This window comes from Dipodomys merriami, unplaced genomic scaffold, assembly GCF_024711535.1.
Source record: "Dipodomys merriami isolate MVZ:Mamm:240054 unplaced genomic scaffold, mDipMer1.0.p SCAF_11, whole genome shotgun sequence".
NCBI classification, from domain to species: domain Eukaryota; kingdom Metazoa; phylum Chordata; class Mammalia; order Rodentia; family Heteromyidae; genus Dipodomys; species Dipodomys merriami.
This window is the reverse complement of record NW_027202382.1, coordinates 36936195-36997142: the sequence shown is the minus strand read 5'-3', so window position 1 is coordinate 36997142 and position 60948 is coordinate 36936195. Positions and strand designations below refer to the sequence as shown.

The following is a 60948-nucleotide window of genomic DNA, read 5'->3' as shown; positions in this document are numbered from 1 at the left end:
CTTCCGGTTTTCTGGTGGTTAATTGGAGATAAGAGTCTCATGGACTTTCCTTGCCCAGTCTGGCTTTGAACCATGATCCTCAGATCTCAGCCTCCTGGTAGCTGGGATTACAGGCATGAGCCACTGGTGCCTGGCTCCCTATACCTTTCAAGTGCCAGTTTCCTGTATTCATTTTATTAGGCTGCCAGTTCTTCTAAGGAATTATACTGTTTGAATAATACCCTGCAGATACTATACTTTGATTAATAAATTTATTAGTTAATACATTTATACATTAGTTCTGGCTTCCATATATAAGAGAGAACGTGTGCCCTTTGTCTCTCTAGGCCTGACTTAACTTGGTTTAACATAAATTTTTCCAAGTTCATCCATTTTTTTCCAAATGATGTACTATGCTTCTTTCTAATGGATAAGATTCCATTGTGTACATATACCCTGTTTTCTTGCACTCATCCATTGAGTGTCATCTGGACTGTTTCCATACCTTTTCTATGGTGAATTGTACAGTAATAAATCATGGTTGTGCAAGTGGCTTTACAGTGTATTATTCATAATCTATTGCATAAATGTCCAAGACTGGGATTGCTGATCATAGGGTAGATCAATGTTAAGTTTTTTGAGAAAACTCCAAATTGCTTTCCAGAGTGGCTGAACAAGTTTACATTCCCATCAACAGTGTATTAGTTTCACCTACATCAGAGCTGGTAACTGTTGTTATTCTTATGATGGCCATTCTAACTGGAGAACGATGGAATCTAGTTGGTTTTGGTTTTGGTTTTGGTTTCCTTTTTTTTTTTTTTTTTTTGTGGGTTGTGGGGCCTGAACTCTGGGCCTGGGCGCTGTCCCTCAGCTCTTCAGCTCAAGGCTAGCGCTGTACCACTTCTGGCTTTTTCTGCTTATGTGGTGCTGAGGAATCGAACCCAGGGCCTCAGGCATGCAAGGCAAGCACTCTACCACTGAGCCACCTTCCTAGTGGAATCTAGTTGTTTTGATTTGCATTTCTTTATAGCCAGAGATATTAATCATGTCTTCATGTACTAATGACCATCTTTTTGAAAGAAAATTAAAACATTTTTGGACAATGCAAAAGAAATTACACAATTGGGTAGAATATAGGGGCAAAGACACAAGAAGATGGGCTCATCTTGTGTTCACACTTAAAAGGGAGAAAGCAGTTCTAGGGTTTACCTGCACAGTAGCATGTCTGCAGAAAGTGACAAATACTGTATTTTTCAGAAATGATACAAAGAAAGTGTTCTGAATATTTGATCAGAAATAAGCAATAAATATTTGAAAAAATATATTTTTTTACTTTAACATTGTACACCATACACATATACAGGAACATCAAAAGGTACTTCATAAAATCTATCATTTTATATATCAACATAAATATAAATAATAAACAAAATAATTTTAACACTCAATGTCTAATAAACATTCCATTAAATATTTGAAGTATATTATACAATTAAATATGGAAACACTAGTGAACACACCAAGAAAATTATTACTACATTGAGACAGGAAAAACATTCCAACCAGAGTCCAGAGCTAATTTTTTTAAAAATGAAAATCTGTGTTTATATAAATATTAAAAGCAATGAGGGACAAGGACGGTATGCAAAGAGGAAAATAGCAATGTGTTTGTTTTTAAAATCCATTTCCAAAACTCTCAAGAGTAAGAAGATAACTAAAACATATACTGAATTCATTACAGGAGATATAAAGACCAAAAAGTATTCTGTATCAAGTTGCAAAAGAAACCACAAGTCAGAGGGAAGATGTGGCATACAGAGAATCTCATATCCAGTTAACAGAAAATGCAAAACACAATGCAGATCACACTCAGAAGTTTCCTCTACTGAGCAACTTTTTCAGAGCTCCTTTCATATCTCGATTCCTCAGACTGTAGATAAAGGGATTTAACATGGGTGTGAGCAGCGTATACAAGACAGCCACGATGACATCCTTGTCATTGGTGTCATTGGATGAGCTCACAAAGTAGATTCCAATAATTGGCCCATAGTACAGAGAAACCACAGTGAGGTGAGAGCCACATGTGGACAGGGCTTTGCAGATTCCCTTCAAGGAGGGAGCTCTCAGGATGGTGGCCCCAATGCGGCCATAAGAGACCAGAATGCATAGGAATGGCACGGTAATGACCACTGTTCCTACTGTGAGGATAACCAGCTCATTGACTGTGGTGTCTGAGCTGGACAGCTTAAGTAAGGCAGAGAGGTCACAGAAGAAATGGGGCAGAGTATTGTCTCCATAGAAAGAGAGACGAGCTAGGAGGAGAGTATGCACAAGGGCAACTGCAGAGGACAAGGCCCAGGACACAATAACCAGCAGGAAACATAGCTTCTGACTCATGATGGCGGTGTAGTGCAGGGGGTGACAGATGGCCACATACCTGTCATAGGCCATGGAGGTGAGAAGGAAGCTGTCAAGAACTGCAAAAAATAAGAAAAAATACACCTGGGAAATGCATCCCGCATAGGGGATGGACCGACTCTGTGTCAGCATGTTCGTGAGCATCTTCGGGGCTATGACAGAGGAGAAAGAGACGTCAGTGAAAGCCAAGTGGCTGAGGAAGAAGTACATGGGGGTGTGGAGGCGGGAGTCCAGCCTGATGAGCAGGATGATGAGCAGGTTCCCCAGCACGGTGGTCAGGTAGATGGCCAGGAAAAGAGCATAGTACAGGCCTTGCTCCTCTGGCCTGATGGGGAGCCCCAGGAGGATGAACTCTGATGCACTGCTCTGATTTTCTTTCCTCATGTGTTTCTTCTCTTGTTGCAGATTAAAATGCAAATCAAAGAATAAAAGTAAAAAGTCTTTATGGTTGCTACCTTTTTCTTAAAGTATCATTTTTATCAATCCCCATGTTCAACAAGAGAGATGGGGGAAGAGATAGCGAAGGAAGATATGAGGGGGAGAGAGAGGGATGGAAAGCACAGCAGAAAAAGAAACATTTGTGCAATTTAACCTGAATTAACCTCTTCTGACATTGTAATAGGCTGTGCTGTGGTGGAAAAAGATGAAATTTGCACACCTAGAAAAAACTGGAAAATCTCTGAAACACTAATGTGATTAATCAAATCATGCTAGGTTCCAGCGTATGGTGTCCATGAATTCTTGGTGGAATTTGAAATTAGGGAATTATTATGCAAGGACAGGTGAGTACCTTGCTAACAGAAAAGCAGGTCATCTCTGTGGTTTGTGGACCTCTTAAATTTCCAGTGTGTCTTGAACACACTTTGTTTAGTGCTTTACTTCCATGGATTGAATCAAGATAAGAGAACTGAGTGAGTTGCTTTGGAATTGCTGAAAATTATCAGGAACTGGATACTTGGTGTATATTTCATAGCTATCATATCAGGGCACATTTTTAAGGCATCATGATTAATAGCAACAGAATCTAATGGCCGATATTGTAATATACACATCGGTTTTTCCTTTTTTAAAATCTTTCCTGGTACCAGTGGATCATGCCTTTAAGCCTAGCTATTCAGGGGGCTAAGGATATGAGGATCACAGCTTGAAGCCAGCCTGGTCAGGAAAGTCCATGAGACTCTTATCTTCTATTTACCACAAAAAGCCCAAAGTGGAGCTGTGACTCGGGTGATAGAGCATTAGCCTTGAGCACAAAAGCTCAACAACAGCGCCCAAGCCCAGGGTTCAAGCTCCAGGACTGGAAAAAAATCTATCCAATGAAAGGGGTACCATTGATCAAGATATATTGTATTGTATTCATAATCTTCTTTGTTAAATGGCAACTCCTTTGTGTAACTAAAGGTAATTTTTAAATTAATAAAATAAATTAAAATCTTTTCCATATAATATTTTGGGTTTGTCAAAACTCTTTCTAAAGGAATGATCATGAAATATTTATCAAATATCTTCCTTTTCACACTAACACATTGCTCTCTCAATTCAAACAAAATCCTTTTATTCATTATTAGAACATTAGAGATATGTCTTTTCTAGACACAGCTTATACATGCCATCAAACTTCGTTCTGTCTGGCTAGCCATAACAAATGAAATCTTCTCTTCCGTAATTCCTCAATGAGGTCTTATGCAAAAGCTGTTAACTGACTTTTTTATGTATTTCTATTATTCCTTCTACACTGCTACACCATAATTCCTCTCTATTCCCCTTCAGGTCTGTTAAAATAATTCTATCCATGAAAATGATCATTAACAATGAGAAAATGATGATCTATCTCCCCAAAAGATTAAAAACATTTTCTGTTTAGTAGCTTTTTTCCATGAAATGTGTTAGTACTGAAGATCTTCGCATTAAACTAAATAAGACAGACTGAGAAAGACAAATGTCATATATTCTGTCTCATGTAGTATTGAGTAAAAATTTAATGATATGAGCATAAAATGGGGACTTTTGGTAGGTGATAATCAGTATGGAAAGATGAAGAGAGCTATAATATCTAAGGACTTCAAACACATCTATAAAAAAACAGAATCATGAAACTCATTAAAATTATTTCAAAATTAGGGGGGTGGGGGGGAGGCTGGGAAGGGATGTGAAGGGTAAACAAAGGAGGAGGCTGCAATGCTTGATAAGAAATGTACTCATTATCTTGCCCATGTAATTGTAACCCCTCTGTACAGTATGTTCACAAAAAATAAAAATTTAAATTTAAATTTAAAAAAAGAAAAAAATTGTTTCAAAATGGGAGAGGAATAAGAAATAGTAATATAATACATGCATGTATGGAAATTTTTTAATGACTTTGTACAACTAATGCATGTTAATAACAAAATTTGTTTAAACTATGGGTTGCTGTTGGGGTTTATTTTTCAGCTGAGAGGTATCTTATTATCTAGTTTGCCAGTCATTTGGTAGTTAACTGAAGCTTATTTTAATGTTCAAAATCACCCAAAGTAATAAAAATTATCAAGAAAATGTCTCCATTTTTGAGACACCGCATTAAAAATCTTGTTAGTATAAATTTTTTCCTAAGAATGCAATTGTTACTCAATCATTGACTTGAAAATTGATTTATCACAAAGAAAGTGGTGATAATTACCTCTGGGCACAATAATTGTTCCTAATATTTTTACTATTTCCAGCAGTATTTCAATAATCATTGTTTTAAATTAATTTTATTTTTTTATTTAATTTAATTTTATTTGTGAACATACTGTACAGTTAAATTAATTTTAGTATAGAGTAAATATTTCTGTAGGATAATGTATGTATATATACCTATGAAATAAATTTTCAAAAGTAGAACAATTGGGAATTTTTCTCCATGATTGTGATTTTTTTTAATCACAAGAGCTGAGGTAATGAAAAAGACAATTCTTAGGTGTTCCACAAATCCATAATAAATGAACCTGTAGCAAAGTCCTGCAAAAATAGACATGCTTGGCCTGGGAGGGTGACTCAGTGGTAGAGCGCTTGTCTTGCATGCCTGAGGCCCTGGGTTCGATTCCTCAGCATAAACAGGAAAAAAAAGCCAGAAGTGGTGCTGTGGCTCAACTGGTAGAGTGCTAGCCTTGAGCTGAAGAGCTGAGCCCAGGCCCAGAGTTCAGGCCCACAACTGGATCCCCCCCCCCAAAAAAAATAGACATGCTTGTGATTTTTTTTTTTGGAGAAGATAGAGCAAGGGGGGGTGAGAAAATTTCAAGAGAATCATGTTAGGGAAACAATGGGTTGAAGAATATGCAAGAAGCATACTGTCTGCCAAAATTGGAAGTTTTCATCTATTCTAGAAAAATAGTAAACTCAAGAAAAAGTAGCAATTAAAAAATATCAAGTGAGCTATATGCCAGAAGCTCACACCTATAATCCTAGCTCCTCAAAAGTCTGAGATCTGAAGATTCCAGTTCAAAGTCAACCTGGGGAGACAAATCCAAGAAAGTCTTATCTCCAATTAACTTTCAAAAATCCAGAACTCAAAGTAAGGTTCTCAAGTGGTAGAGTACAAGTGGTGCGGTGGCTCAAGTGGTAGAGCATTTGCCTTAAGCTGAAGAGTTCCAGGACAGCACCCAGGCCCAGAGTTCAAAGCCCCATGACCTATCAAGTGGTAGAGCACCAGGCTTGAGTGAAGAAGCTGAGCATGAGTGTGAGACCCTCAGTTCAAACCCCAGTACTGGTACACACACACACACACACACACACACACACATATAAAATAGCAAATGTCTTGCTGGCAGCTAGATAGATATTAGATATTAGATGAGAATGGGTGGGTTGTTGTATCCTTTTAGGTACACATAGTACCTGAATCTGCTGAGAATGAGGCATAAAATTAATGACACTTGCTATGATGTGAAAAGGGGTGGGACCTAGAAATCAGTAACATGCTGGAAACACACACTCACACATGAGTACTACCATACTACCTAATATTTACTCTATCTATCCTAATAGAACCTCTTAGAGATAAGCACAAGTACCTTTAACTGTAAGATGTGGGAAAGTTCTTCTATTTCACTTAGAAGTCACAAAATACAGCAAAACCAATTAAATCTCTAAGTGGCCCAATCTTCTAATGTCAACAAAAAGAAGAGTCTAGAACCAAAGAAGACAGATTTGGCAACATAGAATTATTCACAATCTCTGAGCAATCTCTGTGAGTCCTTTTACAAACCATGGAGAGTATCTGAAAGGCAGTGCCTCATTCCCAGTTCCAAATTGGAGACAAACAGGATATAATTGCTTCATTGTCTTATGTTCCTCTGGGGGGAAAAAAAGTCTTGTTGAAAAAGGCATTTGAGTTGACCCTTTGAGGAATTATAATAACCACAAGGCGCCATTAGGAACTTGGTAGTTCAAAACATTTCCATTCTTCTCACCTTACACTAGGGAAAGGTGACTCCACCAAAACCAAGCTGGAGACTCAGTGTGATAACCCAAGACTCTTTCTCCTGATCCCATGCTGTTTCATGAGCACCATAAACAAAAGTGTGAGCATGCATAACTCATCAGCCCTGAACTGGAGGACTGGAATATATGTCCCTAAATTCCAGGCTTCTGCCTGTCTGTAAGTTTCTCACAATACCATAATATGATCTTATGTCCTTTCAGTTTGTTACAAAATTGATCCTGAATCCACCTCAATGTCCAGTTATTCGAAGCCTGGTAGAAAATAAATACTGTCTGATCATCTTCCAAAGTGATACTATAATAATTTACTATAATAATTTATAAAGGCTAACTTTAGGTGCTGCTTACATTAAACTCAATTGTACTTAGAACTGCTATTTGAATGAAGAAACCTGACACAAGTTTGTATTTCAGTCATGGTCTCTGAGTCATGTAGGTCATGGCTGATGATCTATTCTGTGAAGTAAGATGTTAATTGACCTTCCTGTTCCATGAGTTTGTCAAAGTTTCTTTCCTCCTAAGATTATAGTAGCATCGTTCACACGTATATTTTTCTCCATTTAAATGGACATTTAAAACTAGTTTTTGGTTCAGCAAGATTTCTTATTTAGTTAGTTTGAGAAAAAGATGCCTCTTTCTATTGACAGTTAACATTATTGCTTTTTAAGACCCAATACCTTTCCTGGGAAATTCCACTGTGTATCATCTCCCACAAAAAGATCTACTCTTTTCATTTTGCCTTAATGATTTAAACTGACCACACATTAAAATGTCACATTTGTATCCCAATGATATATTGTACAATTGGGAAAAGATAATATAGTTAATAACGGCACTGTTCATAATAGCAAAAACAAAGTTCAATGACAAATTTTATTTTTGTGTGAATTTTGAATTATCTTTCAATGTGTGATTTTATAATTAAATAACGAATACTCATTTAATCCATTTTCAATTCTTTTATTAGTATATTTTAATGATATAAAAATAATGTGTTCATAGAAATCTATATACCTATATATAGTATATTTCAATGTTATTTGCCTTTACATTACTTTTTCTTATCACCTAAACCACTTTTTAAAATTTGCTACAATTTTTTCAAAAGATTTAATTTTGGCCATTTCATATATGCATACAATGTATTTCCATCAAAGTATTCCCATCCCCACCCACCATTTCATTTTCTCTTTTCATCTCCAACTGATCTCCCCACAAAATAGTACCCCTTTTGTGTTCATGACCATTTTTTAGATGTAGATTATACATGTAAGAAAGAATATGTGGCAGGCACCGGTGGCTATAATCCTAGCTACTCAGGAGGCTGAGATCTGATGATCATAATTAAAACCCAGCCCAGGCAGGAAATCCTGTGAGACTCTTATCTTCAAGTAATCATCAGAAAACTGAAAGTGGAGCTGTGGCTCAAAGTGGTAGAGCACTAATCTTGAGTGAAAGAGCTTAAGGATAGTGCCCAGGCCCTGAGTTCAAGCTCTACAACCATCAAAAAAAAAAGGAAAAAGAAAGAAAGAAGGAAAGAATGGAAGGAAGAAAGAAAGAAAGAGAGAGAGGGAAAAAGAAAGAAAGAACGAAAGAGAGAGAGAGAGAGAGAAAGGGAGGAGGGAGGGAGGGAGGAAGGAAAGAAGGAAGAGAATGAAAGAAAGAAAATGTGATATTTGACTTTCTCAGTTAGGTTGTTTTACATTATATGAAGATCTCTAACTCCAGGTACCTTTCTATTGTCCCTTGGATTAGCAGCAAGTATATGGCTTAAGACAAAGGATAGCTTAGGTGAAGTCACCAGAAAAAGTATAAGCAGACAGAGCTAGACACTATTGGAAATCAAAAATACAAAATATTAAAATCTCTAAAAGAAAGAAGAGAAGAATTTTCATCCAGAAGAAGATTCCAGCAGGGAAAGTTATGCATAGTAGACATGGAAGTTGTCTTCTTTCCCTTTTCTTTCCTTTTCTTTTTTTTTTTTTTTGATTGTTTGTTTGTTTTTAGAACCAGTGATGCTTTGTCTCACACTCAGCCATAAAATACTGGCAGAACTACAAGGACACAACCAAAATAGGAGCTGTGGCAGAAACCACTATGAATGCTACAACACTCCAGCAAATAAAAAAGAACTAAACTCCCTAAATTCAGGGCTCCTAGGGAAGAGCTAAATCATATGCTTAAAATAAACCAAATCCCTCATTTGCTGAGTAGTGCAGTGGGGGAATGCTTTCTACCTATCAGAAAATGGGTTAGGGCTGCAGCAGATCTTTCCTTATTCCACTTCATGCTCCTGGACTGGTTTCCTCTCTGATTCAAGACAGCCAAGCACCATACTCTTAGTTCTTCTGTGAATGAGTGCTTTAGAATAGTAATGCCAAAATTCTACTTATCCATCAGAGCAGAGGGAAAACACTGCTGCCACTTTCCCATCATCTGCTTCAGGCTCCAAGGCTTCTGCCTTCTCAGACCAATGGACTCTACCTTAAAACTCCAGAAACAAAAATTCAGTGGCTGTGTGAAGAGCCTCTATGCTTACCCCAAAGAGGTGATAGCTAACCAGATGTCCCCACGAGCACATGGACTCAGGAAAGAACTTGAGATAGAAAGACTTTGGCCCAGAGATAGGTTTCTAACTGTCAACCCCTCTAAGACCCTGTAAGCTGAACTGTGGCTGAAGCTTTCCTATAACTTGAAAGTGCCATATTTGACTGGAGTAAGTACTAGTGAGGGGAAGAGATGGGTGAAGAGAGGGAAGGAGGGTGAATGTACTCAATGCACGTACAAAAAGTGAAACAGGAAAAGTTAATGTATTGTCAGAAGGGGAGGATGATGCACTGCATCCATACGTGGACATGTTCAGAATGAATCCTCCTTCTGTAATTCATTGAAGATAACTTTTAATATTACAAAGTACCATTATATTCATCAAATGAGCAAAGAGACCACCAGCAGTTAAGAGACACAAAGACATGACAGAGCTGATGTCTTCTATTATGAACTCATAGAAATCCTCTGGTGGCTAATCTAGCAAAGTGCCCAGGATGGAGGAGAGACAACACCACTAGAAGAACCCAAAGAGCAACAGCTTTAGGGGCCAGGTATTGCTATAAACACATCTACTGAGCCCTGGGCCACTGTGCCTCCCTGAGCTCATCCAGAGACTTGCTTTGCTGTTCTACCACATACGATTGCCCTGATGCTGGTTCTCCTTGCCACTGAGATGGACTGGCAAAGTATCTCTGTTGGCTTTACTTGGGTAATATTGATGTGAGTTCTTGTTTCCTCTTGGTCCCTCTTCTTCCGAACATAAGCTCTGTGTAAACAAAGGAGGATTGGGTCTGCCTGTTCCTTGCAGAATACAATTAAGCAGTAGAGTACTTTATTAAGATTGGAGGGATAAAGCAATAAATGCAGTCTATTCTTTTTATCTTTTGAGAACTGATTGGTAACTCATCCTATAGCTTTGAGATTACTCACTACCTTTGACCCACTGGGCATCTCAGAGAATGTTGTTTAATTTCCATTTGTTTGTGTAATTGTTTCCAGCTCTTCTCATTGTTACTACATTTTCTTTAGATTTGTAAAATTTGTTGTATACACTAGCATGGTCCATTCTGGAGTTTATTTCATGTGCTGGTGAAAGAAAAATGTATTCCTTATTTATTGGGTGGAATGATGTGTTCATGTTTGCTAGGCCCACTTGGTCTGTACAGTTTGATCTGTCTCCGGTCAGTGTGATTCTCAGACTAGCCAAATACCCCTAACAGTGTAGAGGTCAAACTTAATCTCCTCTAGCCTGATATCATTTATTATCCAAACATATTTTAAAATGTATTCTGCTTGCTTCCTGGAAAGCCTCTTAAATATAGGCTTATAACTTGATGGCAGATTTCTTGATTATTTTTATTCAGGGAAAGGTATGAATGCTTTTTTTTTTTTTTTTTTTTTTTTTTTTGTCGGTCGTGGGGCTTGAACTCTGGGCCTGGGCGCTGTCCCTCAGCTCTTCAGCTCAAGGCAAGCGCTCTACCACTTGAGCTACAGCGCCACTTCCGGTATGAATGCTTTTGCACATAAGTTTAAATCTATCTTTTTGAAATTCTTCATTGGTGTACACAAAATAATGACTGACATTGAAATATATATCATTTTAGTACCCTTTGTACACTTAATATATAAACAAAACATGAATGATAGGAATATAAAACAGGTTCTGGAGAGTAGGTTCCAGTACAACGGGAGAGGGAAAACAAGAGAGAGTATGGGGGTAGTATGAATTGGGTCAAGTAATTTGTGTACATCTATAAAACAGAGTAATAAAACCTGTCAAAATCATTTTAAGAAGGAGAAATTGGGATTTAAAAAAAAAGATCGATAGAGGGGGTAAATTAGAAAGATTGTATTGTATCCATGTATGAATATATCACAATGAAACTCTTCTATATAACTAATATATCCTAATTTTTTTGGTTGATAGTGGGGCTTTAACTCAGGGCCTGAAGGCTGTACCTAAGCTTTTTTGCTCAAGGCCAGCACTCTACTACTTTGAACCACAGTGCTTACTTCTAGTTTCCAGGAGATAAATCTCCTGGACTTTCCTTCCTAGGCTGGCTTTGAACCATGATCCTTAGCTCTCAGCCTCCTGAATAACTAGGATTATAGGCGTGAGCCACCAGTACCCAGCTATATACTAATTTTGTAAATGAAAATAAAACAAAACACTGGATATAGTGGTCTGTGCCTGTCCTTCCAGTTATATGTAAAGCATAAATTGGATGATAGGGATCCAGTCTGGCCTAGGCAAAAAGCAAAACCCTATTCAAAAACTAAGGATATTTAAAAAGGGGTTGGGCTCAGTAATGGAGAACACAGGATAATGAAAATGTTACCACTTCTTGAGATAACAATATGTTTTTGATTGGCCTGAATTTTTGTTTGGGGAACATAAAAATGCCTATAATCCTGTTCTTTCACAAAAGGAACAAAGAAAAAAGAGCACACAAAAGGAAAATGAACCCTTATACACTATAGGTGAGAATGTAAATCCATACAAATGCTGTGGAAATCAGCACAGAGGTTCTCAAAATACTAACAGTAGAGCTACCATATGGTCTTTCTACACCATTCCTAGGACATGTATCTGAGGAACATCGTCAACCTGTAGTAAAATACCTGCATACATATGCTTGTTAAAGCACTATTAACAATAGACAATGGAATGAGTTTTGGTACCAGTCAACCAATGAATAGATAAAGAAAATGTAAGATATAAGTGTGTGGATATATAGATATCTCATATTTTCTTTATACATGTGGATACAGATATCTATATATCTACATACAGAGTAGACTATTACTTAGTTGTAAAGAAGAATAGAATTATAAATTAGCAGGAATGTGGATGCAACTAGAGATATTCATGTTGAGCAAAGTAACCCAGATACATATAAACAAACATTACATACTTCTTCTCTGAGGCAGACTTCAGGACTATATCTAAAAGGATGGAACAGGCAGGAGGAGAAGGGGGAAAGGAGAAAGTAATGAGGGTGCATGTAATGGAATCTCATCATATACATATGTGAAAATAGCAGAATGAAGTCCATTAAAATTATATTTTAAAGAAGGGAAGATGATAGTGAATTAAAGGAGAGGTGAATGTGATTAAAGTACATTTCATCTTCTTGGTGCAACTAAAATATGCTCATTCAGATTAGAAAAGCCCAAGTGACTTATAGGTCACAGGACTTGACCTCACAAAAACAATCGCCTGAAAAACTATTTTTACTAAATATTGCTAGGTCAGCAACACAGGAGTAATTACCACATCCTCTTAATTTGAATTTCTTTCTTCATACCAATTACTAGCATACCATGAGACAGCGGGAATGCCTACCACCCCAATGAGCATGTAGAAGGAAACTCACCATTTTTGCCTTGCGCTGAAGCCATTTTTTTCAAGGACTGAAAATAAGAACTTTGCCATTTCAGAGGGAAACAGGCACAGTTGATTTGTGCATTTGGGAGAGAGGTCCACTTTTTTATTTTAAAAAAATTTAGTTGGATGAAACCATGGTGAAGTCCTGCTTGAACTCTGTCCGGGTTAATCTCTTGACTCCCTGCCTAGTTATTCTCCAATCCAGTCCATTGGAGGCTGAATCTCGTATTCAGAATGGACTGCAAGTATGTGATCGCACACCACCTGGAAGATCATTTTAGAATGTCTACCCTGATGGTATATCTTACAGACACTTGATCTTTCTAGGACACAAAGGGCATCCACCAATTTTTCTGTCCTCAATGTGGGATCTGCATGCATTGTCCTCTTTATTTATAGAAAAACCAAGACATTTTAATTTGCAACCCAGATTACTCCATTTATGAGAGAATAAATAAGGTGTATGTCTAGTTATTATCAATCTAACACTAATTTTTTTAATTCAGAGTTAATTATGAAATTAAATGTAAAGGGCTGGGAAGGTGGCTCAGGGGTAGAATGCTTGCCTCGTATGCATGAGACCCTGGGTTCAATTCCTCAGCACCACAAAAGCAGAAAAAGCCATAAGTGGCACTGTAGCTCAAGTGGTAGGGTGCTAGCCTTGAGCTGAAGAGCTGAGGGACAGCGTCCAGGCCCAGAGTTCAAGCCCCATGACCGACAAAAAAAATTAAATGTAAAAATGAAATGAAGAACCTGCCTAAAGAAAAACTTTTATCTTAAGGAAAGGTAACAACCTTAGTTTTTGCTACAAAAACAAAAGCAAGAAGTTTGAATTCTTTCTAGGAGAACAGTACCATATAGAAAGAGAATATGTAGGAGAAGACAATTGTGCAGTGAAAATCTCACCCAAGGAGTCAATAAAACAATCAAGAGAATGTCTACACTGAAGATGAGACATGAGTTACAAAGGAAGTGGCATGCCAGTATGCACCAAGAAGCAGCAATTCAAACAATGAATATGTGTGGAGAGTGCAGAGGTCTTGTACTCCTTTTATAGGAAACACAACACACATCATAATGAAAAGATTCTTCCACCTAGGATGTTTCCCAGAGCCCCTTTCCTCAGCCCGATTCCTCAGGTTGTACATAAAGGGATTTAGCATGGGTATCACCAGACTGTACAGCACTGCCACAATGACATCCTTGCCATTAGTGTTACTGGGTGAGGGGGGAAAGTAGAGCCCAATAATCACACCATAGTACAGAGAAACCACAGAGAGGTTAGAGCCGCATGTGGACAGGGCTTTGCAGATTCCCTTCAAGGAGGGAGCTCTCAGGATGGTGGCCCCAATACGGCCATAAGAGACCAGAATGCACAGGAATGGCAAGGTAATGACCACTGTTCCTACCGTGAGGATAACCAGCTCATTGACTGTGGTGTCTGAGCTGGACAGCTTAAGTAAGGCAGAGAGGTCACAGAAGAAAAGGGGCATAGTGTTGTCTCTAAGGAATGAGAGACAGACTAAGACAAAGGTGTGCACAAGAGCAATCACAATGGATAAAGTCCAGGACACAATCACTAGCAGAAAACAGAGGCTCTGTCTCATGATGATTGTATAGTGCAGGGGGTGACAGATGGCCACATACCTGTTACAGGCCATGGAAGTCAGAAGGAAGCTGTCGAGCCCCCCAAATATCAAGAAAAAAATTCCTGAATAATACGCCCAATATATGAGATGGATTGGCTCTGTGTCTGCATACTTGTGAGCATTTTTGGTACAGTGACAGATGACAATGAGACATTGGAAGAAGTACATGGGGGTGTGGAGGCGGGCATCCAGCCTGAGGAGCAGGATGATGAGCAGGCTCCCCAGCACAGTGGTCAGGTACATGGCCAGGAAAAGGGCATAGTACAGGCCTTGTTCTTCTGGCTGGATAGGGAGCCCCAGGAGGATGAATTCTGACTCACTGCTGTGATTGTCCTACCCCATGCTCCTCTTCTTTTGCCACTGCTGAGGATGGTAAAAGAGATAGATGTGTGGGGCGGGGGATGAAGTACTGCTGTGATTAGTATCTTGTAAAAACATGGCATTGAATTAGTCACTTTGTGCATTTGCCCTGAACAGCTCAAGCTTTTTGCCTACACTAATGGTTTAGCAGTGGCCTGACAGTGCCATTCATCCATGTGAGAAACACATGCAAACATCTTTTGGAGAAACCATGGACCCTCTAGGTGACAATCAGAGCAGGAAGAGTTCAATCTTTCAGAGACTATGAATTGACCATGAACATCGGATATTTGGGAGTTAGGAAATGTATGCTCATCATTTTAATACACTGATATTTTATAAGAGTGTAAAGTGACCAGGAAGCAGTTTTCTAAGTGGGTTTAAAAAAAAAACCTGAGTATAAGAGCTTGTCATATGATCTTGTATTTAAAGACTCCCATAGACTCCACTCCCAAATTACTCAAGCTGATTCAAAACTTTGACAAAGTAGCAGGGTATAAAATGAACCTTCAAAAATCAATGGCTTTTCTGTATGCCAACAATGAGAAAACTGTGGCTGAAATTAGGAAAGCAACTCCATTCATAATAGCCCCACAAAAAATAAAGCACCTAGGAATTAACCAAAGAAGTGAAGAACCTCTATGATGAAAACTTTAAAAACTTGAAAAAGGAAATTAAAACAGAACTTAGAAAGTGACAAAACCTCCCATGCTCCTGGATTGGAAAGGTCAACATCATGAAAATGGCAATACTTCCCAAGGCTATCTACAAATTCAATGCAATACCTATCAATATTCCAACCTCATTCTTCAAGGAAATAGAAGAGGCAATCCAAAATTCTATATGGAACAATAAAAGACCCCGAATACCAGAAAAGATGTATTCAAATGTTTTTTTCTTTCATGCGATTGTTTCTAACACATTTATAAGATTATTTCTTTGTTGCTTTGTATGTCCCTCCCCCACAGTATAACTCCTGCTTTCACTGTATTTGATGTTGTTAGAATTTGTGGAGGGGAAGGGCAAAAACAAATTGTTTAAATAGGGATACAGGTGGACCCATTGCAACAATGAGATGTACAAGTCGTATGTCGAAAATGAACTTTACAACTTTGGAGGGGGGGTTGGGTGGGAGGACGTGGGGGAGGATGGGATGGGAAGGGAAAAAAAGGAGGAGGCTACAATGCTTGATGAGAAATCTACTCATTGTCTTGCCCGTGTAATTGTAACCCCTTTGTACAGTATTTTCACAATAAAAAATAAATTAATTTAAAAAATTTTTAAAAAGAAATAACAGTACTGGAGGAATACCAATACCAAATTTCAAACTCTACTACAAAGCCATCGTAATCAAAACAGCTTGGTACTGGCACAAGAACAGACCTCAGGACCAATGTAATAGAATTGAAAACCCAGAAATGAACCCACAGACCTATAGCCATCTAATCTTCGATAAGGGAGCTAAAAAAATAAAATGGAAGAAAGACAGCCTCTTCTTCAGTAAATGGTGCTGGCAAAATTGGTTAACTACTTGTAGAAAACTAAAGCTAGATCCTTATATATCACCCTGAACCAGAATCAACTCCAAATGGATCAAAGACCTCAGAGTCAAAGCAGACACTCTGAAAACATTACAGGATGGAATAGGAGAAACCCTAGGTCTCCTTGGCACAGGCCGAATTTTTCTTAATAGAGACACAGAAACACAACAAATAAAAAAAGGTTCGACAAATGGGATTGCATGAAATTGCAGAGCTTCTGCATGGCAAAGGACATAGTTAGCAAGATCAATAGAAAGCCCACAGATTGGGCTTACAATGGACAAGAGTCTCAAATCTAAAATATACCTGAACTCAAAAACTTAAATCCCCCAACAACAAATCCTCAAAGAAACAACTGCCCAATAAATAAGTGGGCTAAAGACTTAAAGAGAAACTTCTCTGAAGAGGAAAGAAGGATGGCCAATAGACACATGAAGAAATGCTCAACCTCTCTAGCCATTAAAGAAATGCAAATCAAAACAACATTGAGATACCACCTCACCCCAGTTAGAATGGCTAAAATCAAGAACTCTAATAACAACAGATGCTGGAGGGGATGTGGACAGAAGGGAACCTTACTGCATTGTTGGTGGGAGTGTAAACTTGTTCAACCACTTTCGAAAGCAGTATGAAAGTTCCTCAAAAAAACTCCACATAGAGCTCCCCTATGACCCAGCAATCCCACTTTGGGGCATTTACCCAAATGTTTACAAACAAGACCACACTAAAGCTACCAGCACGACTATGTTTATTGCAACACTATTTACTATAGCTAAGATATAGAATTCTATGCCTCCATCAGAAAGAATGACATTGCCCCATTTGTTAGGAAATGGAAAGGCTTGGGAAAAATTATATTAAGTGAAGTAAGCCAGGCCCAAAGAAACATAGGTCCCATGGTTTCCCTTATTTGCAATATGTAGTATATGTCTGAGTCAAGCAGAAAAGGTCAGATAAGGTGATGGTAGGGAAATGAACCCTAAGATATGTATTCAAATGTTTTTTCTTTCATGTGATTATTTCTTTGTTGCTTTGTATGTCCTTTGTATGTTCTTTGTATGTTGCTTTGTATGTTCTTTGTTGCTTTGTATGTCCCTCCCCTGCAGTATAACCCCTGCTTTCACTGTATTTGATGTCAGTATAATTTGTAGAGGGGAAGGGGAAAAACGTCGTTTAAATAGGGATACAGGAGGACCCACTGCAACAATGAGATGTACAAGTCGTTATGTCGAAAACGAACTTTACAACTTTGGGAGGGAGGGGGAGTGGGGAGGATTGTGGGGGGGGCAGGGGAGGGATGGGAAGGGATGGGAAGGGGAAACAAAGGAGGAGGCTGCAATGCTTGATAAGAAATGTACTCATTATCTTGCCCATGTAATTGTAACCCCTCTGTACAGTATTTTCACAATAAAAATAAAATAAAATTCTTAAAAAAAAAAAGAAAATGTGGTATATATACACAATGGAATTCTATGCCTCCATCAGAAAGAATGACATTGCCTCATTTGTTAGGAAATTGAAAGGCTTGGAAAAAATTATATTAAGTGAAGTAAGCCAGGCCCAAAGAAACATAGGTCCCATGGTTTCCCTTATTTGCAGTAACTAGTATATGTCTGAATCAAGCAGAAAAGGTCAGATAAGTTGATGTTAGGGAAATGAACCCTAAGATATGTATTCAAATGTTTTTTTTCTTTCATGAGATTGTTTCTAACACATTTATAAGATTATTTCTTTGTTGCTTTGTATGTCCTTCCTCCACGGTATAACCCCTGCTTTCACTATATTTGATGTCAGTATAATTTGTGGAGGGGAAGGGCAAAAACAAATTGTTTAAATAGGGATACAGGTGGACCCATTGCAACAATGAGATGTACAAGTCATTATGTCGAAAACGAACTTTACCACTTTGGTGGGGGGGGGGGGAGAATTGGGTCCAGGGGTGGGGGGGACCAGGGGTGGAGGAGGAGGCTACAATGCTTGATAAGAAATGTACTCATTATCTTGCCCATGTAATTGTAACCCCTCTGTACAGTATTTTCACAATTAAAAAAAGAGCTTGTCATATTACGTTTTCAAAAATAGGCATTCTAAATAAGTATGTAGAGAAGAAAATTGAGAAATAGGAAAAAATTAAGATAGTGGTTAGTCTGGGAAATATATGGTGTTAGGAAACTATTATAAACTATAACATTATATTAAATATTATAATATCTGTTATAATAAAAGATTTTATTTAGTTTGATTGTAGAAGTACAGTGAAGATTTAAATGAAGTAATTAAACATATCAAATATCTTGTTGTCTACTGGGTAGAGATCACATTGAAACAAGTCAAGAGAACCAGCTAGGATCCAAATAGATGGCTGCAGTCATTTAGGTACAAAATTCTATCTGTTCGTTGGATCTTACTCTTTCAAAAATTGGATATAAACAATTCAAGATAAACTACTTTGCAAGAAACTATCAATCTGTGTGTTTTTATTATAGTCTAGGAATTAATAGCATAGACTGAACAATGACACATACCCACGCTAATAAAATCATGCTACTTAATATAAATTATATTCCTGCTCTGATAGAACCACAGAAGATGGGCCCAGATACCTTTAGGGACATGGCGTGGGGAGATTGTTCTATTTCTTTCTAGAAGACACTGAATATAATGGCACAGATGGAGCTCAAAGTTCCACTGCAACAGATAGAAGAGTCATTAGGTATATTGCTTGAGTCCTCAAGCAATATACATGTATCAACACACTCTTCTTCACCGTCCCCAATAAATCAAGTGAACTGTAATTGGAAAAATGATGGGAGAAGACCCATGGGACAATTCTACCATCTCCAATTTGAAATCAGAGACACATGGTATAATTGCTTCATTATCTTTGACTTCCTTGGGGAAGAACTAGCTATTCACAAGGGAAGAACTAAGGGTTGACCAAGTTGAAAGAGAGTTTACGCTTGGAGGAATGATGATTAAAGAAAACAAACCCACAGGGTAGTCATTAGGAACTTGGTAGTTCATAAATTCCTTGTCTTTTGGGGTTAAATAAGGTTAAATAAGGAGTACATGATGAAATCAAACTGGAGATTGAGTCTGATAAACAAGTCTCTTACTTCTGAACCCTGTATTATTTTGAAAACACTAGAAATATTCTAACATTTTTATTCTCTCACCAAAAGAGTAAGAGAAGTTCTATCTCCTGGTGTCCACTGGACTCTATGAAATAAAGCATGGCTTCTGTAAATCTTAATCTCTCTCCCCAAACCAGCAGATACAATATTCTACTGGTGTAAGAATCCCACAGTGCTACAGAAAAATTAACAATGTAATGCACATTTTCTAATTAATCCACTAGAAAATTACCCCTGAATCCACTCATTACATCATCTCCTGTTCTTTGATGCCTATGAGAAAATAAATATATAGTCATAGATTAAGTTGGAGATGTGTGGATATTTATGTTATTAAATGGCTCCATTTATGATTAAAAAGTGTATTTGATATTTGACTAAGGAAATCTTGAAATAGACTTAAGAAATATTTTCTAAATTCTATAGAACAGGACTGGTTAACTGTTCTTAAGACAGCTCTACAATTGACTCTGCATGACTTCCATTAGATTTAACAATATCAGGGAAGGTCTCTTTTACATTAACAGATTACATTACTATTTCTCCAGGTCCTGCATACCTGTTAGATCCTTCATATATCCCTCTTGTAAACTAAATGTATCCTATAGTTCTGCCTCTTATTTATACTTCCCCCTGTAATAATTTATTAGTAAACAATACTCACATGCCAACATAATAGAATTTAAAAGAATAAATATTAGCTGGGATTTACATATATATGCATTTTTATGGTCTGAATGTTTCTGTTCTCTCCCATCTCCTAAAGAAAATTTATGGGTTGAAGCCATAACCCACAATAATGACTGCATTTGGAGGCTGAAACTTTCATGGATTAATTAACATAAAATGGGACCCTGCTGTATTAGGATTATTGCCCTTTCTAATCACTTGATCTAAGTAGTTGTATAAAGGGGTTTCCATTCAACATGTCAATTCATGTGGACAATGTATCTTGGTCATTCATCATTCTCCACCCTATTTATCCCAACCCAACCTGCCCTTGAGTTCCATTTTCACATATGTATATTGAGTATTATGGCTGGATTCACCACTATTCCTCTCTCAATTTGTCCATTCCATTCCCCTTAATACCTACCCTCTCAAGACGTATTTCAGCATCCTGGTATTTATTTTGTTAAACTACTATTAAGTGTAAAGGGATTACACCATAGAAATCTATTCCTATATATACCATACTGTAGGCAGTTTGATCATGTACATATGCATATATGTTTACATTTTTATGTCATTTCCACATATGAAAGAAAACATGTATCCTTTATCTCTCTGAGCCTAACTTACTTCAGTGACCATAATTTTTTCAAGGTCTATCCATTTCCCTGCAAATATCATAATATTATTCTTCCTGATGAAGGAATACAATTCCATTATACATACACATACACACACAGACTCAGACACACACACACACACACACACACACACACACACACACACACAAACATTTCTCTCATGGTTTGCATGGAAATCTAGGCTGTTTCTATGACTTGGCTAAGGTGAAGAGTGAAGCAATGGCTATGAATACGCAAGTAACTTTATTATATTCTGATTTATGGGGTTTTCTTGATAAATGCCCAACAACAGTATCACTGGATCAGAGAGTAATTCTATTTTTTTGCCAGTCCTGGGGCTTGAACTCAGAGCCTGGGCACTGACCCTAAGCTTTTTTTGCCCAGGGCTAGCACTCTACCACTTGAGCCACAGTGCTACTTCTGGCTTTTACTGTTTATGTGGTACTGAGGAATCAAACCCAGGGTTTCATGGATACTAGGAAAACATTCTACCACTAAGCCACATTCCCAGCCCAGAGAGTGATTCTATTAATAGTTTTGAGGAATCTCCATAGTGCCTTCCATAATGGTTATGCTAATTTACATTCCCACCAACAGTGTAATAGAGTTTCTTTTTTTTTTATTGTGAAAAGACCATACAGAGGGTTACAATTACATGGGCAAGGTAATGAGTACATTTCTTATCAAGAGTTGATGCCTCCTCCTTTGTTTCCCCTTCCCATCCCTTCCCATGAAATAGGATTTCTTTTTCCCCACATCCTCCCCACCATTTCTTTCTTTTTTGTCGGTTGTGGGGCTCAAATCCAGGGCCTGGTTGCTGTTCCTGAGCTCCTTTGCTCAAGGTTAGCAGGCTACAACTTAGAGCCACAGCTCCACTTCCGATTTTTGAGTAGTTAATTGGAGATAAAAGTCTTACCTGGATTTTTCTGCTGGGGCTGGCTTCAAATTGCTATCCTTAGATCTCAGCCTCCTGAGTAGCTAGGGTTTACAGGCATGAGCCACTGAATCCTGGCTCCTCCCAACCATTCTTGTTCATATTCTTCATAATGGCCATTCTGACTGGAGTGGAATAAAATCTCAATGCTGGTTTGATTTACATTTCCTTTATGTCCATTGATGGTGAACATTTCTTCATTTATTTATTATCTATTTTTACTTGTTCTTTTCAGGCATGTCTATTTAGTTCCTTTGTTCATTTATTAATTATTAATTGAGTCTTTGGGGGACTGTGTATTCTGGTTATTAGACCCTTGCATACAGATTCAAAAAAATCTCCCCTGGGCTATCTTTTTATGGTTTGCAGGAAATCTAGGCTGTTTCCATAAATTGACTACGGTAAAAAGTGCAGCAATGAATATGAATGTGCAGATGACTTTATTATAGCTACTATCTTTCAGTATACAAAGCCTTTTTAGAGCTGTGAATGTGGCTTAGTGGTAATGTGCTTGTCTAGCATGCATGAAGCTCTGGGTTCAATTCCTCAGTACCATGTAGTCAGAAAAGGCCAATAGTGGTGCTGTTGCTTAAGTGATAGAGTCCTAACCTTGAGCAAAAGAAGCTCAGGGACAGTACTCAAGCCCTGAGTCCAAGCCCCAAAACTGGCAAAAATAAAACCACCTTTTTAGCTTGATGCAATCCATTTGTATATTTGTACATTTGTACACCTATTTTCTGAGCCCCTGGAATTCTACTCAGCAACTTCCTGCCTATGTCTTACATTGAGGGCTTTGTTCTACCTTGAACTGATAGTACAAGGTAACTGGAATCCAACTCCAGTCTTTTGCATGTGGGCATCTGGTTTCCCCAAAACTATTTCAAGAGATAGTCTTTTTCCAACATATATTTTGGCTACTTTGTCAAAACTAAGATAGCTCTAGGTATGTGTGTTTCCTTCTGAATTTTCTGATCTGTTCCATTCGTCTACTGGATACTGTATGTGCGAGAACAAAGTTGTTTATTATTATGACTCTGTAGTAGCTTAAAATCTGGAATTGTGATATCTCTAGCACTGCTGTTTTTATTCAGGATTGCTTTAGCTTTTTAGGGCCTTTGAGAGCTTCATATGAATTTGGGGGATGCTTTTCTTTATCTCTGAAAAGAATGACATTGAGATTCTGATTGGTATTGCATTGGATTTATAGATTGCCTTGGCAGTATGGCCATTTTCATGACATCAGTTCTGGCAATCTATGAACATGAGAAATTTTTCTACCTCCTGGTGTCTTCTTCAAAGTTTTATCATTTTCAGGAACACAGATAACGTGAAAGAAGAAGGTACTATATGATTCTTCCAAAGTCTCATAACAGCTTTGGAATTACTAGAGGAAATAAATGAAAACCACGTAAGAAACACAATACTGTATTTTATTTTTTTAATTGCATAGCAGGTCTAATTATATCTCCATACATGCATATAATGTACTTTGACTAGATTTATTCCCTTTATTATTCTTTCTTATCCATCCTTTCTCCATTTTTCATAATTTTAATGTGTTTCTTAAAATAAGTGATAGGTTCAAGCATTATCATCTTGTTTAAATTTAAATAAATTCAAGTGTAAGAAGTTTAATGAGAATACAGTTAATATATATATAATAATCAAAAATAATTTTAAAGAAAAAAGATATAAGCAACAACTTCTAAATAGGACTCCAATTGCTCAGGAAACAAGTGCAAAAACTGGCAAAGGAAACATTTAACAGAAAGAAGAGATAGTCCATGGAATTGAAAATAATCTTTGCCATATGTTCACCTTTTAATGGACTAGTATCTAAATATATAAAGAACTCAAAAATTAAAAATCAAAATATGTAATTCAATTGCTAAAAGGGCAATTGAATTGAATTGATGGTTCTCTATATTATTACAACTGTAAGCTGGGCACTGGTGGTTCACATCAGTAATTCAGCTACTCAGGAGGCTGAGATCTGAGGATCATTGGTTTGAAGCCATCTCACGCAAGGAAGTCCATGAAACTCTTATCTCCAATTAACCACAGAATAAGCCTGAAGTGGTACTGTAGCCTCAGATGGTAGAGTGCTAGCCTTGAGCAAAAGTATCTTAGGGACAGTGCCCAGGCCCAAAGTTGAAGGCCCAGAATTGGCAAAAAAAAAAAAAAAAAGAATTTGACTGTGTCTTGATGTCTCCTGGGGGTCTCAATGTATATAAGGTTGTATACTCTTTATACTTTTTTGGCAGACAGAATTAACAACTGAACACAGGCAGATGTAAGAATCTTATATTATTACTGAGTATTTTGTTTTCAAAAATATCATTTTATACATAGTATTTATGCCTTCAATAATTTCCAACAACATAAAATGGTTTCTGTCCTTAAAAGTTCATTATCTAAATTATTTTAGTCACTCATGAACCTAATTTTACCAATATTTTCAAAGGTCACAATCAATAAACTCAGAATTCTAGGATAAAGTACAAATGGCAAATCGAAAGGTACATATCAAAATGACACTGAGATTCTATCTTCTCTCACAATGACTGTCATCAAGAAAACAAATAACAGATAATGTTTCAAGGAATATGAAGTTTTGGTGGAAGTGTAAATCAGTCTAACCACTATGGAAATCAGTATGGAGGTTCCTCAAAAAACTACAAGTAGCACTTCTATTCCATCCTGCTTTACCACTCCTGGGCATATTTCAAAATGGATGTTAAGTCAACATACAATAGAGATTCTTTCATGCTTATTGAAGAGCTACTTACAATAGTTAAGTATCAGTACCAGCCTAGCTACTCATCAAACAATGATTGGATAAAGAAAATATGGTGCATATACACAATGGACTATTATTAAGCCACAAAAAAACATGAAATTATGTCATTTTCAGAAAAATTGATAGCACTGGAAGACATTAAAAAGATGAATATCTGATGTTTCCTTTCATATGAAAATTCTAGATATGGGGTGCATTTGGTTTGTATGTAATAGAGAGAGACAGAGAAAAAGCAAATGTAAAAAAGGACAATTTGGCTAAACCAGCTGTAGAGAAGATAAAAGAAAGAGTGATGGGGACAGTAGATATGATCAAAATATATGAAAATAGTATAATAATCCCATTAAAAGTTGTATAAAGAAGAGGGAAATAAGGAAAAGTTGTAGAAAAGAGGGAAAATGATGGGCTGGGAAGGTGGCTCAGTGGTAGAGTGCTTACCTTGCATGCATGAGGCCCTGGGTTTGATTCCTCACATAAGCAGAAAAAGTCAGAAGTGGCGCTGTGGCTCAAGTGGTAGAGTACTAGCCTTGAGCTGAAGAACTGAGGGACAGAGCCCAGACCCAGAGTTCAGACGCCACAACCAGCAATAAAAAAGGAGGGAAAATGAGGAGAGCAATACAAAGGGTAAATGTGATCAAAGTACATTATATGCATATATTTCTAAACATACATATAATGTATGATGAGCAGCAGCATGGTGGGCAGAAATATATGCTAATCAAAATATCAGAAAAAAGCATACAAATATCTTAATTAGAAAATAGTAATACATAAAATATAAAGTCAGTGGTGGAAGAGGTGAATTTGTTCAAAATGCACTGTGTGCATTTATAGAAGCAGCACAACAAACCCCTCATATACAAATGTGTATCAGTTCCAAATTACAATAATAATTATTTAAAGAAAATAAAATTTCAAATGTGTTGCTACCATTACATTAAATATAAAAACTACAAGTGGAATCAATCAGAAATTGGTCAAGAATTGTCAAACAAACAATAACTTCAGGAAATGTGCCTGACTGTGTAAATGACTGAAATAAATGACTATCACATAAAGAAGTTAGCTCTAGAGGCTGGGAAGGTAGCTCAGTGGTAGAGCGTTTGCCTTGAATGCATGAGGCCCTGGGTTCGATTTCTCAGCACCACATTAAAAAAAAAACCGGAAGTGGCGCTGTGGCTCAAGTGGTAGAGCACTAGCCTTGAGCTGAAGAGCTGAGGGACAGCGCCCAGGCCCAGAGTTCAGGCCCCACAACCGGACCCAAAAAAAAAAAAAGTTAGCTCTATTGACAAGTTTGTATAAAGCTTGTCTAAAGTCTGTTCCTCAGACTATGGATGAAAGGGTTCAGCATGGGGGTAACTACGGGATAAATGACAGAAGCAGTTATGCCTTGTCATGGGAGTTCCATGATGAAGAGAAAAGGTAATCCCCTACAAGTGTCCCATAGTATACAGATACAACAAAAAGATGGTAGCCACAGGTAGAAAATGTTTTCAAGAATTTCTTAATGAGCCAGGTGCTGGTAATCCTAGCTACTCAGAAGGCTGAGATCTGAGGATCATGGTTCAAAGCCAGCCTTGGCAGGAAAGTCCATGAGACTCTTATCTCTAATAAACCACTAGAAAACCAGAAGTGGTGCTGTGGCCCAAGTGGTAGAGCACTCACCTTGAGCTGATGAGCTGAGGGACAGCGCCCAATCCCAGAGTTCAAGCCCCACGACCGACCAAATAAAAAAAAAAGAAAGAATTTCTTAGTGGAGAGAACCTTCAGGACAGTGGTACCTATACAGGTATAAGACCCCAAGGGATATGGAAGAAAAAGTGATATGAGTGGGTCTGATCAAGGTGCATCATATGCATATATGAACATGTACAACTAACTGATGCTAATAAAAAAGAAACAGCACTGGCTGCAAACTGTTATATTAACTACTCAAGAGGCTAAAATCTGGAGAATCAGTTATAAGCCAGCCCAAGCAGAGAAGCCCATGAGACTCCATGTCCAACTGGTCAGCAAAAAGCCAAGCTAGAGGTTTGGCTCAAGGATAGGACACCAGCCAAGCAAGCAAGCTTTGAAAATCCTGTTTTCAAACCTTGTAACTGGCCAAAAACTGTAGAAAAATATGTAAGTAATCTCAACTTCACTACTTTAAAGCAACATCTACTTCTAGAATGTTGGAAATCACAGACAAAAAGATGGAGAAACGAGAAGGCCAAATAATAAATTATAACTGTAAATTATCATTAAATTTCATAATACTCATTTCTTTTCTTTTCTGCCAGTCCTGGAGCTTGAACTCACAGCCTGGACACTGTCCCTGAGCTTCTTTTTGCTCAAGGCTAGTGCTATTCCACTTGAGCCACAGTGCCATTTCCAGCCTTATCTGAATACTTTATTAGAGATAAGAATCTCACAGACTCTTCTGCCTGGGGTTGGATTCAAACTGTAATCCTCAGATCTCAGCCTCCTGGGTAGTTAGGATTATAGGTATGAGCCATCAGCAACTGACAAATGCCTTTTGTTTAGATAAAACAATATCTCATTCTACAAACCTTGATAATAGCCCAAGTATAAGGTTCTAGATCTGAATTTTATTGTAAATAAGGACAACTGTTTTATCACAATTGAGAATTTTTATTTTTTCAATTAATATTAGCACCTACCATAAGAAGAGAAAACTTACACAAAATGCAATATTATTCTAGCTCTTTAGCCTTAGTCCAAGTACTTTTCTTCTTAAAAAGGAAAGAAAGCATTCCCTAATATTTCTAATCTAGTATCTCTAATCTTACTCATGATCATAATTTCTAGTCTAATATCCAATATCTAATTCTAATCTATTTTAATGCATTTCTAATCTAATACCTCTCCAGCAATAGGAGGTTTATGCCTTTGGATATCATAACAAGATATTCAAATATCTTCAGACAGACAAAGCGGTATATCTATAAATATTGTTTTTATGCTTGACAAAAAAACTAAGGTAATGGCAAAACTAAGATTATAGAGATCATCCTGGAGTGTCTATGAACCTTCAAGTTTTGAGGTTCATGAGATCTGGGAAATGGGGAAAGAAGTCAGTTCAATCGAGAAATTAAGGAAAAGAGAAGGACTGTTGAAATTAAGGAAAGTCTGGAACATCCCAGTAATAAAAGCAGTCACATCAAGTAACTATTGCTGCACAAAAACCCAAAAGAAAAACATTTTTCATGATGATTCTATAGACTGGCAATTTGGCTGAGGGTTGGACTGAACTCATTTGTGTCTCCATAACCCCTACTGGACACTGGCTAGAAGTTAACCAGAGTATCTTTGTACCCTTCTGTCTTTGGGTAGCCTATCCTAGACTTACTTCCATGATTATTGAATAGTTCTAAGTACAGTAAACACAGACCTTGCATAGGCTTAGAGCTCTTACAATATCAATTCCACCAAACCCATTGATCAAAACAAGTCATAATGGGAAGTTGAGAATGAATGGCTCATGGTTGGAGGCCAGCCCAGGTAGGGAAGTTAATGAGAATCTTTCTTAACCCATGGCTGAATGCAGTGGTGTACAACTACTGTCCTAAGCTATATGGGAGGCTGAGACAGAGAGGATGGCTCTAGAACAGTCTGATCTTCAGAAAAATCTGTAGGACTCCATCTCAATGAGGGGAAGCTTGATAGAGTGATGTGACCATCATCCCTGTAATGATGAGAAGCCTAAAATTGGTAGATTGTGTTCTCGGTGCACACCTGGGCAGGCAGTAAGACCTTATCTCAAAACAAAATAAACAAAAAATACTGAGCAAAAAAAAAAAAAAAAAACACTGGAAACGTTATTTATCAGTGATAAAGCACCTGCCTAGCAAATGTGAAAATATGAGTACTGGGTGTGTGAGGGGGTAGGGGAAATATCTGTCCAGATTCAAGGGAAAGAACAGTAAATTCCACCATGGAAATGAAAGAATGCCAAATATGTGATCATTTTTGCAATCTTCTCTGGCCACCTGCACCACTTTTCAAGCAAGTATCTCTGGGAGCATTACTAGGAAAACTGTCACCGTAAGTAAAACACTCTCACTCCGCAAATATCACCACTTTTCTACACAGTACCTGCAGAGCCAGCTGCATGTCTCTGTTCCTCAGACTATAAATAAAAGGGTTCAACATGGGGGTCACTACCACATACATCACTGAAGCAACTGCATCCTTCACTGTGGAATTGCCTGAGGAAGGAAAGAAATAAATGATGGCAAGAGTCCCATAGTACAGAAACACTAAGAAGAGGTGGGAACCACAGGTGGAGAAAACCTTGCCAATCTTCTTCATGGAGGGGACCTTTAGGACGGTTGCCCCAATACATATGTAGGATCCCAGAATAGCACTCAGTGGCAGGAGTGTTAACACGCCCCCCTCAGTGAAGATAACTAGCTCATTGAGAGAAGTATCTGAACAGGTCAGCCTCAGGAGCTCATTGAGATCACAGAAGAAATGAGGGATGGTGTGGTCAGCACAGAAAGACAAACAAGACAGAAGGAGGGTGTGCAGGAGAGCATGCACTCCAGAGAAGAACCAGGAACAAGCCACCAATATGACACACAGCTCCCCCCTCATAATGATGGTGTAGTGGAGTGGGTGGCAAATGGCTACGTACCTGTCATAGGCCATTACTGCAAGCAGGAAATTGTCAACACATACAAAAAGTAAGAAAAAATACATCTGAGAAATGCATCCTTCATAGGAGATGGCTAAACGCTGAGTGTGCATATTTCTGAGCATCTTTGGAACGGTGACAGATGATAAGGAAACATCCGAAAATGCCAAGTGGCTGAGGAAGAAGTACATGGGGGTGTAGAGGCGGTGGTCCAGACTGATAAGCAGGATGATGAGCAGGTTCCCCAGCACAGTGGTCAGGTACATGGCCAGGAACAAGAAGAAGAAAAAGCCCTGTTGCTCTGGCTGGATGGGGAGTCCCAGGAGGAGAAACTCGGACGCACTGCTTCCGTTCTCTCTCCTCATGTTCCTCTTCTTACTGCTGGAGGTGGAGTAGGAAATCAAAGAGACTGGTAAGTTGTAATCATCCCCAGCAGAGCCACATCATACGTACATGTATTTCTCTGGAGGACGGCGTATTTTTTTTCTGTCTGACTCTACACCTGTTCTCATTTGAGATGCCAAAAGCCCAATATTTCCAGTTTAAACAAGATTTCCTTCACTGGAGTCTGTAAATTTATTCACTTGTCCGACCATGTTGCAGACACTGTTTGGACACTGGTAATACAGCAGACAGTAAAGTTCCCAAGTCTTTTCCCTTTGGGGCCCACATTCTACAAGCACCTGATAAAGAACTGAGCAAGAGCTGTGATTTACCAAAAGCTTGACCTGGATGCTCCCTCCATAGTTACTACCCAACCAGCCTTGACAAACTTCCTTTATGCATGCCTAAGTTCCCTCTTCTGCAAAGGGATGAATATTATTAGCCAGTTATGGAAATATTGAGCATTCCTCAAATATTATTAAGCATTCCAGTAAGTTATTTCAGGTACCAGGTGTGAACACAGAGGTATGAAGCCACCTGCTGAAATAGTGGCTCCTGACCTTCCACATCAGACTTCTAAGTGTCTTTGCAATACTTCCACTGACAGTTAAATCAGTCTTAGTGATCACATACGGCAGCCCTGGGAAAGGAATCCAGGAAGACATTATTAGTCTAAGGCACAGATTCCTGGTAGAAGAATCTCTTCAAAGAGCAGAGAGAAGCTCAGGCAAGCAGGTCATCTTAATCAAGGGGGAAGAAAAGGAGATAGAGTATTACTTAAATAGTGTTTCCTGATTCAAACTTCTTATAACTCAAACACCTCTGGAAGAAGCTATATAACAAATAAATCCTCATACTGAATGGCTGGATAAATAAAAAGATGACCTTGATTCAAGCCACTGTCTAAGAGAGAAATACAACTAGACACACACTTAAGAATTAAAAAGGGCCAAGCACCAGTAGCACACGCCTGTAATCCTACTTAGGAAGCAGGGATCATGGAGGAGCATAGCTCCAGGCCAGCCTGGACAAAAAGTGTGTGAAACACTTTAACAACCCATAGGTGGGGACGGCGGCACATGCCTGACATCCTAAATTATGGGGGAGGCCCAGATTAGCGGCATCAAGGTTCCACGCCAGCCCAGGCAGAAAAGCCTGTGAGTCTCCATCTCAGTGAAAGGAAGCTGACATGTGTCTTTCATTCTAGAAATGACCAGAAGCTTAAAATAGGCAGACTAAGATCAAGGAACACATGTAGGCAGGAAGCAAGCCTTTATCCTAAAAAAAAATAGAGAAGGTGAAATGAATCCCAAGATAAGGACTCAAATGTTTTTGCTTTCTTGCGATTGTTTCTAACATATTTGTAAGATGATTTCTTTGTTGCTTTGTATGTCCCTCCCCCACAGTATAACCCCTGCTTTCACTGTATTTGGTGTTGGTATAATTTGTGGAGGGGAAGGGAAAAAACAAATCATTTAAATAGGGATACAGGTGGACCCATTGCAACAATGAGATGTACGACATGTCAAAAAACAAACTTTATAACTTTGGCGGGGGGTGGGGGAGATGGGAAGGGATGGGAAGGGGAAATAAAGGAGGAGGCAACAATGCTTAATAAGAAATGTACTCACTACCTTGCCCATGTAATTGTAACCCCTCTGTACGGTATTTTCACAATAAAAAAAATAGTGAAAGATAAAGCTAGAATTCGGGCTCAGCAGAAGAATATCTGTCTGGCAAGTGCAAACAAAAGAATGAAGAGAAGCTAGGCAGTGAGTTTGGCAAAAGCTCTTTGAATAAGCCTGTTCATCTTTCCTGCCTAAATATGACTCCTCAGGCAGCCAAGAACTGACAAACTGAAAATCTCAAGTTCACTTTTACTGGATGTTTTTAATACATCCCATACTGGTTAAATCCTGATTCTCAACCCATGTTACACTTTAGGCTACTAAACTTCACAGACTGCAAACCCAAGGTCATAAATCTATGAAGAGTTAAGAGACTTGAGTTGAGACATAGGTAGCACCAGAGCCTAATCTCTCTTCCTAAGAGTAGAAACATGGTGTTGTTGAAAGCCAGTGATGAAAAGTACCCACATAGCATTTGGGATGTTCAGGTTTCATGAGCATATAGCTTCCTGCTGAGATATGGAGGATCCTGCTGGGAACTACCTGTTGTGTCTCAACTAAGACACAAGTAGAGATTATGACTATGGATCTGTTTATTCACTACACAGACACACACACATACACCACATTGCCATAACTTCCATTGCCCCTCTCCTACACCCATGCTAGATTAAGTCTAATGTGACTGTGTTACATACAAACAGGTATGTATAGTCACACATACATGCACACAACTCAAGATCAATCGGGCTGGGAAGTTGGCTCAGTGGTAGAGCGCTTGCCTTGCATGCCTGAGGCCCTGGGTTTGATTCCTCAGCACCACATAAGCAGAAAAAAAAGCTGGAAGTGGCATTGTGGCTCAAGTGGTAGAGCGCTAGCCTTGAGCTGAAGAGCTGAGGGACAGCGCCCAGGCCCAGAGTTCAGGTCCCACGACTGGACCCAAAAAAAAAAAAAAAAAAAGTCAAGATCAATCTTTGGCCTATAAACCTCCCTTTATAAACCTATAAGGAAGAGAAGGGGTTGTGTCACTTTCATATAGTTACACACAATTGATAAATAAAACACTCATATACATTACAGCATATGAACAGTAAACACAGTCATCCACACACAAAGTAAAAGCACACTGCATTACACACGCAGCCACATAGTCAAATACAAAATGGCACATACACATTTACATACCCACACTCTTGACCTAGAAGAGATAGTCTTCAGCCATCTATAATCTATGCAAGCCATCCTAATATGAAGAGAGTAGGTAAATAACTCAGTCCATTATCTACTCAGCATACCGTATAAAAGAAACAACACATAATATTCCCATATACATGCATATTCTTACATAGACATGCACACGGATAGTACAGGTGCTGAGTCCCCTCTTTCTCTGACCTGTGACAATGCTTGGTGAATCAGATCCCTTCTGATCAAGACTGTTTGCTGAGCCCTCACTTTCTGTTCATGAAAACCAGTATCCAAAGAACAAGACATTCCCCAGCCCCGAGGATTTTTTTTGAATGTTGCATGTCAGTCTTTAAGCAGCAGAGAAAAATGGGCAAGAAGGTCAGCATCCACCAACAGGATGAATTCCCAAAGGAAAATAACCCCAAGCTTCTAGTTTAGAGGAGCCAGGATGGGCTAATTGCCTGATTTCCTGCCCTCCCTTGGGGAAGGGAGTTGTGAAGGGACTAGGGGGCAGAGCTACCAGAGATGCAAAAGTGAGGAGTGCTTGACCTTGATGTTGAGGTCACGAAAAGCATCACTGGCCATAGTCACCTGGTCTTCTGAAGTCAGGACAGCTTGGGATTGACCCCTCCAAATCACCCACCGGCCCAGAGTGAGGCCTGGTCCTGTAGACTCCCACACCACTGATCTGGCCACATAGACCATCTCCATCTGAGAGTTTTCATGTCTCCCCGTTCCTCTGAGATGTTCTGCTGGGGCTTATTCAGGAGCTGGCAGATGGGTAAAACTGAACCCAAAGTCCTTAAACACAGACTGACTTGAGGTCTGCTGTGCTCTAAATGAGGGCTGAAGGTCTGTGAGGTTCTGTCACCTCTGCTGCATTGTGGGTAATAGTGCTCATGAAGTTGTTGTGGGAATTAAAGGAATTTGTTTAACCGCTAAATTTGGACAGTTAGAACAAACAATACATACTATGAGGAGACTGTCAACATAACCAACTTATCAAATGAAGTATTCACCTTAGTTATTTTTCTTTTCTTTTCTTTCTGCTTTTTTGTTCGTTGTGGGGCTTGAACTCAGAGCCTGGGTGCTGCCCCTGAGCTTTTTGCTCAAGGCTAGTGCTCTACTACTTTGAGCCATAGAGTCACTTCTGGTTTTTATGATTTTGGTTGTATTTTTTTGAGTGGTTAATTCCTGCTCAGGATAGCTTTGAACATCCAATCTCAGATCTCAGCCTCCTGAGTATTATAGGCATGAGCCACTGGTGCCCAGTTCTTAATTACTTTTCTAAGTACTATTACCATGTAGCACATCAACCCAACACTTAATAGCATTGAACAATCCAGCATAGTGCTATACCAAGAAGATTCCCTTTCACCTACTTTCCCTAGTGGGGAGAAGAGGGCCTGAGATAGATAAGCTGTTTCCTCAACCCTCACAAGCACATCCCACAGAATCCACTTCTGTTTTGCCACACAGATAATACAAGGGAAATCTTTAGGGCTTAATGAGCTGGGGGTATCTAAGAACAAAGAAGGGGAACAGGAGTTCCCAGTGGTCAAAGCTTGGTTCTAGGCAGTAGCCCTGTGTTCCTGCCAGCAGCAATACTGACTACAGAAGGGTCAAGAGCATTGCCCAGTGTCAAACTGTGCTGGTCACTTTGCATAGCACAGGTGCAATGCTGCTTGGGTGGAGTTCCTAAACAGTTGCTCCACCCAGCCTGAGGCTTCTCCAAAGACCACACATCCCTTCAGGGCACAGATAGTGGCTCTGCCTGATGGGAGCCTTCACAGTCTCAGAACCCAGGCCTATACACTGAACAGGCAGAGAGGCAAGCTGACACCATGCACTCTTATGAAGCGTAGTGTCTGGATCTACCTGACCAGGAAGCAAACAACAACCTTTTGTAGACTCAGTAGCCAGACTTAGGCCCCTCCCTATGAACAGGGAAAATCCATGACCCATTTCTGCAGAACATACATTTCTTTCTTTCTTTTCTTTCTAACAGAGAAAATCCAGTGAAGTGACAAAACAACACAATCATTGACTCTATCCAACCACAAGACCTGCTCAAGAGCAAGCCTGATCAGAGAGCCCAGTCTGTAGATCTATGAGACTACAAGTAATAGCTGTCACATTATCCAATAATAAAACCTATGTTTCAAAGCTGAATTCACCTAGCACCACATGGTTTGAGAAGTGTAGACAGGAAACCCCACCTGACCAGCCAGGAGAACAAAATGGAGCATCCTCTTATCCTCAGCAATGCATAAATATTTACAAGCGGATTGTGGAGGGTTTTGTTGGTGGTGGTTTTTTGTGTAGTACTTGACATGTTTTCATCATTATTCCTTCTTAGATCTTCATTTCATATGTTTCTTCTCTTTCTTATCTCGCTTCTACTTTTTTCCCTTTTCCCACACCTTATTATTGCTTAGTTGTTAGTATCTTAGCTTTAACAGTTTTAAACTCCTAGTTTATCCTATAAGTATCCTAAATTCTCTTTTTTAAACATCATTAGGTGTACATTAGGTGTAACATTATTAGGTGTATTAGTTGGGATTTCAACTCTTTATACTACATCCAGACATATACTAGAATTCTTAGCCACAGAATAAGGCAAACAACCCAGGAATAATAGTGATTCAAATTGGAAAGGAAAAAGTCAAGTCATCCCTATTTGCCAATGATATAAATGTTATTCAAGACCATAAAGACACTACCAAAAAAAACAACCCTATACTTAGATCTAATAAGCACTTTTGGCAAAGTAGCAAAATACAATGTCAACAACAAAAATCAGTAGCTAAAATATTCTATAATGATACTCAAGATTTCATTTCCATCTATCATTCTGTCCCTTAACTTATTGCCAATTTTACTAATTATGATGTAACAATCTAGGTTGATAGTTATTTCCTTTTAAGACTTGGAATACATTATTAAATGCTCAAGGAATTTGTTGTCATTCTGTGGTTTGCCTTTATAGGTTACTTGGTGCTTCTTCCTCTCCTGTAGCATTCCACCTTCTTTCTTTTCTCTGGGTGCTCAATGTTTTCAATATAATATACTGTTAGTAGTCTTTTTCCCTTGTCTTGCATGCTTTCTGTCCTAAAAGACCCCTCTGCCTAAATAACCATCTGTTCCTCAAGATCTGGGAATTTTACTGTTATTTTATTGATTATGTTTTCTAATACTTTAGCTAGCAACTTTTTCTCTTCATCTATGCCCATATTTTGAAAGTTTGGTTTTTTAAGATATCCAAAAGGTTTTCTTTTCTATTATATGTGTTTTTTATTGTAAAAATACTGTACAGAGGGGTTACAGTTACATGAGCAAGGTAATGAGTACATTTCTTATCAAGCCTCCTCCTTTGTTTCCCTTTACCATCCTTGCCTTCCCATTCCCGCCCCCTCCCCACCTTCCCTTCTTCCCTCCCTTCCCCCCACCACCCCCCCCCCGCCCCAGGCAAAGTTGTAAAGTTCATTGTTGCAATGGGTCCACCTGTACCCCTATTTAAATGATTTGTTTTTTCCCTCCCCCACCCCACAAATTATACATTTCCATTAATGCTTTCTTGTTTGTTTCTGCATATTTATCTGAATGTTCCAGTTCAGATGGGGAATACCTTATCCCCATCCCTTTATTTTGATCCTTATCTGTAAGCCCTCTCTTAGCTTGACCTAGTCTACTGGGGAGGCTTTAAACTGGTGTTTTTATTTTAGTTAGTAAGTTTTTTATTTTCAGAATCCCACTTGTGCTTTTTCAGGATTTCAATGTCATTTACTTAATTCCTCTTTCATATATTACATTGTCTATTTTATTCAGCTATTCATTTGTATTTTTCATATCTTCTTTAATTTCATTGATCATACTTGCTATTATCATGTGTATGTGTGTGTGTGTCTGTGTACACATGTACATGCACATGCATCTACATGTGTGCCAATCCTGGGTCAGGAACTCAGGGTCTGGGTGTTATCCCTTCACTTTCTTGTTCAAGGATGGCACTCTACCACTTGAGTCACACCTCAACTTTCAGCTTTCTGGTGATTAATTGGAGATAAGAGTCTTATGAACTTTCCTGCCCAGACTGGCTTCAAACCCTGATCCTCAGATCTCAGCCTCCTGAGTATCTAAGATTATAAGCATGAGCTACCAGTGCCCAGCAATTGTGTGTGTATATTTAATGAATAATGAACTGAAAAATGACCTCACTTTGAAAGACTAAATTATGATTGATCATAGGTGGAACTTTGCTCCCACATGTAGAGAAAATCCTATTAGCCATTGTCTTTTTCACGCTATACTTTGGTTCTGGAAAGCCTAATCTTACCACCTGCCCATAGTTCTCCAGGGAGACAGTAAAATGAACAAATGATGTTTACACAGAGATATGCAGCCTGGATTAGGACAGATAATAAGTAGGAAAGGTGGGGCAGTTGAGGCAAACTTTAAAGCAAGAGCAAAAGAATAATATTCTTGGCTATTTGTCTCATGTATAGTATTGAGTCATAGGTAATATAAGAAGATATTTCAGTATTCTTTTCCTGAGGAGAGAATTATACTGAAGCTACACTAAAATTACATGAGACTTGGAGAGAAGGTTATCAGAGTTTCTGGATGAATTGTAAAAGTGAAGCAGATTGAGATTATTGTTTTAGTCACATTCTGATGTTGTGTATATCATGCTGATTCTCTGTAGTACTGAATTCCTGACCAGCCATGGTGGTGCATGTCTGTAATCACAGCGCTTGGGAGGCAGAGACAGGAAGACCATGAGTTTGAGGACAGCCTGGACTACAGAATGATTTCCAGATAAACCTGAACTATGTATTGAATTCAAAGCTGACATGGAGTTCATAATGAGACCTTCTCTCAACAAAAAAAAGAAGCAAGGACTATAAGCTTCTGATCATATGAAATAATGTTTATCAAAATGAATTCCAAGAAACGGAAACAGATTTTATTCCTTTTTGTTGTTTTTGTTTTCTTTTCTTTTCATCTTATTTGTTCATTTATCTATCTTTGGGAGGGTAAGGGGAACACAGAAAGTAAGGGACAAAGGGTGAACAGATGCAGCAGTGGTAATTACTAGACACTGTGTTGAAAATGAACTATAGATCTTGTGAGTAGGGACAGGAGGGAAAATGGAGAGAAGGAGGGGAGGGATGACATTGTCCAAAAAGAAACGTACTCTTTATCTGACTTATGTAATTGTTCTGTACATCACCTTTATAATAACAAATAAATCAATAAATAAGTAAAGGAGGAAGGAGGGTAGGGAAAAAAAGAAAGAAAGAAAGAAAGAAGGGAAAGAAAGAAAGAAGGAAGGAAGGAAGGAAAGAAAGAAAGAAGGAAGGAAAGAAAGAAAGAAAGAAAGAAAGAAAGAAAGAAAGAAAGAAAGAAAGAAAGAAAGAAAGAAAGAAAGAGCAAGGAAGGAATCCGGAAGGAAGGAAAGAAAGAAAGAACAAGAAAGAGAGAGCAAGGAAGGAAGGAAGGAAGGAAGAAGGAGGAAGGAAGACTTTAAAAGAGGGAAGGAGAAAGAGAAGAGAGAAAAGGGGGGCAAATGGGAGAGAAAAAAGGGAAGAGGAAAGGAGAAAAGATAGATCAGCTTCTAGCTGATATCAAAGCTGGTACCTGTTGTCTTCCTGGTACACTGGAATTTAGAGATTTGAGGGGAAAGGTATTAGAATTTAGTTTTAACTATAGTAGATATCACTTATGATTAGAAAATGATAGACCAGTGTTTAAAAGAATCACAATGATGTCAAAAAATGAAATGTTGTCATGACATGGTTGTGACAGGTCGGTGATAATTCCCTCTAGAGCTTCAAAATTTTAGTCATGGGAAGCCTTTAGGATACTTGACCAAATGAGGCTGGGGAACTGAATATGCTTCTCTTTATAGTCTCTTAAGGAACACAGTCCATTTATGGTACACATAATTCACTTGAATCAGATTTGTACCATAAATTGCATACCAAGCAAAACTCATAATCCCAAATTCAGCATCAGTCCATTGTACTAACACGGGGGTTGGGAACATGATTGTGATTCCCAGAGACTCACCCTTGGGATCTAAATGGTCATTAGGGGGAGTTCTCTTTCAGCAAACTATCTGAACTTGGCACTTGTCCCAGAAATATGATGAAACAGTATTTGGGTAGATTATACACTCTACTAAACTGACTCAGCATCTTACTTGCCAATAACTTGGGGAAGGAACACATACGCCTACCAAGGAAGGAACAAGTGCTGTGATGGTATTAACAGCATCTGATATCTTTAAACATCAATGGCTGGTTGTGCTGCAGGCTCACATAGAAGAGGCACATATACAAACAGCTTCAGCCGGCCTAAACTGGGGCACCTGGCGAGATGAATGATAGCACAATATTCATTGCTACTCCCTCAGAGCTACAGAGTATAATGGATACCAGAGGCTGGAAATGAAGGAAAAGGGCAGGGAAAGGGGAGATGTGAGTCAAAGGGTACATAGTTGTAGAAAGACATGATCTACTTAATAATCATATATTCTATATTCTAAAATACCTGAAAGACAAATGTTGTAAATATCCTTGCTTCAAATAAATGATAATTATTTGAAAGGATGGATATGTTGATTAGCCAGATCTGATTACTCTATAGTACCCTATATAGACATAAATATACACAATTATTATTTGTAAGTTAAATATAATTTTAAGAACTTTTTATGACAGATCTGAGGCTTGAACTCAGAACCCCAGCATTGTCCTTGAGCTTTTTTCCTCAAGGCTAGTGCTCTACTCCTTGAGCCACAGCTCCACTTCCAGCTTTTTTTGGTGCTTAACTGGAGATGAAAGTCTCTCAGAGGTTCCAGTCCATGCTGGCTTCAAACCATATCCTCAGATCCCAACCTCCTGAGTAGCTAAAATTACAGGTGTGAGCCACCAGCACCCAACCTAAAGAATTACTTTTAAATGATAAATACTTTAGTATTTAATTTCCCCAATTTAATCATTCTACAGTGTACACATGTATTGAAGCATTACATATGTCCCACAAATGTATGTACTTGTTATACATAACTGAAAGTAAGTAAATAAACAAAAACCTTTTCAAAATGCCTAAGGAATATATAGCAAAGAAGTACTGAAAAATGTGGAGGTAAACTAGAAGGAAAAAAGTTAATAGTTACACTATTTTTTTTCTTCGGCCTCAAAAAACCCTGAGGGTAGCAGCCAGACATAACTTTATGTAGCACTCAGGAGACTAAGCCAGGAAGAATTGTGGATTTGTGGCCAGCCTGGATTGTATAGCAGACTGTACTTAAAGAAAAAAAAAGCATTTTTAAGGAAGGGAGGGAAGAAGGAAGAGAGAGGAAAAGAGGGAGAGAGGGAGGAAATGGGGAAGAAGGGAAGGGAAGAAGAGGGAGGGATGGAGGTAAAGAAGGAGGGAGAAAGGGAAGAAAAGAGAGAAAGAGGGAAGGAGGGAGGGAAGAAGGGAGAGAAGGAGAGGAATCTTAAGTGTTTGACTCTTATTTTTATTCCTTGCCATAGTAATGCAAAGAATGTACAAGAGTATACCAGATCTATGATAAATGAGGATCCTGGTATATAATCACCCAGCATATTGTACCTATTTGTTGACTACTTATTGTTCAACTAATAATTAACAAGAAGCAGTAGTACATTAAAAAGATAGTAACACCTAGAAATATCCCAAAGAGGGCTTCATAAGCATCACGACACACAAGCCAAAGGGACCCAGCTCTAGCACACTGACTGAGCTGAGGCTCAGTGACCACTCACCTCCCAGTGTGAAATGACTGGATATAGAAAGATGAGCTAAGAATAAAAACATCACAGTGTTATTGCAATGTACGATGTTTTCTTGGTCTGTTTTCTGTTGCTATAACTGAGTGCCTGAGATTGGATGATATGTGTGGAATGAAGTTTATTTTAGCTCATGGTTCTGGAATTCCAAGAGGATCTACTTGAGGGCATTGGGCAGTTTCATCTCATAGCAGAAAAGCAGGACAAGCACACATAACAGACATGCAACATGAGGGTGGCCTCCCTTTATAACAACCTACAGTCATGGTAAGTAATCCATTTACCCATGTGAGAAATCTATAACTTGAGAGTAGCATTAGTTTTTTTCATGAGAGTAAAGTCTTCGGGATCCAGACACCTTCCTGATGTTACACCAGTTCTCAACATCCTTACAGTGGTGACAAAATTCCAACCTGAATTTGTCTGAAAGGGGACAAACCACATAGAAATCATAGCAAATGTGTGGCCTATCATTTATTCCACTGTAACTCTATGTAAATTTGGCACAAGGTGAAGCACGATGTGTCTGTCTAAATAACTCCATTCTTTTCAGAGGAAAACAAAGTTGAAAAAAGAAAGAAGAGAAGGAAGAGAGGAAAGGAAAGAAAGAAGCAGCAAAGCAAACAAGTGTGATAGAGGGAAACTTGACCAGCTGTGCTCTTGATCGATTCTTTCTCAAGTAGATCTGGGGTTTCAAAATGTAACTTGCAGAAAGCCAAAAACAGAGATTAATAGACAGTTGAAACACTTTTCCTAAACAGGCTCCCACTCCCTTTGACAGGTACAGAAATACTTAAGGCTACTTCTCAGTAATCATAGTTCCAGATCTTCATTTTCTTGCTTTGGCCCAAAAAGCCAGATGGAGGATGGAGAACTCCATATCACATAACATAGGCTAGTTACTGGAAGTAGCTGTTGGATCTAAAGCTGGAATAATTCTCAGACTTTCCTCTTGATAGAAAAAGCATACAAAATTTATTTTAATTCATATATATATATATATATATATATATATCACATTTTCTTGATCCATTCATCTACTGAGGGACATCTGGGTTGGTTCCATATCTTAGCTATGGTAAATAATGCTACAATAAACATAGTTGTGCTGGTAGCTTTAGTATGGTCTTGTTTGTGATCCCAAATGTGGGATTGCTGGGTCATAGGGGAGCTCTATGTAGAGTCTTTTGAGGAACCTCCATACTACTTTCCAAAGGGAGGGTAGGGGAAAAACAAAGGAGGAGGTAACAATGCTTGATAGGAAATGTATTCATTACCTTGCTCATGTAACTGTAACCCTTCTGTACAGTATTTTTACAATAAAAATATATTTAAAAAAGAAAACAAAACAGCAACAAAAAACTATTTTAATGATATAGTGGGGAGAAAAAATCAAACACTTATTAGTCTCCAAAGAGCTTGGGTAGAATCCATGAACCAACATAAAACTCTTACCATACCTTCCTTGCTGATCACTAAACTAGCATGCACACGCACGCACACACACACACACACACACACACACACACACACACACACGCACACACACTCACAAACCAACCACATTTTTCCATTGTCTGGAAACTATTATTCCCCCACCATAAATAAATAACTAAACAGCAGTCTAATTCTATGAACAACCCCATATTTCAATATTCTCAACCTTGTTCTTCACTTTGGCCAATGTGGATGTATAGAGTATCACTTATGAGACATCACTGTGAACCCAGAGAGGCTCTGGAAATTGTTTCATTGTCAGGAAAGAGGCATTGACATTCTCCATGTCCCCTGGACCATACTTCACTTTCTAAACTTGGACAAGAATCAGGAAAAAGTTTCCTAAGGAAATATCCTGTTCCCTCAGAGTACCAAGGGCCCCATGAAGGCCTGGCCAAAAAAAAAGTTTAAAAAAAAGATTAAAATCTAATCTGTGTAGCTCTGACTTTTGCAATGAGAATTTCAGAATTCCAGTCTCTATGTTAAGGTATTGAGTGAAAAAAGAATCTGAAGCAGTATTGTTGATGCTTATTTTCTTTTAATTAGAAAGTGTCTAATTGTATCTGGTTTCTCTCTTTATTATTCTTATTCTCATGGCACCAGGTAAGGGGAAAATGTCAAGAGGCTGGAGCCGTTAGATGAACTGTGGATTCTTAGAATGTGCATACACAAAGTGGAAAAGGCTCTGCTTCTGGAGAACTTGCCATGGAGAGAAAATGTCCAGCTATCACAAGCTCTCTTAACTAAACAGTCCTGGTTATCATCCACATCTATCAGGTATGCCTTCCTTAGTGCCCACCATCCAAGACGTCCATTCATCAAACACCATCAAAAATCATTCTGAGGGATAGGAAGGTGGCTCAGTGGTAGAGAGCTTGCCTTGCGTGCATGAGGCCCTGGGTTTGATTTCTCAGCACCACATAAGCAAAAAGAAAAAAGCCAGAAGTGGCACTGTGGCTCAAGAGGTAGAGCACTAGCCTTGAGCTGAAGAGCTGAGGGACAGCACCCAGGCTCAGAATTCAGGCCCCACAACCGGACCCAAAAAAAAAAATCATTCTGAGTGTTCTGATGAGACCTCAGTGAATCAGGAAAAGATGACTCATGGATTATTGTTCAAATTAACCAAAATGAAGTCAAGGGCTATCTATGTGTACAAAAACGAGTGGGTGGCCACAATGACTAAGCCTCCAGAGTTCACATGTTTGGGTAACCTAAGTACACACAAGGAAGACTGCCAAAGTTTGATGATAACTAGCTACTTATTTCACTAAAATATTTCTCCCTGCCTCTGAGCATAAATAGTAAATATTTTGGGTTGAAAGGCTAACCACCTTCCAGGCAGTATGTTTTATTACGTTTTGTGTGTGCAGTCCTCCAAACAACCATATGAGATTGGTATTCTCCTATCTCCACCTTACAGGTGCAGAAACTGTTTCATGAGGAAGTAACTTGCCTTTGATTCCTTGCCAGATAAGGATTGGGACCACCTACCACCTACCCACTAAATTCGCTCTCCATGACCTCTGTCACAAGTGAGGCATTTCCTCTTTTCAGAAATAAGCCAAGAGGCTGGGATTCCCCTCTAACAATAGAAGTCTTGATAATTAAGGTCTTTCTTCCCATCGGACCTCAATTTCTCCTTTTCTTAAATACGGGGACACACTGCACGATCTCTACAGTCCAGAGACCTTAGGAGGCTTTAAGAATGGCTTAAAAGTGTAAAAGAGGTTTAAAAGTGTAACCAGTGAGAAAGTGAGATGTAGGTAGTTCAAGGAGAAAGAACTCTCACCATTCCTGGATGACTTCTGCCCTGATGATAGTGATTTAAATGGAGTACTATTCTCTAGGCTGTGGTTTCAAATCCATTGCACTTCTTCCTTACATCTACAGAAAGACCTAAAAAAATGACCCTCCACACATTCTTTCACTCTGAAAATATGTATCAAGGGACTATTGTGTTCCAGGATCCATGTCAATGTGGGTGATGTAACAAAGAAGCAGATGCATTCCTCATGCTGGGCAGCTAGCAGCATGGTGAGGAAGACAGCATTAAAAGTACTAAGATTCAGCTCCACACTGAGGATGGGATCACTGCTCCAGGCCAGCATAGGTAGAGAGTCACCAGATTCCTTTTCAACGCCTATCTGGGCATGATGGCACACATCGATCATCCTAGTTTCATAGGATGCTGAGATTGGGAAGACTGACGTTCTAGGTTAACCCTAGGCAGAAAAGTCCATGAGACTCCATCTCAAGAGAGGGAAACTGATGCAACAGTGCACCCTTGTCCCCACACCTAGGTAGATTACAGTCCAGAAATATACCTGAGTAGGAAGCAAGACACTATCTTAAAAATAACCAGCGCCAGCCAGGCACTGGTAGCTCCTGCCTGTAACCCTAGCTATTCAAGAGATTGAGATCTGAGGATTGCAGTTTGAAGCCAGCCTGAGCAAGAAAGTCTATGAGACTCTTATCTGCAATAAACTACTTTTTAAAAAGCCAGAAGTGGCTCTGTGGCTCCAGTGGAAGAGAACTTAACATTGAGCAAAAGTGGCTCAGAGACAGTGCCAGGCCCAGAATTCAAGCCCAAGGACCAGCACAATAATAATAATAATAATAATAATAATAATAATAATAATAATAATAATAATAATAATAATAATAACCAGCTCAAGAAAAGCTAGAGGTATGGCTTAGCAGTAGTGTCTACCTAACAAGTATGGAAGACCCTCAAATTCCAGGACAAGAAAGAAAGAAAGAAAGAAAAAGAAAGAAAGAAAGAAAGAAAGAAAGAAAGAAAGAAAGAAAGAAAGAAAGAAAGAAAGAAAGAAAGAAAGAAGAGGAAGGAAGGAAGGAAGGAAGGAAGGAAGGAAGGAAGGAAGGAAGGAAGGAAGGAAGGAAGGGAAGGGAAGGAGGGAAGGAGGGAAGGAAGGGAAGCAGGGAAGGAAGGGAAGGAGGGAAGGAAGGAAGAAAAAAGAAAGAAGGAAGGAAGAAAGAAGGAGGGAGGGAAAGAGAGAAGGAAGGAAGAGAGGGAGGGAGAGAGGGAGGAAGGGAGGGAATGAGGAAAGAAAGGAACCCTGAGAACTGAAACAGAACTTCATTAGTACCAGCCCTTCATGAGACTCTAGTCTGGGTGATATTGACTCTGCTAGACCTAGGTTAAGGCACATTCTATCACTGGAGTGGCTATAGAAGCCATGAACTTCAAAACTATGACAATCTTCTCAGAATTCCTGTGCAGGCCTATGGGAGCAAGACAGTCACAGACCAGAGACTGGAGTATATATCTATGAATTAATACTCAGTCATCAATACAGGTGGACCTGTTACAGCAATGAGAAGTACAAGTTGTCATGTCGAAAATGAACTTTACAACTTGGGTGGGGGGAGGATTGGGTGGGGGGGAGGGAGGATGGGTAGGGATGGGAAGGGTAAACAAAGGAGGAGGTTACAATGCTTGATAAGAAATGTACTCACTATCTTGCCCATGTAATTGTAACCCCTCTGTACAGTATTTTCACAATAAAAAAAAAAGAAAAAAGAAAAAAAAAGTACACAAGAAAGGGGCTGGGAAGGTGGCTCAGTGCTAGAGCACTTGCCTTGCATGCTCGAGGCCCTGGGTTCCATTCCTCAGCACCACATAAGCAAAAAGAAAAAAGCCAGAAGTGGAGCTGCGGCTCTCAAGTGGTAGAGTGCTAGCTTTGAGCTGAAGAGCTAAGGGACAGCACCCAGGCCCAGAGTTCAGGCCCCACGACCGGACCCAAAAAAAAAAAAAAAAAAGTACATGAGAGAGAAAAAAAGAATGAAGAAAGCTTCTGAGGAAGCATAACAAAAGCATTTTACTTTTTTTTTGTATTGAAAGTCTCAACAAAATATACAGTGGGTTGGGGGAGGTTTGGGTGGGGGGAGGAGGGAGGATGGGAAGGGATGGGAAGGGGAAACAAAGAGGAGGCAACAACGCTTGATAAGAAATGTACTCGTGGGGCTGGGAAGGTGGCTCAGTGGTAGAGCGCTTGCCTTACATGCCTGAGGCCCTGGGTTCGATTCCTCGGCACCACATAAGCACAAAGAAAAAAGCCGGAAGTGGCGCTGTGGCTCAAGTGGTAGAGTGCTAGCCTTGAGCTGAAGAGCTGAGGAACACTGCCCAGGCCCAGAGTTCAGGCCCCACGACCGGACCCAAAAAAAAAAAAAAAAAAAGAAATGTACTCGTTATCTTGCCCATGTAATTGTAACTCCTCTGTACAGTATTCTCACAATAAAAAAAATTAAAGATAGATAGATAGATAGATAGATAGATAGATAGATAGATAGATAGATAGATAGATAGATAGATAGATATACAGTGGGTCAGCTCAATGTAAAGTGTGTTTGTTACGTGCTGCCAGATTAGAAGTTGCTACTGGTTCTCTTCATTCCTCTGGTCACTTTCTCCTGTAGCTTTAGACTTCAACAAGTCACATCTTAAGCTGAGTACTGGTGGCTCATGCCTGTAATCCTTCCTAGTGGAGGCTGAGATATGAAGGTAGCAGTTTGAAACCAGTCTGAGCAGCAAAGTTGGTGAGACTCTTATCTCCAATTAACCACCAAAAATCCAAAGTAGAGCTGGGGTTCAAGTGGTAGAGCACTAGCCTTGAGCAAACAAGCTTAGAGACAATACCCAAGCCCTGATTTGAAGCCCCAGGACCAGCACCAAGAAAAAAAAAGCTCATATTTCCAGGTGAGAAATATATTATATCTGTAGTTTTGTTCATGTGTATTCTAGATTTCAAAGAAATTCCTGTTTTACCATAATTCCCATCTTAACATTTATTTCTGAGGTTCAGTGTCTCAAGTCAAAACTCTTTGAAAAAAAATAAGGTATAATGTTATTGGTTTCATTACAGTAATGACAGCTGATTAAAGCAATGTTTAATGTAATTTCCAATTTGTTTCTTACAAGATTTTCATGTTAGTATTGCATTGCCTTGGATATTGGGAAGATGTGGTACATGTTACTAATTCATTGTACAAATAAATAAACAAATTAAGGTGCACGCTAAACATCAAACACATAAATGTCCCTGCTCTGTCACAGAATGTATAATAAACAAGTGTAATAAATATTTTTAAATATAATTTATGAGAAAACTGTTGTAGGAATAGTATTATATATTGCTAATTTTTAACTCTACTAAAAAACTTTATGGTTCAGGCTCTTCATAGACAGTATACACAGCACAGAAACCTTATGATTGACTCAAATAAGATGAGCTAAGTGACTTTCAATATAAATCCTCGACAATTCTAGCTTTTCTTTTGTCTGTATAATGTCTGTATTGAAGTTTCTTATGCTGTTCATTCTTTTGGGAGTTTGAGAACATTGTACTTGAGTTAGAGACTATATTATAAGAGAATAAAGCAATCAAAGGTTGAACTTTCAGCTGTGAGCACTGGATTTCATATTTTGTATTTCCTTTCTGAGTCTGGTAGTTCATCAAGAAATTGATCTCAACTAGGGATTCCTATTTTTATCTAGTAGGTGTACCTACAGACCATGACTGCTACTGCAGCTAGTATCCTCTTCCTTGAGGAAGGTAGAGAGAGAGGCAAACCCAGCGTCTTGTGCTCAGTGGAGGAATGTTGACTGCTGAGCCACACCCTCAGTCACTGGTGAGAAAACATGCCACAACCTAGCCATCTTCAACTGAAAGGACACAGGAGATCAAACATTTCAAAGAAAAACACTTGGCCACAGATGCATAAACCCCGATGGGGAAACTCAAGTCACATGAAACAGTACAGCAATGCGTCCCCTCCAAAGTCAACAATTCCACAATGAAAGACCCAAATGAGAGTGAAGTGGGTGAAACCTCAAACAATGAAGTCAGCTTGGCTTACAAAAGCCAGACTTAGGAAGCTGAGGTTCCCAAGAACCAATGGATTTATAAAGAAAACATGGTGCATCTATAATCATGGACTATTACTCAGCCAAAGAGAAAGTAAAATGATATCCTTTTACATGAACATGAATGGAGCTAGAGATCAACGTGGTGAGCCAGATAAGCCAGGCTCACTAAGCCAAATGCCTCCTGCTTTCATTCACTTGTAGAATCTAGAATTAAAAGATATACACATGTATAGAACATGTTTAGAACTATGGAACTGTTTGTAGGGATGAGGGAAGGGAAAAAGGGAAAAGGAAGGAGAGAATATGAATAATATTGAATAAACTGTGTATATGAAGATGGCATAAGGAAGTTGTTAAAAAAGGAGGCTATTGGATAGGAAAGAAAGAGCAATATCGGGAGTTTAATGTGACTAAAATATAACAAATACATGTGTGAAAAATCATGGTGAAATATATGCTTAAAATGAATGAGAAGGGGCTGGGAAGATGGCTCAGTGGTAGAGTGCTTGCCTTGCATGCATGAGGCCCTAGGTTTGATTCCTCAGCACCACATAAGCAGAAAAAGCCAGAAGTGGTGCTCTAGCTCAAGTGGTAGAGTGCTAGCCTTGAGCTGAAGAGCTGAGGGACAGTGCCCAGGCCCAGAGTTCAGGTACCACGACTGACCCAAAAGAAAAAGAAAAAAGAATGAGAAAAGGAAAATCAAACAGGCTCTTTTGGTGAGTAAATACCAGCAGGAAAAGGGAGGGTGAATGAGATTGAACATGGCCAAAGTATTTTATAAGCATGTATGAAAATAGAACAATGACACCTGTTGAAATTGTTTTTAAAAGGGGAAGAAGGATGAGGGAGGGTGATGGAAGGGTGAGTTTGGTAAGAATATATCATATGTACATATAGAAATGATACAATGAAACTCCTTGAACAAGTAACAGCAAATTTAAATGTTGCAAGAGATTATCAACAAAATTAAAGATGACATGTATATAATCCAGAATGAATAATGATATGAAAAACAGCTTAATTAAGAAGAATTGAAGTAACCAGCTGAATTAAATAGAGAAAGAGTAGGTTGTAAATGAGGAACTCAATAAAGACATAGAAATTCTAAGAAGGGAGCAAATTGAAATTCTGGAAAACAAAAGATAGGTAACTCAAACTTTAAAATGCAGTTAAACCTCATTACTGGGATAGAACATGGAAGAGAAAGTAAAACACTAACATAAAGAAAAAGAAAATACCAAGAAAATAAATGGGAAGTGTAAGACCTCTAGAACACCACTAAAAGACTAAACCTGGGGTAGATGGGGGTGGTTCACACCTGTAATCCTAGCTACTCAGGAGGCTGAGATCTGAGGATCAAAGTTCAAAACCAGCCTGGACAGAAAAGCCTGCAAGATTCCATCTTCAATGAGCCATAAAATAGCTGAACTGGAGGCATGGTTCAAGTGGCAAGGCACTAATAATTAGGAGGACAAAAGCTAAACAAGAGCATAAGGCCCTGAGTTCAAGCCCCAGAACCAGCACATAAAAAGAGAACAAACTTAAGATTCATGAGCATACAATTTGGAGACAATGTTCAAGCTAAACATATAGATAACATCTTTAGTAAAATAATAACAGAAAAATGTCCCCAATCTTGAAGGGAAAAAAAGGTTATCTAGAAATGGGAGAGGGTTTTGTGTTTTTAATTAAATATTTTTTTATTATTTTTAAGGAGTTCTACAAAGGAGTTGCTATTCTGCAGCTTATAAATACAGTGCACATTGATCAATGTCACCAGCCTCAACATTCCCACTCACCGTCCCAACCTACCCTTTTCCTCATATTTCTTAATTTTGTAGGATATGTATTGATTTTTTGCTATTTAATAAAGTAATTTATTTATACAATGCATCTCGATCTGTATCATTTCTTTAACATTTTCACACCCCTCGGCCCACTAACAGGAGGTTTTTAGAACACCAAACAGACAAGATCAAAAAGAAAACTCTGAAGGCATATTGCAGTGAAACACTAAAATTACAGAACAAAGAAACATTGAAAGTTGCAAGAGAAAAGTGACAAGTCACATATAAAGGCAAATTTATCAAAGCAACAGGAACAAAAACTCAGTGCCACAGGTGTTGATGGTACACGCCTGTAATCCTAGCAACTCTGAAGGCCGAGATCTGAGAATGGTGGTTGAATCCAGCCCAGGCAGGAAAGTTTGTCTTTTCTCCAATTAACTACCACATGGAACTATGACTCAAGCAGTTAGAGCACCAGCTTTGAGCAAAAAAAGCTAGAGGATAATGCCTGTGCCCTAAGTTCAAGCCGCAGTATGATCACACACACACACACACACACACACACACACACACACAAAATAGCTCTGTGGTTATCACATGCCTGATCTGAAATTATACTACAGATCCATAGTGACAAACACCACATAATAGTGGCACAAAAATAGGCCCATGGACCAGTGGAATAGAATAGAAGATGCAGAAATAAGTTCGTGCAAATACCACCATTGCCTTACTGATAAATAAACCAAAAATAAACATTGGAGAAATGATAACCTCTTCAACAAATGGTGCTCTGAAAACAAAATACCTATGTATCGAAGACTAAAGATCCCTGTCTCTCACACTATGCCAACACCAATTCACATTGTATCAAAGACCTAAATGATGACCAAAAATTGAAACTGCTAGCAGGAAAACCCATGGAGATCTAGGCATAGTTGATGCCTTCCTGAATAGAACCTCAATTGCTCGGAAAATAAGAACAAGAATTGAACATTGGGATTGAACCAAATTAAACAATAACCAGAATGAAAAGATAATCCAGAGAACAAAATTTTAATAGTATCAATAATTATATTAAATGTAATCAATAATTATATTAAATAACCAATCCATAATTATATTAAATGTAAATACCCTCATCCTCAGAGACTTAAAGGATAGATTTATCAGTTTGGTTTTATATAAAAGATCCAACGAAATGCTTTATCCAGGCAACAAACATTAAATATAAGGACAGAAGAAAGTATGAGGAACATAATAGGTGTAAATAGTTTATTCTCACTTCACAGGGGGACCATGAGAACTGTTCCATGAGCTAGCACTGATCCACACTAATACTTGAAAGCACTGGTGTAAACTTGTGTTCATCAATTTCCCATCACAATAACACTAACCTGAGATCAATCAGCTTACAAAGAGAAATGGTTTGTTTCAGCTCACACTTTTAGATCTTTCTGTCTGTTATCAGAAGTTCTGAGCCTTCGGTGGACAGGTCAGAGAGCAACCATGAGAAATGTGTGCCAAGCAAACTGCTTACATTCAGGGGCTAGGGAGCAAAAGGACCTCTCACCAGGCCTCATCTCCCAAAGCCCTACCTCCTCCCAATAATAGTAGCATTGTGAGAACCATGCTTTTTAATACACCACATACATGGGGGGACATTAAACATCAAAACTCCAGCAAGGGTACATGAGCATCTAGAAGGAAATTCAAAAGTGATAGACTCTGAAGTTAAAATTGTGTTCTGGTCCTGAAGCATATTTGGTGCCATTATCTCACCTAGAAGCAGACGTGTATCTATCTGATGGTTTTCTAAGGACCCCCCCCCTCAGCTTTATGGATAATAAATAAATAGTAAGTAAATAATAATGTTTATTGAGCAGTTACTATGCACTAGTTATTGTGTTATGTGTGTGATCATAGTTAATGTCAACAATAAACCTATGATATACATACTATCATTGCCATTGTACAGAGAAAGACCCTGAGACTAGAAGAGGTGTGGCCAGGTGGGGGAAAGGTGTGACCACACTGGATCCAGATGTGACCTCAGAGTCTGGGACCCTCCTAAGGTCAGATACTAGGCATGTGACCAGAAGTGGCCCAGGAGAGACCTAGCAGGAGGGGAAGGTGACTGCTTCCAGGTCTGCCAGTTACCTAACAGCTACTGGGCAGAAACTTAGCCAAGAGGCAGGGAGGTGTCCCTGTGCAGCCCTTGCAGTGAGGCTATAACTTGTTCACCATTGCACAATTACTTGAAATATGGAGATAGAAGCTGAAATATCTGTGTGACCCACAGCTCTATTCTCCCTACTGCTACCATGCTTTGTTTGATTGCCACCTTTGAGTTAATCTCTACTCAATCAACAATGGGCACCAACCATAGCTGAGGTACCAATTACACAATACCAGTTGGAGGTTGTTGATAGTGTGTAACTAAAGGAAGGGCTATTTAGGGAAGATATGCTACAAACTAGCAGTTCATCTATACTTCCTGGTTAATTAAGTCTGCATTGTGTGGTCAGTCCAGACCCCTGGGGATCTGCACACCTTGAACTGGTGACTGTTGCCTCTAATGTATTCCTTATAGTGAACTTCCATGCTCTAATGTGATTGTCAAAAAGGCCATATTGGAAATGATTATAAGAAAACTGATGTGATGTACCTGTTCTTAGAGCCACACTTGAGTAAGTGGTCTGTTTTCTCTTTGACCACCAGCTGGGTGACTAATCAGAAAACTCGAGCCAATCTGAGACCCTCATTGTGAGGGTCACCATATTCTGCATGTTCAAAGTCATCCTTGGCTTAACTTTATGACCCCACCCTTGTTGAATCTTCCTTCGGGTCTTTTCTGGGCTTACTTTCAGTTTATCTTATCTTACAATTTACGTGTTCTCCCAAGATGCCTTAAATTCCTCAGGAATTAGACTTTGTATAACTAGAAATTACTTTAAGTCAGAGAAGAAAATCTACCCAACTGTAGAAATAGTGTTTCTCTCTAGGCAGTGGGAGCACCGGTTATTCTTCAAAATGTGCTTCCTTTATATAGGATCCCAATTCTCTGACAATGAGCATTATTTATTAAGTATGAAAAAAAGGTATTTTACATACCAACTGTAAACTTCTCTTTTTGCTGTAAATCATTGTTGATTAGCCCACTGATAGAGGTTAAAGGTAAAAAGGGAGACATTTGTGGGAAGGTGAACTGCCATGGTTGATTTTATGTGTCAATTTCACCAGATCAGAGTGACCAGATATGCGGTCAAACATTGTTCTGTTTATTACTGTGATGGCATTTTCTATGAGGATAACACAAATCTGTGGAATCTTAGTGAAGCATATTATCTCATAATGTGAGTAGGCTTTATCCAATCAGGTTGAAGTTCTTTTTTTTTTTTTTTTTTTTTTTTTTGCCAGTTGTTGGGGCTGAACTCTGGGCCTGGGCACTGTCCCTCAGCTCTTCAGCTCAAGGCTAGTGCCCTACCGCTTGAGCCACAGCACTACTTCTGGCTTTTTTCTGCTTATGTGGTGCTGAGGAATTGAACCCAGGGCCTCATGCATGCAAGGCAAGCACTCTACCACTGAGCCAACTTCCCAGCCCCAGGTTGAAGTTCTTAATAAAGACTGACCTCCTAATAAGGAATTCTGTTAGCTAACTGTCTTTGACTAGAACTGTAACTCTTCCCTGGATCTCCAGCCCATCTGTCTAACTTACAGAATTTGAACTTACCAAGTCTCCACAATTACATGAACCAATTCCTGAACAGCTCTCCTCCTTTGCTCCGCTCCTTCCTTCTCTCTCTCTCTCTTTCCCACTCTTTCTCATACACACATGTGTGTGCCTACATGCACATACACACACACACACACACACACACACACACACACACACACACTTCCTGGGGGTTGTTTCATTGGAGAACGCTAATACAGATAGACATATCATGCTCATGGATCAAAGACTCAATATTGCTAAGATTTCTATCATCCTCTAGGTGACCCGCTATAGAGGTCAGCACCTTTTAATTATCTCCAAATCCTTGTTCACAGAAGTTTTAGCCAACATATCCATTTATGTGTACAATACATTTTGATCAGAATCACTCCTCCATCATTCTCCCCCTCTCCCACCTATCCTGCTCCTACCACTCCTTCCAAGTTCCATTTTCCCATACATACTTTAGTCTTATGCTTATATTTGCCCACCATTCCCCTTCCCATTCATCGGACAGTGATCCACACATATTTATGCCTCCCACAAAGGTAGGATGAGAAGGCCATGCCACAATGCCCAGCTATTGGTGGAGAAGGTGTCTCACAAACTTTTGCTCAAGCTGGCCTTGAACTGCAATCCTCCTTATCTCAACCTCTCTAGTAGCAAAGATTACAGCCATGAGACACTGACACCAGCTACTTAGCAGTTTCTTTTAGAGTCAAGAACACATGTACCGTATAATCCAGTAATTCTATTCCAAATATTTATTCAAGAGAAACAACGGCATATACCACAATGCTCCATATCAAATGTTCATACTGGCTGTATGTATATACTAGCCTAAACTAGAAATAATCTATGTGTCCATCAACAAGTAAAATAAGGAATTGCAGTCTATTTACACAATAGAATGCTACCAGGGATTATAAAAGAAAAAAACTACTGATAGACAGAACACTAATTACTTCACAGGACATTACATTGAGCAAAAGAGCAAGAAATGAAAGTATGCATAATACGGTGCCATTTATATGATGTTTACAAACAGGCCAAACTATCAATGTACCTAGTTGACTAAGAATCAGACTAGTAGTCACTTCTGAGGGTTAAAAACATTTAAGTTGGGAGGGGAGGTTATTTTTTTTTTTTTTTTGCTTTTCCCAGTCCTAGGTCTTGAACTCAGGGCCTGGGCACTGTCCCTGAGCTTCTTTTGCTCAAGGCTAGCACTCTACCACTTGAACCACAGCACCACTTCTGGCTTTTTCTGTTTATGTGGTACTGAGGAATCAAACCCAGGACCTCATGCATGCTAAGGCAAGCACTGTACCACTAAGCCACATTCCCAGCCCCAAACATTTCAGTTTTATAAATCAAAACATGATTTGTTTTATTTTTGTGTGTTAGGGTCTCACTGTGTAGTTCAGTATCACATAACTTGCAATCCTCCGTCCATCACCTCCCAAGTGTTTGTTAGGATTACAAGAGTATGCCACTACACCTGACCCAATTATACATTTTACAGCATGTAAAATATTTCTCAGTTGTATACTACAAAATATTTAAGCGGGGGGTGCGGGGAGTGTAGTTGTGGAGGTGGGACAGAAGGGATGGTAGGGGAAAAACAAAGGAGGAGGCAACAATGCTTGATAGGAAATGTACTCATTTCCTTGCTCATGTAACTGTAGCCCCTCTATACAGGTTTTTTGCAATAAAAACATATTACAATTTTTTAATAAAAAATATTTAAGCCACCTCAGCATGTCTTTGTTGATGTATTTGTTTTCTGCTCTTCTGCTACCAGCACTACTATGCCCCGAACAACCCTCCAAACTCTGCCAAGTTTTTACACTACTCCAGGCCTACTTGAGAACGAGATTCCATGACAGTATTTGTTGTCCAGATCAGCTGCCATTTTGAGCTGTAAGTTCTACTATACATTTGAAGCAGAATATGTAACATTCCATGAGGACACTTAATTGGTGAACTTAGGTCGGTATTTTTCCAAGTCAGCAGAGACCTCACACCTGACCTCTTATCTGGCTGTGTGACAAAGATGGCTAGATATAAGCCAGTAAGCACAATGCTACTCAATAATGATGCTCCTCCAGCTACCCCAAAAGAGCCAAGGTATTCTAGAAACCTATAGATGCAGCGTCTGATTCATTGAGCTTCTCAGGGGCTTAGTGAATTGTTTGAAGTTGGAAGAATGAATGTATTTCCAAAATACTAAGAATGACAAAATAAAAATTATAAATGTCCATTTAAATGTTAACAAAGTATAATATGTTAATCAACTAAAAGCTACCTCCACACACACGCATACATACACACACATATGTGTAAATTATATACATATAAATGACACTAAATATGATACCTGGGTGCATTTTTTAAATTTTATTTTATTTTATTTGTGAACATACTGTACAGAGGGGTTACAATTACATGGGCAGGATAATGCGTACATTTCTTACCAAGCATCTGGGTGCATTTTTTTTAATTCAACATGTCCATTTATGAGTACAATGTATCTTGATTAATATCACTCTCTCCATCATTCTTCCTCTTCTATAATGGGTTCATTTTAATACGCTTGTCATGACAAGAAGAGTCCAAAACAGATTTGTCTGAATAACATGAAGGCCAGGAAAATATGTCCTTGATTATATGTCATGTTACATGCTTAAATAAGGATACAGATTGACCCATTGTAACAATGAGGTATACAAGACACTATGTTGAAAACGAACTTTACAACTTTGGGGGTGGGGATAGTTGTGAAGGTGGGGAGGGAAGGGATGCTAGGGGAGAAACAAAAGGAGGCAACAATGCTTGATAAGAAATGTACTCATTACCTTGCTCCTGAAACTGCAACCCCTCTGTACAGTATGTTTACAATTTAAAAAGTACAAAAAAAAAAAGAGTAGACCCTGGGAAGGCAACCAAAAAAAATTATCTGCCATGTTGTAACTTCTCTGTTAAGTCTAATACTCCCCAGGCCTCTGTATGCAATGACTTCTTTCACTTCTGCAGTCACAGGGAAGACAGCCCGCGTGGTCATGGGAACTTTTGACTACAGAATTCTATGACCAGAAGGAAACAGGAAATAAAAATCAGGCCCCTGGTACATGAAGACCTCTCCTTTCATAAGACCTTTCAGTCTGTGGCACAAGTGAAGTCTCTTGGTTTCTTAGTTTGCTTCCCTGCGAACCTCCCCACACTTTGTGACGGTGACCGACACTTTCTTGAGTCACAGGGTTTGAGGTCTTGCCAACAAGCTACATCCCTGAACCGAGGATCCCAGATCTTGGGAAATTCTTGGGGCAAAAGGCCCCACTGACCTTCTGAGTAAAATGGGAGGATATTCTTTCAGAATGGAAATAATGTGGGCTTGGAAGACTCTCCAAGTTGCGTCATCCACATCCCAGGAAATGTCTCAGATCTTAGTCCTCATCCCGCAGGAGTTGGAGGAAGCACCAGACTTGGACTTCTGATTCAAGGTCTACCATTTACAAGCATTGTAGCTTCACATCGAAGTTTTCCTCCTGAGGTCTGGTTATCTCATCTATGAAATGGAAGAACCCCAACTTCACAAAGCTGCTTTCATGAGAATTAATAAGATATATGTACAAGGAGATTAGCACAGTGCCTAGTATGCAGTGAGGGTTCAAAGCACTGTCAGACAGAAAGAAATGCTTACCAGGGGATGGGGTCTGGGGTGAGGGGAGAATGGAAAATGGGGGGGGGGGGTAACTACTAATGGGTATGAGTTTGCTTATAATATGATTTTAAAAAAAGTTCTCTAGAATTAGCTACCAGGGAGAATTGCACAACCTTGTGAATGTACTATCACTCAACTGTATATTTGTAAACTGATTAAAAGGAGATTTGGAGGTATGACTCAATGGGAGAGCACTTCCTGAGTTCAACCTCAGCACCACAAAAAAAAAAAACCAACAATTCAAATGGTCATTTTTTATTGCCTGTATTTTAACATAGTAAAGAAGAGTAAGTTCTACCACACTCCCTTGGAGTGAGGGGAAAGGAGGGAGAAACAATGATCTATCAGGAGTTCCTCCTGTAGGGGCAAGAACTGAGAACCAAAGAAGATCAGGCACTTGATTATCACCGTGATGAGAGGAGGTAGAGCTTGGGGTGACCATCACTGACTCTGGCTGGTGAGCCGAGAGTTAGGTCACGCTTTAGACTCCAAGAAACCAGCCCTGTTCAGTGAATGTCGTCATGATGTGCAGAGTGCCAGTCACAGATCAGAAAGGAGACAGCAAGTCTGGAAATAGTGAGTCATGGGGAGAGGAGAGAAAAGCTCCCTCATCCATAGAGAAAAAGGATGGTGAGGGGGCAGCGTGGTGCCATACAGAGGGCTCTATCTGGCTCTTACTGGCCAGCTGGAAGCGTGCCAGCATTGCCAACACCCACCACCCCACAGCCCCCTCCATCACCTCATCCCTACCGCAACCCTAATAGGTGAGACTCAAGGTGGACAAAGGCCATGTTTACAGGATTTCACTGCCACCTCCTATCACTTTATAGGGTATAACTCTAACTTGGGACAGACCCTTACTCTTCCCATATCTGTTTGCTCCTTTGTAAAACAGGAAAGCCTGCTCCTAGAGTTGTTAGGAAGGGTTCGTGCCACAGGCAGGTGAAGTACAAAGCTACAGAGCAGGCTTCTAATAAATATATGATCTCCTGCCCTTTCTCCAAAGGTGCGTGGAGCCTCAAGAATCCATTCTCTCTCCTCATCTCCTCAAGAGAACATAAAGAAGTGGATTTTGCTAGAAAACATAATCCATTCTGCCTAATAAATGTGTGTTAAAAACACGATATTTTTAATAGGCAATTTTATTCATACTAGTCAAAAATGGAAGCAACTTAAGTGTCCATCAACAGGAGACTATGTTTCCTTATATACACTGCAATTTGAAGATAAATCAACTACTGACTCACAGTAGCAACATGGCTGTCAGCACACATTACGAGGAGCTAACGAAGCAAGATTCAAGCTAGGTGCTGGTGGCTTATGCCTATACCCTTGCTACTCAGGAGGCTGCAATCTGAGGGTCATGGTTCAAAGCTAGCCTGGGCAGGAAAGTCCTTGAGACTCATCTCCAGTTAACCACCAAAAAGCTGAAAGTAGAGCTGTAGCTCAACTGGTAGAGGGCTAGCCTTGCATAAAGCAAAGCTCAGGGAAAGTGCTCCACCCCTGCATTCAAGGCCTTGAACAGGCACGCGCACACACACACACACACACACACACACACACACACACACACACACACACACACACACACACACAAAGAATAACAGGGTAGTGAAAAGCCAATAAGGAAATGCTTTATTATCCTTCTTTTGATAGTAGTGCTCAATAAAACTACCTTTAAAGTTTCCGTTTTTCTTACTGCCATTCATATATTATGTTTCAACTGAATTCATTTATTTGGTAGTACTGGGATTTAAACTCAGAGCCTTATGCTTGCCAAACAAGTGTTCTACCACTGCGCCATATCAACACCAAAATCAGTAACACAGGAAACTGGCAAAGAAAGAAGAATTCAAACAGGGTTAATCAATATATGTCAAGCAAAGACCAACAGCTACTCTGTGCCCTTATTCACCACCCAGTTCTTCTGGGACTGTGGGAGAAGGAAGGGCTGCATTCTCAGGAAGGAATGATGGGAGAAACCCTAAGAAACAAGGACTTTCTAGCCTGCGAGAGAGGAGGCTCAGCCCAAAGATCATCAGCCTGAGTCACACTTCCCCTGCTGTTTCCTGGCCATCCTTCTTCCTTAGAAACATTAAGTCCAAAGCATGGTACACAATGAACTGGTTGCAATCTTTTACCTTAGCTCTCCGTCCTTCTCTCTCTCTCTCTCTCTCTCTCTCTCTCTCTCTCTCTCTCTCTCTCTCTCTCTCTCTCTCTCTCTCTCTCTCTCTCTCTCTCTCTCTCTCTCTCTCTCTCTCTCTCTCTCTCTCTCTCTTTGCTGGGGACAAGGATGTGTTTGCTCCAACTCTAGTGAGAAGTCACCTTGAATGTATCATATTTCATTGTGTTCTGATTTCCTGTCTGTGCTGAAATGTGAGTTCCATGTGAGCAGAAGCCTCACTGATCCACATTGATCATATGGCTATAACCCTAAGCCTATTGCAGTAACCAGCATACAGAAAGCACTTCATAAAATAAACATTTCTCAGAAACAATGACATTGCCCCATTTGTTAGGAAATGGAAAAAAATTATATTAAGTGAAGTAAGTCAGGCCCAAAGAAACATAGGTCCCATGGTTTCCCTAATTTGCAATAACTAGTATATGTCTGAGTCAAGCAGAATAGGTCAGATAAGTTGATGTTAGGGAAATGAACCCTAAGATATGTATTCAAATGTTTTTCTTTCATGTGATTGTTTCTAACACATTTAGAAGATTATTTTTTTGTTGATTTGTATGTCCCTCCCCCACGGTTTAACCCCTACTTTCACTGTACTTGATGTTGGTATAATTTGTGGAGGGGAAGGAGAAAAACAAATCGTTTAAATAGGGATACAGGTGGACCCATTGCAACAATGAGATGTACAAGTCGTTATGTCGAAAAACGAACTTTACAACTTTGGTGGGGGGGGAGGGTTGGGTAGGGGGATGGGAGGAGGATGGGAAGGGATGAGAAGGGGAAACAAAGGAGGAGGCTACAATGCTTCATAAGAAATGTACTCATTATCTTGCCCATGTAATTGTAACCCCTCTGTACAATAAAAAACAGAATGAAAGAAAAAATAATAAAAATAAAATAAAATAAACATTTCTCAATGAATGAATAGCCAGTATGTAAGGAGGAGCCTATACCTTTGTCCTCTTAGCTTGGACCAATCAGGCAAGATCTGACCTGGCCCTGGTTCAATGCAGGAGTAAGAACACAGCTCTAGACTCATCCAGAGCTTCATTCCAAGTCTGGCTCGGGCACCTGTGGGGCAGATGTGTCCCTTTGACTGCTCCTTTGGCTTCCTTAGTTTTGAGGCAAGGATTAAGACACCCACTTCATGCTGCTGGTGTGAAAATAACTGAGCATTCCTTGTGCAAAGTTGGTACATGGTAGTGCTCCCCTCTCCAGGTCCTCCTTGTCTCTGGTCTGCTTGATAAGAGAGGGGCATTTTTTCATCATCTGGCAGGAACTAGATGTTATATTTCCAAAACTGGACAGGTGAGTATTTTTTGTTTGGTGGTTGGCCATGGGGCTTGAACTCTGGGCCTGGGCTCTGTCCCTGATCCCTTCAGCTCAAAGCAAACGCTCTACCACTTGAGCCACAGCACCACTTGTGGATTTCTGGTGGTTAATTGGAGATAAAATCTCACAGACTTTCCTGCCCGGGCTGGCTTTGACCTGCGATCCTCAGATCTCAGCCTCCTGAGTAGCTAGGATTACAGGTGTGAGCCACCAGTGCCTGGCAGTTGAGTATTTTAGAAGAGGAGTATATTGGATAAAGCTGGCCTATGGGGACAAATGAAGCACACCAGGTGAAGGACATACACAAGACTGGGTCTCAGGAATCTCCACAAAGTAAGTAAATAAATAAAGAACTCATGCTGAGTCTCCAGTATTGTGGAAAGGAAAAAGGAATATGGGTGCTATGGCTCCATATGAGGGTGAGACCAAAAGACATAGATAGCCGACAACTTCAGAAAGAGAACTTTATTAGCTTCATGAGAAACAGCTGCCACATGTAAAGACTTGGCTAAGGCCAGAGTCCTGGTAGCGTCCAGCCAATGGCATAGAAAAACCACCTATTTTCTCTACATCCTTAGACCAGGGTCTAAGTGGGGGAAGAAGAATATTTCTTCTTTGCCCCCTCCATTTGGGCATAA

At 39.3% G+C, this 60948-nt stretch overlaps 3 protein-coding genes and 1 pseudogene across 4 annotated transcripts in view; all 4 read right to left on the bottom strand.

The window, feature by feature from the left end:
* Positions 1–1848: 1848 nt before the first annotated feature.
* LOC138816473 (olfactory receptor 1J21-like) lies at positions 1849–2781 on the bottom strand. Its single transcript, XM_070006239.1, has one exon. It carries the CDS (start codon positions 2779–2781, stop codon positions 1849–1851), a length of 933 nt encoding a protein of 310 aa, XP_069862340.1.
* Positions 2782–13734: 10953 nt separating this feature from the next.
* LOC138815610 (olfactory receptor 1J21-like) lies at positions 13735–21920 on the bottom strand (annotated as a pseudogene).
* A 6669-nt stretch (positions 21921–28589) lies between these two features.
* Positions 28590–29531, bottom strand: LOC138816465 (olfactory receptor 1J4-like). Its single transcript, XM_070006228.1, has one exon. It carries the CDS (start codon positions 29529–29531, stop codon positions 28590–28592), a length of 942 nt encoding a protein of 313 aa, XP_069862329.1.
* A 31229-nt stretch (positions 29532–60760) lies between these two features.
* The window catches only part of Ptgs1 (prostaglandin-endoperoxide synthase 1), a 20528-nt gene continuing 20340 nt past the window's right edge, over positions 60761–60948 (bottom strand). For both annotated transcript variants that reach the window (XM_070013094.1, XM_070013104.1), the window contains one exon: positions 60761–60948. This exon is cut by the window's right edge and continues 872 nt beyond it. The gene's annotated coding sequence lies outside the window, so the exon portion shown is untranslated.

What these genes read in the sequence shown, in the direction of transcription:
- LOC138816473 (XM_070006239.1), bottom strand. Translation starts at nt 2,781, where the DNA reads ATGAGGAAAGAAAATCAGAGCAGTGCATCAGAGTTCATCCTCCTGGGG.
- LOC138816465 (XM_070006228.1), bottom strand. Translation starts at nt 29,531, where the DNA reads ATGAGGAGAGAGAACGGAAGCAGTGCGTCCGAGTTTCTCCTCCTGGGA.